General features: G+C 43.6%; 1 protein-coding gene across 4 annotated transcripts; it reads right to left on the reverse strand.

The window, feature by feature from the left end:
- Window positions 1-555: 555 nt before the first annotated feature.
- KRAS (KRAS proto-oncogene, GTPase) lies at window positions 556-34,360 on the reverse strand. Of its 4 annotated transcripts, XM_015824958.1 has the most exons (7): window positions 34,266-34,337; window positions 25,327-25,448; window positions 19,937-20,115; window positions 16,217-16,376; window positions 6,237-6,352; window position 5,478; window positions 556-1,112 (listed from the first exon to the last, which is right to left on the reverse strand). In XM_015824958.1, the coding sequence occupies exons 2-7, from the start codon at window positions 25,435-25,437 to the stop codon at window positions 996-998; spliced, it is 684 nt and encodes a 227-aa protein (XP_015680444.1). In that variant the 5' UTR covers window positions 25,438-25,448; window positions 34,266-34,337; the 3' UTR covers window positions 556-995. The 4 variants fall into 4 exon arrangements, with proteins under 4 accessions (XP_015680444.1, XP_015680443.1, XP_015680440.1 ...); XM_015824957.1 differs by lacking the exon at window position 5,478 and having other exon boundaries at window positions 6,229-6,352; window positions 34,266-34,360; XM_015824954.1 differs by lacking the exon at window position 5,478 and having other exon boundaries at window positions 6,229-6,352; window positions 34,281-34,298.
- Window positions 34,361-56,144: the final 21,784 nt, after the last annotated feature.

The raw sequence follows: 56,144 nt of genomic DNA on the forward strand, positions 1-56,144 counted from the left end.
GCTTCTCAGATAAACTAGGTAGAAAACTCACAGGTGCAGCCCAACTAGATTACAATCTTCATTGCAGGCCACAATAAATCCACCAACACCCCAGTTGCTGGCTGTAGAAAGTAAGGAAGATAATTTTGATAAATATATATATATACCAGAACTGTTATTTAGGTCAGAGGTCGCCAAACTTGGCAACTTTAAGACTTGTGGACTTCAGCTTCCAGAATTCTCCAGCCAGCCATGCTTGCTGGGGAATTCTGGGAGTTGAAGTCCACAAATCATAAAAGGGCCAAGTTTGAAGACCCCTGGTCTAGGGTTTCCTGCCTGAGCAGGGGGTTGGACTAGAAGACTTCCAAGGTCCCACCTCTGTTATTCTATTCTATTTCAGGGACACAATTTCAGAAGATATAGGGGAGGGGGCACCAAATGGACTGAGGTGATCCAAACTTCAATGGAACATTATATTCCATCTGGAATGGTAAATCTGGTGTCCTGGCTGAGAGAAAACCGCTCAGTTCTTCCTCCCTATGCCCGGAGGAAGGAACATCACGCATAAAACCGAGCTCCAGAGAAGAAAAAACAATGTTTATTTGCTACCATAACCGATGTTTCCAGCCTCCATTTAGCTCTAAGGCTGGTCCTCAAAAGTCCAGAGAAGGCTCAACGTTCTGGGCAAAAGGAAAACAAAATGGAAGCAAGCCAGAAGACCATGAGAAGATTCTGCGTGCACCGAGACACTCTGAAGAAGAACTTTCGGGAGGATCTGTTGCTTTGTTTCACAAGCGTGGAGAAGTTGGGAGAACTAGCTTCCCAGGATGATTCGGCACTTTTTTTTTTTTTTCCTACTGTGAGGAAAATAAGCCGTGGTTGGCAGGTTCAAGAAACAACGCGGCGGAAGAAGAAGTGATGTTAAAAACGTTCGTTCTAATAATTTAGTGTGACGGGTAGAAAAATGAGTCGGGACTCTTGACGGGTAAAGGATGGACAGTATTTTGTTGTTTGTTTTACAGGATTATACATTTCGTCTTGGACTTCTTTTTCTTCTTTTTGCCGTTTTTGCTCATCTTCTCTTTGTGCTTTCGGATCTCTCGGACTAATGTGTAAAAAGCGTCATCCACACCCTGCAGAGAGAAGCGAGAACTTTTAGTGCGAGACAAGAGTGACAGAATAACCGAGTTGGAAGGGACCTTGAAGGTCTTCTAGTCCACCCCCCTGCTTAGGCAGGAAACCCTATCCCATTTCAGACAAATGGTTGCCCAGTCTCTTCTTAAAGACCTCCAGTGTTGGAGTACCCACTACTTCTGGAGGCAAGTCGTTCCACTGGTTAATTGTTCTCACTGTCAGGAAGTTTCTCCTTAATTCCAGATTGCTTCTCTCCTTGATTAGTTTCTATCCATTGTTTCTTGTTTTGCCTTCTAGTACTTTGGGAAATAAGTTGCCCCCCTCCTCTTTGTGGCAGCCCCTCAAATATCGACACAAACGATACATGATCACCTGGGGTCCCTTATTGCTGCACCCCAAAGTTTTAGCAAGTTTGTCTCTCCTGTTTCCTCTAAGAAACTCGATGTCTTTTGCTAGGTTTTATAGCCTGCTTCCGGTTTTCCTGAAAATCTTTGAGAAACAATTCATTTTATAAGCAGTCCTCGGCTTATGAGCACAGTTGAGCCCAAAATTTCTATTGCTAGGCAAGAACATTTATTAAGTGAGTTTTGCCCCATTTTACGACCTTTCTTGCCACAGCTGCTAAGTGAATCACTGCAGTTATAAAGTCAGTAACACAGTTGTAAAGTGAATCAGGCTTCCCCCGTTGACTTTGCTCGTCAGAAGGTCGCAAAAGGGGGGTCACATGACCCAGGGACACACTGCAACCGTCATAAATACGAGCCAGTTGCTACGTGTCTGAATTATGATCACGTGACCAAAGAGATGCTACAACAGTCGTAAGTGCGAAAAACAGTCGTAAGTCACTTTTTAAAATGTGAGTGGGACTTTGAACAGTCACTAAACGAATCGTTGTAAGTCAAGGGCTACCTGTATAGAGTAGCTAATGCAACCTGATAGTAGCTCAGGGCCTTAGGCTATTACTTGCAAAATATAGTCCTCAATTTACAGCCATTCCTTCAGTGACCGTCTGAACTTACAACGGTGCTGAAACAAATGACTTACGATCTGGTCCTTGAGTTTACAACATTGCAGCATTCCAATGGCGTGATGGACAGTCGCATGATCAGAATTTGGGCACTGGCATGTATTTATATGTCAGTGTCTTGAAATCACGTGGACCGCCATTTACGAATTTACGAATTTCCCAATGGATTCGCTTACCGACCGCATCATTCATTGAAGAAATATAGTGATTCACTTAACAGCTATGGCAAAAAAGGTGGTTAAAATTGGGGCATGGCTCACTTAACCACGGCCTTGCTTAGCAACAGAAATTCTGATCCCAATTATGTTTATAAGTCAAGGACCATTTGCACACTGTAAGAACAGCTTGCAACAGAATGCAACTCCGCATCTGTGCTCAAGGCTAATTCTTATGAGATTCAACAGATCTACTCAGAAAATGGGATATGGGCATCAATCTTATGGACACTTATCCTGATGAATCAGGGTTTCCCCAGTGCCAATCCAACACCTTTACTATGATTGTTACATGCTGGTTTTCAGTAAGGCTTATTGCTAAGAAGGGAGAATGTAAATATTGGCAGTATTCCCCAACACACCAACACCTGATGGCTTCGTTCACATAATATACTAGGCCTTGCCAAGCTCTGGTAGCATAGCATGTTGTGTGAATTCAGCTCATAAGGTAATTTATATTCAACGTATTGTAAGAACCCAGAAAATGGGTCATGCCAATAAGCCAGTTGAAGTCTGTCATGTAAACCTAACAATTATGTACAACAGCAACAAGAAGCCAGGAGAAATGTAAAGTTTATTAGCATCCATTTCCTAGATATTTTACTTTCCAAAAGAGAGGAAAAACAGTACTATGTATTTCTGTAAGATACAGAGAAGCTAGGAGCAAAGGATCCCATCATTTAATAAACCCAATAAGCCACAGTGAAATATTTCCAATTTTTAGTCAATCAGATAATATTCAGCAGTGAGAATCTTACATTCACAAACATGGAATGACACATTGATTTCCATTATGGAAGAAGCAAAGGAATTAGCAGAAATAGTAAAATTGTCTCTTTTAATCAAAGAAAGGAATTTATCTAGCTTTGTTTCTATTTGAAAAGCACTTCTGGACTTTTTGCTTGAAACTGAGGAAAAAAACTGAAACTTTGATTTTAGGGTTTGATGATTATAAGGCTTTTGTAATTATAGAAACAGTTGAAATCTTATGAAATGTAAAGCAAAGGCCTGTGAAGATCATATATATATATATATATATATATATATATATAAATAACTTTTTCATCACTGTTGTGAATCCAAAAAAATGCTGTATGAGGCAGTCACTCAATGAGGACTACCCGCTTCACACTTGCTGGTAAAACAAATGGAATGTTGGGCAGTCTTTCAGAAAGCTGCCTGGACAAGGACCCAATCAGGACTCAGCCGCTCAAAGCAACCAACCAGAACCCAGCCCAAGCAACGAACCAATCAGGAATCAGCACTGCAAAAATGCTTTATTAGAGAAAAGACAATTGCCTATATTGATTGGTGACTGGAAACCCTGCATGGATTTTTTTGCATAAAAAAACAACAACTTTTGATTTATGGTTTTGATTATTAGACAGGATAGTTTATAAAAAGAAGAGAGTCATGATGTAACTTCAGAAAGAAAGGTTGATTTATAATTGTATTTTTAACTGCTGTAAAGAAGATTGGAAATCACCTTATATCTTTCCTTATACCTTTTTTTTTTTTACTTTCTTTCTGGACTTTCAGCTTTTTCTTTTTTTCTTTCTTTCTTGCTTCTTTTTCATTCTATTTTAGTTTTATTCTATCTTACTGTTTTTATATATGTGTGTGTGTATATATATATATATGTGTTTGTGTGTGTATATATATACACACAAACACACACACACATGTGTCTATATATATATACACACACATATACATATACACACATGTGTCTATATATATACACACACACATATATATATACACACACACACATATATACATATACACACACACATATATATACACATACACACACACCACATACACACACAGGGTGCAATTGTAAAAGAAAGCTCAGCGCACACACACGCACACACACACACATTTATATAGCAGGCCCAATTGGTAAAAGAAAGCTCAGGACACACATACACACACATATATATAAATCAGAGGTAGGCAACCTTGGCTCTTTTATGACTCATGGACTTCAACTCCCAGAATTCCTGAGCCAGCATGGCTCAGCATGGAAACCTCTCCCTTTCCCCTCAGCATGGCTGGCTCAGGAATTCTGGGAGTTGAAGTCCACAAGTCATAAAAGAACCAAGGTTGCCTACCCAATATAAATTATAAATTATATGAACAGCTATACAAAAATGATGAATCAGAAGACCAAGAACAAAGAATCAAACAGGAACCAAGAACACCAGAACAACCAATCAGGATCAGACCCCAATCAGGGACTAGCCCTCACCACCCTGCCCCAATTGGAAAGCAGCTTGGATGAAGATCAGTCAGAAGTCAAAACACTTGGCCATAAAACAGAATCGCGTCTGCAGAGCAGGCCACTTCGCCTCTGAAGATGCCAGACACCAGCTGCTGATGAAATGTCAGGAAATCTCTTCTCTAGATTGTGGCGACTTTAAAACCTGAAGCCCAACCTTGTCCAATAGATCTTGGCCATGAAAGCCTCAATCCACATATATTTTCCCAACAATTGTTCTTTCAGTCACAGTGCAGTGACCTCTGGTACAGGCAGTCCTCAACTTAGTGACTGTTCGAAGTTACGACACTGAAAAAAAGTGACTTAATTCTTAACCGTTGCAGCATCCCTGTGGTCACGTGATCAAAATTCGGATGCTTGGCAACTGGCTTATATTTACGACGGTTGCAGTGTCCTGGGGTCATGTGAACCCCTTTTGCAACCTTCTGACAAGCAAAGTCGACGGGGAAGCCTAATTCACTTAACAACCGTGTTATTAACAACTGCAGTTATTTACTTAACAAGTATGGGCAAGGGAAGTTGTAAAATGGGGTAAAAACTCACTTAACGTATCTTACATAGCAACAGAAATTTTGGGCTCAATTATGGTCATAAGTTGAGGACTGCCTGTGTGGAGACTATTTCTCACCCATGCCACTCTAACTCTAACCCTGTTGACCAATAATCTATGTACATGCTTGGAAAATCAGTGAGATCTCACAAAAAAGCATCAGCTTCTTATGAAGCCCTGTGACTTCAGCGAATTTTGGAAAACATAATTTTGGAATGACATAATGAGAGAGTAACAGAGTTGGAAGGGACCTTGGAGGTCTTCTACTCTAAGCTCTGGTATGGAGACCCTACACCATTTTGGACAAATGGCTGTCCAGTTTCTTCTTGAAAACCTCCAGTGATGGAACATCCACAACTTCTGGAGGCAAGTCGTTCCACTGATTAATTGTTCTAACTGTCAGGAAATTTCTCCTTAGTTCTAGATTGGTTCTCTCCTTGATTAATTTCCATCCCATTACCTTCTTGTCCTGCCTTCAGGTGCTTTGGAGAAGAGGTCAATCTCCTCTGTGACAGCTCCTCAAATATTGGAAGACAGCTATCGTGTCGCCCCTAGTCCTTCTCTTTGTTAGACTAGACATACCCAATTCCTGCAATCATTCTTTGTGTGTTCTAGCCTCCAGCCCTCTAATCATCTTTGTCGCTCTTCTCTGTGCTCTTTCTGAGTCTCCACATCTTTCTGTTTATTCGTCTGGACATTTTGGAGAGGCAATTGATCCAGCACTGTACACAATTAAGTTCCTTCAAATGTGTTGGGCTACAATCCCTAACATCCCCAAATCTTCTCCGAGTAGGCAATGAGAGACCCAGCCTGGCACAGTCAGAGAGGACCAAAAAGCTCCTACAGCAGAAAAAAAAACTTCGAAAAGAATTCAATCGGCAGCGACTTAACAATCATTCTGAAATTAGGAGAATTCATCAGAGAAAAAGTTGGAAGTTAGATTTGATTCATACTGGTCGAACCCGTTTTTTTTTTCTCCTGTCAAATGCTTAGGATATTTCTCCCCCCTCCCCCCGCTTTAAACAAAATTGAAACTTACCCGGTTACATTAAAAGGCATTTTTTAATTTTCACACACCCAGGAGTCTTTTCTTCCGTGCTGACTTTTGTCAATCGGTGCTGCTGTATCTCTCGCACCAAGGTGTAGAAAGCATCTTCCACTCTCTGTTGTTGCAAGACACAACTCCTTTAGAGTCGGTTTTCGTTTGCGCAGGCGATAAAGCAGGGCCTCGCCCAGGAGCCAGGAGGAAGTGGAAATTGACTACCAAACTTTGGAGAAAAGTAGGGGAGAGGGGTCTCCGGCCTTTCCTGGTGAAAATCTTGGGATGTCATCTGCATTCACCATGGCCGATGGCAAAATATATCAATGTTCAGAGAAACCACCTTCCATACACATTGCGATCCTTCAGATGGGCTGGCTCCACAATACGTCTACAGAACATCTGTTTCTACAGGTTTTAGTCCCAAAAGTTCTTTTTCAAAACGCAACTGGACTTTCCTTGTTTTTCCTTAAAGACAGTGGTGGCGAACCTTTTAGAGACCGAGTGCCCAAAGTGCAACCCAAAACCCACTTATGCATCGTCGGGTGCCAGGTGGGTGTGGCCCATTGGGTGGGTGTGGCCCATTGGGTGGGCCTGGCTGCGGTGGTAATGGCAGACTGGGTGGGACTAAAAAGTTCAATCAATCAATTCCAACTTTGCAAGATTTTTTTTTTCCCGCAAGAAGTTGAAATTGACTGATTGAACTTTTTTTTTTTTTTGCACACGGTGGCGGAGGCCTAAAGCGAAAAGGTTTTATAAAATCCAGCTGAAGGCCTAGGACTGGGGCGACGGTGCGCGTGCCCACAGAGAGGGCTCTGAGTGCCGCCTCTGGCACCCGTGCCATAGGTTCGCCACCACTGTTTAAAGACATTTTGCTTCTCATCCAACAAGCTTCTTCAGTTCTGACTGAACAGTGGAGAATGGAAGGATCTTATATTCCAGTGGTGGCGAACCTATGGCACGGGTGCCAGAGGCGGCACTCAGAGCNCTAAGTCCGTGGTGGCGACCCTATGGCACGCGTGCCACGGGTGGCACTCAGAGCCCTCTCTGTGGGCACGGGTGCCGTTGCCCCGGTCCTAGGCCTTCAGCTGGGTTTTATAAAACCTTTTCGCTTTAGGCCTCTGCCGCCATGTGCAAAAAAAAAAAAAGGTTCAGTCAATTTCAACTTCTCGTGGGAAAAGGAAAGATCTTACAAAGTTGGAATTGATTGATTGAACTTTTTAGTCCCACCCAGTCTGCCGTTACCACTGCAGCCACGCCCACCCAATTGCCCACACCCAGCCAATAGGCCACACCCAGCCAATAGGCCACATGCACCCGGCACTCGAGGATGCATAAGTGGGTTTTGGGTTGCAGTTTGGGCAGTCAGTCTCTAAAAGGTTCGCTATCACTGTTATATTCCTTGCAGTCATCTGGTCGTTAGTACTCTCCCTGAGAGTCGTTGAGGCCGCTTGGAGGTTTATCTGTGCCCTCAGAATCACCTGACTGGGGCAACTGGGTGTGGAACTGTCTTGCAACTGCTGATCGGACACAAGGTCTCCTCTATGTTCTATGTTTACACGAGACCACAAGCAAAGCACAACTTTGCATGATCCATATAATGACACCATGCATACGACGTCATGCTTTTAAAGCAGACTGCTCTGCTTGGAGGGACGTATGGCTGCTATCCACCTCTTATAAATCTGATCTAATATGTAAATGAAGGTTGAATCATCCAGGCCAAAGGTATCTGAAAAGGTTAAATCGTGGCAACTGGGCCAAAGTTTACTAATACTGAGACGTTTCATTTCTCACCCGAGTAACGTCTTCCGTCAACGTGAAAAATTGGGGTAGGCAAAGAGTCAGAGAGTTGTTGGAAAGAACCAACTCTTGCCATACAGACTGCAAGGGGTTTCTCCCCAAAACGAAAAGGAAACATGTAAATGAACTTTAGTAATAATTTAATAATTTTTAATGCTGTTTTAACAAACTTTGGTCCAGTTGCCACGGCTGAAAGGAGTGTGTTGTAAACAGGAGATGGGTGATATTCTCTCTCTCTCCCTCCCTCAATTTTAATGTAGATGGCCTCTTTGACCCCTCTTTCAAACCAGCGGTCCTCTCTATCCAGAACGTGGACTTTGCTGTCTTCCAAAGACTGGTCGTCATCTGGTTTTTCAAATGCAGATGGGCTGCTGAATCTTGTCCTGATGGGTTTGTTCTCCTATGTTGTGCCATGCATTTGTGAAGTGTGGTTGTTTTGCTTCTCCAACGCATTGTCCCGCATACATGCACACTTTAAAGCCAAGAATATACAAAGCAGAAGCTTGCCCACCCTGAAGATAAAAACACCCAGACACAAGCTGAGCAATGTGATATATGCAGGACAATGCAGTGGGACATTCAGTCAGAACCGAAGAAGCTTCTTGAATGAGAAGCAAAATGTCTTCAAGGAAAAGCAAAGAAAGTCCAGTTGCCTTTTGGAAAAGCACCTTTGGGACAATCATGACCTGGATGACTGAGAATCTCCATAAACTACAGGTTTTAACTTAGTCTCTCAGGTTAAGCCATTGTGTGATTAATTTTGTGGGTGTTGGGAGTAGACTTAGTCAGTGTGGTTTGTTAAACATGGTGTATGGCAGGGGTCTTCAAACTTGGCCCTTTTATGACTTGTGGACTTCGACTCCCAGAATTCCTCAGCCAGCGTGCCTGGCTGAGGAATTCTGGGAGTCGAAGTCCACAAGTCATAAAAGGGCCAAGTTTGAAGACCCCTGGTGTATGGCTTCAGCACAGTGTGGCTCTTTCAAGGATGAATGAAGTGGATCCAACCAGATTTAATTTATCTGACTATGTCGAGTGCCCCCACAAACAATGACAATTTAGGAGCTAAATCAAGTGGTCTTGAACCCTTTCCACTTCAGGACTTTCCATTTCAGCGTCAAGTCATTAAACAAGGATCTCTAGTCCATACTGAATATTCTGGGTGAACTTCTAGTCAATCTGGCTCAGTTTCACCTTAACATTTAGGGCTTCAGAATATACCTTTTTCCTCGTAGCTTTAGAGAAAATGGAAACTTTCATACAAACTTATCAGAAGAACCTCAGATTTTTGGAAAGGCTATGAGCTAAGCACCTGTAGATGTCCCATCACCAAGCGCCAAACGTTTCCCATCAATATTGTCCTGGCAAAGTCACCTTGATTGAACCCCTTTGATCACCATCACAATGCCACGTGCATGCTGGATCATAACCCTCTTTTTAAGCCTCCCATAAGAAAATGGGAGACGTGGTGAATTCTGTTGTCCATGTGCCCCTCAATTTAGAGCATCTGGATGCTCTTTGCCCCCCATCCTAACGCCTCAAAATAGGAGCTGCAATTCTTTCACCCATACAGACAAATCAACATGGCCACCACCGTGGAGATAAAGCAGAGCAATCATTGGAGAACGGCCCACTGGGGCAAAATGCTTCACCATCAGGAGGAAAAAGAAGAAGGTCTGGAGAAAGGCCTTTAAAGAAGCCCTGGAGAAGGTCTGGAGAAAGGTCTTTAAGGAAGACCTGGAGAAGGTCTGGAGAAAGGTCTTTAAAGAGCCACCCATCACTGGAAGACCCCGTTTTTGAAGCACATCAACCAGTACATCAATTTGTTGAGACCCCATATAAATATCTCAAATCTCATAGATAAACAACAAAGATTTCTGACTTCCAAGATCTCACTCACTGCAGAACACACGGTGACGAGGTGTGATTTTATCCTTCTTCCAGTGGCACTGCTAAAATAAAAATCTGAAAGGCCCGGAGCTACCCACGAAACACAACTCTCTACAGGGCAAGATCTGATGCTGAGAACATGTTTTGAGACGGAGAATTCTTCAAATCTTCGAATCGCCCCTGAAGGTAGAAATGGCAAATCACTTCTGCATTTTTGTGGATGACACTCTTGTGAGTGAGATCCAGGTGATCACCAAGAATCCAGTTTAACTTGAGATTGCTTTACAATTCAAAGATATTTACAAAATGTCTTGTTCTTGTATATGTTGAATTGGACGTTTGTAATGTTTTTTTTTACTGGTTTTACTGTTTTAAAATGTTTTTTAAATTTTTTGTTCGTATTTCCTGAATTGTAAGCCATCCATATTAGTGGACTGAGATGGGCGGCCATAGAAATTGAACAAATAAATGAAATAAGAGAAAAACTGAGCTTGCTTAACTTGGTTACAGAATTAATCCTTTTTTAGGTTGGCATGGCAGCCTTATCTGTAAATTAGCCTAATGGTCTAGATCAGGGTAGGCGACCTTGGCTCTTTTATGACTCGTGGACTTCAACTCCCAGAATTCCTGAGCCAGCCATGCTGAGGGGAAAGGAAGAGGTTTCCAAGCTGAGCCAAGCTGGCTCAGGAATTCTGGGAGTTGAAGTCCACAAGTCATAAAAGAGCCAAGGTTGCCTACTCCGGGTCTAGACTCACACAACTTGCTAACTCTACCTTCCCATTTCCAGGAGTGGTTCATTTGCAACCCTCCAATCTTGAGCTGGTTTTGCTCAGCCTATTTAGATGAAGACAGCCTGCCATCCCAGTTGACAGACCCTCTCCTTGGTCACCAGATCTATCAGCTCCACTTTTAAGGAGATCTCAATAACTTCAGAATGATCTCCAGGGAGGTCCCATTCCCTAAGAAAATCCACCATTTCTTCTTTCCTTAGCTCCATCATCTGCTCCAAACTGGTCAGAATCTTCTCCCAATGTGAACAAGGCCAGGACAGCAGTTCAGTCTATCTGAACTGAATTGAAAGATTACAGCTCATCTTTCTCAACCATGGCAACTTTTAAGATGTGTGAACTTCAACTACCAGACTTGAAAAAGTTGACAAGGTTGAGAAACACTGCTCTATTTTCATAACTAGCTATCATCTCCACACCTCAAAAACCTGCAGCAACAGCTCTCCAAAGGTCCATGAATCCGTAAGGATCCCACCTTTCCTCCATGATGCCTTAATCTTAACCCACCCACCCCCAAAAGCCAAATCCTGCCATAAATTGCATGGAAAAGCACAATGATTGTTTCTTGTTTTCACTTTTGGTACCTACCCCTTTGGAAACTATTTTCCAGAAAGGACCCCACTCCAATACACTCCACAACTGCAGGAGAAGGACTAGCAGAGGCAGGGGGCAGAGTGAAAAGAGGGATCAGCCTAGAATCGCTATGTAGTCACAAATGCCCTAGGTCCCAACTCTTTTTGACTGCTGTGGACTTTCATCTAACCTTAATCAAGTGCTGATCGTTAGTTGAGGAGATTCTTGTGCAATAAATACGTTAAACAAAACCTTCACGCAAGGAACTGGTCTTTCGCACCTGACAATAACAAGTTAAATCTTTCAAAATAAGAATGAGTTCAAAATAAGAACTAAGGAGAAATTTCCTGACAGTTAGAACAATTAATCAGTGGAACTACTTGCCTCTAGAAGTTGTGAATGCTTCAACACTGGAAAGTTTTAAGAAGAGAGGGTGTAGGTCTATACATAGGTTGTATATAATATGTTTTAAATGTGTGTTAACTATGTGTACACTTTGAGAGCAAGCAACTAAATTTCATTTTTAATGTGTGCTGTTGAGCCCACAGGAAAAAATGACAATAAAGGTTATCTAATCTAATCTAAATCATTTGCCTGAAATGGTATAGGGCAAGGGTAGACAACCGTGGCTCTTTTATGACTCGTGGACTTCAACTCCCAGAATTCCTGAGCCAGCATGGCTCAGCTTGGAAACCTCTCCCTTTCCCCTCAGCATGGCTGGCTCAGGAATTCTGGGAGTTGAATCCACAAGTCATAAAAGGGCCAAGTTTGAAGATCCCTGTTCTAGATAAACACAGGGTAAACTAATAGAAGAAAATATTTGCAGCTCAGGGTTGAACTGTGGAGTCCTTCCTGTTCTCTGAGTTTGGTTGTTTTCTTGCAGATGTTTATTTATCAAACTAGGTAACATGAGCATCTAGCACTGTTGATGTTACCAAGTTGGGTAATAAAACGTTTGCAAAAAATCAACTAACCTCAGAGAGCACCATGGACTCCATAGGGCAAACGTTCAACTGGGAATCCATAGATCCAACAGGCACTTGGGTCAACTGAGTCTCTCAAACCATGTTAATTTTCCAGTCTAAAATTTTCCAGTTGGGAAATGAAACGTCTGCAAGAAACCAAGCCAGCTCAGAGAGCACCAAGGCCCCCTCATGTCAACCCTGAGCTACAAATATTCTCCTTTATTAGTACTAAAATATGAGAATCCAGCTCAATTATGCTCTATGTTTTAAGCTCAACAGAGACATGTTTTAAGCCTAAAACACTTCAGAAACAGTTAAGTCAACCTGCTTTGAACCTGAAATGATGGTTTCAAACTTGAAATGAGGAACTTTATTCTCAGGATGTTTTGAATTAGAATTGTTCAACCCACATTATAAGGGATGACTGAAGTAGCCTTAAAGGTGGTTAATGCTGGTGCCTAAAATATCTGGACAGCCATTTGTCTGAAATGGTATAGGGTTCCCTGCCTGAGCAGGGGGTTGGACTAGATGACCTCCTAGGTCCCTTCCAACTTTATTGTTGTTGTTGTTATTATTATCTTTTATTCATTAGACATGAACCTCAGTCAACTAAACATTCAAATTGGCTGGCGCTGATGGTTGACACAGGTTGCTACCAGCCATCCTAGGTGTCAACCAGGTACCTCCTTAAAATATAAAATGTTCCGAGTAGCGCAGTTTTTTGTAACATTGCTGGAGTTATTGCAGGAAGCTGCAGTTTCTTGATGTATTTTGCAAAGTTTTTGGACATAGTTCCCAGTGCCCCGATGACAATGGGTATCACTGTTACACATTGTTGTTTTGTTTTGTTTTTTTGTTGTTGTTATTATTATTATTATTTATCTCAGTTGAAAACTGGACACATTTTTTGATGAAAACCAGAAGTCCATGCTGGCTTTCAGCAAAAACCATTGTAAAACATGTCACGTGACTGGGGGACATTGCAAACGACAGTAAATGGGGCCCGGATGCTGAATGTCCAAAGTGGGATCGTGGGATCATGTGGGATGCAACTGACAGAACTTCAGATCCAGGTGATAAATACCTCTTTGGTAGGTCCTTCAGAACTTTTAACGGTTGCTAAATGACCAGTCATAAATTGGGGACTAACTGTATTAGTGCGTAGATGTTTAACTGCAAAGGTACTAAGTTGTGCATTGTGGGATGATTCTATTCATGAATCATGAATAGCGTTAGCAATCTTGCTTTTAGATAGTATCCCAAAGATGTTTATCCCAAAGATGTTTTTTCAGGAGGCAACTGGACTTTCTTTTTTTTCTTTGAAGATGTTTTGCTTCTCATCCAAGAAGCTTCTTCAACTCTGACTAGATGGTGGGGAACAGAAGGATTTATACTCCTTGCAGACAGCTGGTCATTTGTCTTTTTTTAGAGAGTTGTTGAGGTCACCTGGAGGTTTATCTGTGTTTTCAAGATCACCTGAGTGGTGCAAATGGGTGTGGAGCCTTCTTGGAACTGTTGACAGGACTGTGTTGTAGACTGGAGATAGATGATGTTGTATCCCTCCCCCTCTGTTGAGGGAGGGCTGTTCAATTTTGACATAGATGGCCTCTTTGACCCCTCTTTCAAACCAGCAGTCCTCTCTGTCCAAAATGTGGACTTCATAAACGCATGGCACAACATAGGAGAACAAACCCATCAGGACAAGAGTCAGCAGTCCATCTGCATTTAAAAGACAAAGGCCACTTTTTCGAAGACAGCAAAGTTCACATTTTGGACAGAGAGGATCGCTGGTTTGAAAGAGGGCTAAAAGAGGCCATCTACGTCAAAATGGAACATCTCTCTCTCAACAGAAGGGAAAGGAGACAATCATCTACTGTATCTCCAGTGTACAACACTGTCCTTTCAGCAGTTCCATGAAGGCTCCACACTCATTTGCACCACTCAGGTGACCCTGATGACACAGATAAATCTCCAGGTGGTCTCAATGACTCTCTAAAAAAATGCAAATGACCAGCTGTCTGCAAGGAGTATATAAATTCTTCCATTCCCCACCATCCAGTCAGAGCTGAAGAAGCTTCTTGGATGAGAAGCGAAACGTCTTCAAAGAAAAACAAGAAAGTCCAGTTGCCTCATGAAAGAGCATCTTTGGGATAACCATGACCTGGAGGACTGAGAATCTCCATAGACATTTGGCATAGCTCTTTAAAAGGCCTGAAGAAATTTAAATATCTTACAGGATGACAGACAGTGGGAAATAAAAGAAATCAAACTTAGATCACACCAGGATAATTCTAATACCAAATCACGGTACCCATTTAGAGCAAGCAAAATTTTAATAAAGCAAGTCTCGCCACCATGATGAAAGAACTATCGGGATAATAATAAAAACTCAAAAACATCCTTACAAAAATCAAGATAATAAATACACATATTCAGGCCTGATTTTGGCACGGTTGTCCAGTTTGGACAACTTTATGAAGCTCTTAGGAAGAATTCTGATATATTAGGCTAAACCAGGGGTAGGCAACCTTGGCTCTTTTATGACTCGTGGACTTCAACTCCCAGAATTCCTGAGCCAGCATGGCTCAGCATGGAAATCTCTCCCTTTCCTCTCAGCATGGCTGGCTCAGGAATTCTGGGAGTTGAAGTCCACGAGTCATAAAAGAGCCAAGGTTGCCTACCCCTGTATTAGGCTAAACCCTTGTTCTTGAATTTTTAACAAAAGCTGTCATATTGACTCAGACACTGTCCAAATCAATAGTCAGACAGAATACACGGCAAATCTTGAATGCCGACCCAATACTCTATGGTTGAATGTGCTTAGATGATTTTTCTTCAACTCCCAATAATACAGGGGCGAACAATTATGGCCTTTTATGACCTGTGGACTTCAACTCCCAGAATTCCTGAGCTAGCCACACTGAGCCAGTATGGCTAGCTTAGGAATTCTGGGAGTTGAAGTCCACAGGATATAAAGGGGCCATAGTTGTTCATCCCTGCAGTAGAAGAAATTAAAGATTCCTGTGTGAAGGACAGGTAATCTCAGAGTTTACAAAGAAGATAATTCAATTATACCACCAGCTAGGAAACAGTCACCTCTTTCATGTTTCTGCCTCCATGGTTTCCAAATAACTAGCATAATTGGGGATGGTGAGATAATGGCCGTTCATTCTGGTAGTGCAATGTTTCCCAACCTTGGTAGATTGAAGGTAAGTGGACTTCAACTCCCAGAATTCTCAGCAATGGCTATGCTGGTGGCTCTGGAATTCTGGGAGTTGACATCCATATACTTGGAGATTGCCAAGGGAATTGGGAAATCCTGTCCTATTGCTTTGATGAACATAAGTCACAACACTGACATAAATTAAATGGGCTGTCGGTTCCTTCCCACACGCAAAGTCAATGGAGAAGGTTGGATTTACTTAAGAACTATGTGATTCACTTAATGTCCATGGGGAAAAAGGTGGTAAAATTGGGCACGATTCGCTTAACGACCACATTGTTTAACAAGAGGTTTTGGTTCCAATTGTGGTTATAAATTGAGGATTACTTGTCATGTAGGGCTCAGCAAATAAATGACCCCCATTCAGAGATTTGGGGAATATGCAAACAGATTCTCAATAAAGGAGACTCTTTGTAGCTCAGGGTTGACCTCAGTGCTCTCTGAGCTTGCTTGTTTTCTTGCAGACACTTGATTACTCAAACTAGGTAAGAGTGATTGATGATGCACACACTGATACCGTTATCTAGTTGGGTAGCGAAACATCTGCAAGAAAACAACCAAGCTCAGAGAGTACCAAGGATCTCATAAACAGGTTCTCAAAGTCAGCTAACACAAACATTGATTGACTTACCTTTGAGTATCCAAAGGTAAAAAGTGCTTTGAACTACCTGAGACAAAGTCTTCCCTGGCTATTAGGAATTCTGCCTTCCCACCTGGAAAAGACCGTCGCAGCCAATCTGGACATTTACCTGTCGTGTTTTAGCAGAGGTTTCGATGAACGGGATCCCGTAACTTCTTGCTAAATCCTGAGCCTGCTTCGTGTCTACAGTCCTGGAAGGCAAATCACATTTGTTCCCAACTAGCACCATGGGTACGTCTTCGGAGTCCTTGACTCGTTTGATCTGCTCCCTGGGGGAAAAAACAAAGGAAAGAAAAAGAAGGAAGAAATAAAAGTCTCTCTTATGTGGTTTTTTGTTGTTGTTGTTGTTGTTTTACAGTGATGGGAAAAACTATAGAAGGAAACGAAGGAGAAAAGTAGTGGGGTTTTTTTTTTAGAAAGATAAATAATAAATAAAATAATAAAATAAAATAAAATAAAATAAAATAAAATAAAATAAAATAAAATAAAATAAAATAAAATAATAAAATAAAATAAAATAAAATAAAATAAAATAAAATAAAATAATAAAATAAAATAATAAAATAAAATAATAAAATAAAATAAAATATAAAATAAAATAAAACGGAAGACACTAAGGCAGTTTTTTCCCCCCTCTGTGCCATCACGGAGTCCTCGACTTACGACAGTTCACTTAGTGACGGTTTACAATTAGGAACACAGAATTAGTGACCTAATTCTCACAGGTGACAAAATATAGTGATTACTAAGTTCTGTCTAATGCAGGGGTAGGCAACTTTGGCTCTTTTATGACTCGTGGACTTCAACTCCCAGAATTCCTGAGCCAGCCATACTGAGGGGAAAGGGAGAGGTTTCCATGCTGAGCCATGCTAGCTCAGGAATTCTGGGAGTTGAAGTCCACGAGTCATAAAAGAGCCGAGGTTGCCTACCCTTGGTCTAATGTGTATGCTCATTAATCTATAGACCAGGGGTAGGCAACCTCGGCTCTTTTATGACTCGTGGACTTCAACTGCCAGAATTCCTGAGCCAGCATGGCTCAGCTTGGAAACCTCTCCCTTTCCCCTCAGCATGGCTGACTCAGGAATTCTGGCAGTTGAAGTCCACGAGTCATAAAAGAGCCGAGGTTGCCTACCCCTGCTATAGACTGTAGCTATAGTACAGGTAGTCATCAACTTACAGCAGTTTATTTAGTGACTGTTCAAAGTTACAACGGCACTGAAAAAAAGGTGGCATATGACTGTTTTTCACACTTACGACCGTTGCAGCATCCCCATGGTCACTATAATGAACATTCAGATGCTTGCAACTGGCTCGGCTCGGGGATTGGGGACCCCTGCCCTATATAATATTTCTAGCCAAGCAACTGCTTTAAATACTTAGGAAAGTTGAGTCTAGAAACGAGATATATTTGTGGTTTGTGTACTGGGGAACATTACCAAGCCTTAGAGAATGGCTTATGCGATTGCTATTCACCCCTCTTTAAGTGTCCTGTCAAAAAACACCTTTTAGGTTATTTTTATCCGGACTCTAGAACTGAGAATTCTCAGGGATTCATGAGCTATGGAAATCCATTCAGAGAGATAATGAGAAGGCAACATAATTGTCGTTCTTTCATCAGCCTGTTCATGTCGCTCCCCAATTATATACTTTGAGTCCAAGGAAAATTAGAGGCCTGGGAACGTATCAGGGTTATTGTTGTGGGGTAAGTCAGAACGATTTGACTTGGTGGAAGCTGAGAAATTTATCTTGAAGTCCCAAAGCTTCACGTAGATCCCACAGAGAACTCAAAATGCTTCCTGGGTGGGTGGGTGGGTGGGTGGGTGGGGGAGTTGGGGCCTTTACAAGTAGTCCTCAATGTCATGTGTCTGATTAACGAAACACTTAAAAGGACATATTTTTATCCTAAAAGCATTTATTAAGGTTACAGAGATGTCAGTACGGCATGGTGGAAATGCTTAGATCTGAGATTCTTTTCCGTTGCACATACATTCCAGGCATTTTTCCCACCCCTATTTCGGGGTCATGGTTCACATCTTCCAATTAACTTGGAAGATGTGATTTACTTCCAGTTTCTTTTTCCAGGCTTTCCTTATTCTCCTCCCCTTTCACTGTTGCCTGATTTAACTATAAAAATACCAGACAGTTCTGCATATTGTCAAAGCAAGAATATACAGTATTTGCAGCGTTGACACTCAACTTGAAACAGTTCATTTAGCGACTGTTTGAAGTTACAAAGGCACTGAAAAAGCGGCTTATGACTATTTATCACCCTTACGACTTTTGCAGCATCCCCCCCATGGTCACGTGATCAAAATATGGACGGGCTCAGATTTATGACGGTTCCTGTGTCCCAGGGTCCCGTGATCCCCTTTCACGATTTTCTGACAAGCAAGGTCAACGGAGGAAGCCAGCTTCACTTAACAACAATCCTGGCAAGAAAAGGGGCATGAAATGGGGGAAAAACTCACTTAACAACTGCCTCGCTTAGCGACAGAGATCTAGGCCCCCAAATGTGCTCATAAGTCGAGGATTACGTGTATGTTCCAAATTAGCCATGTTTCGAGCCCACAAAATGGATTGTACCTCTTCAGAACAAAGATTGGGAATGCCGCTTTGGAAGACATCGTAAATTAAAAAGTGGGGGGGGGGGGGAACCCTTTTCCCTTCAAGTAGAAAAATGCCATCAGGAACTTCTATTCCTGATGCACTACATTTTGATCTTGGATGCAAAGTATGGAGGACAGTTAAAAAGGGGAAACATTAAAGAAAAAAAAAGGCATTTCCTGCTGACAGCCTAAAGGGGTCCAGTCATTCTCTCCCCTCCCCATCTCAAGATGGGGAGGGTCTATTTCATTGACTACCCCTGAGATAGCTCAGGGGTAGTCAACCTTGGCTCTTTTATGACTGGTGGACTTCAACTCCCAGAATTCCTGAGCCAGCCATGCTGAGGGGAAAGGGAGAGGTTTCCATGCTGAGCCATGCTGGCTCAGGAATTCTGGGAGTTGAAGTCCACCAGTCATAAAAGAGCCAAGGTTGCCTATCCCTGTGCTACCTGCAAAAACTAGTCTCTAGCGAAAGTCACTCCAACTCCCATCATCTCCTTCTGAAGGCAGGACAGAAAGTATGGATGGAAGCTTATCAGACAGAGTCTAGAATTAAGGAAAAATTTCCTGACAGTGAGAACAATAAATCAGTGGAAGGGCTTGCCTCTGGAAGTTGTGGGTGCTTCATCACTGGAGGTTTTCAAGAAGAGATTGGACAGCCATTTGTCTGAAATGGTATAGGGCAGTGGTGGCGAACCTATGGCACGGGTGCCAGAGGTGGCACTCAGAGCCCTCTCTGTGGGCACGCGTGCTGTTGCCCCAGTCCTAGGCCTTCAGCTGGGTTTTATAAAACCTTTTCGCTTTAGGCCTCCGTCGCCGTGTACAAAAAAAAAAAAAAGGTTCAATCAAACAGTCAATTTCAACTTCTTGCGGGGGAAAAAAAAAGATCTTGCAAAGTTGGAATTGATTGATTGAACTTTTTAGTCCCACCCAGTCTGCCGTTACCACTGCAGCCGCACCCACCCAATGGGCCACGCCCACCCAATGGGCCACACCCACCCAATGGGCCACACCCAGCCGGCACCCGACGATGCATAAATGGGTTTTGGGTTGCAGTTTGGGCACTCGGTCTCTAAAAGGTTCGCCATAACTGGTATAGGGTTTCCTGCCTGAGCAGGGGGTTGGACTAGATGACCTCCAAGGTCCCTTCCAACTCTGTTATTCTACATTTTTCCTGCAGAGCCAGAGAGGTACCAAATATAATCCATTCGTCGAATAAAGCTTACCTGTAATGATGAATATCTTCAAACGATTTGGTGTTGTTTATGGCAAATACACACAAAAAACCCTCGCCCGTTCTCATGTACTGGTCGCGCATTGCACTGTATTCTTCCTGACCAGCTGTGTCCAGAATATCCAAGAGGCAGGTTTCGCCATCAATGACCACTTGCTTCCTGTAGGAATCCTGAGAAAAAGGAAGAGGGGGGAAAATGTCATCCATAAAGGAGAATATTTGTAGCCCAGAATTGAAATGAAGGATCCTTGAGGTTCTCTGAACTTGGCTGTTTTCCTGCAGACACTGGGAGTTTTTAAGAAGAGACTGGACAGCCATTTGTCTGAAATGGTATAGGGTTTCCTGCCTGAGCAGGGGGTTGGACTAGATGACCTCCAAGGTCCCTTCCAACTTTATTATTATTATTATTAGACGTTTCATTACTCAAAACTAGGTAATATCATCAGGGCTCACTGATCACACATCAGCACTGATACATCTGCAAGAAAACCAGACTCAGAAAACATCAAAGACCTTCAATACAGATAGTCCTCAACATACGACCACAATGGAGCCTAAAATTTCTGTTGTTAAGTGAGACATCCTGGGGTCATGTAATCCACTTTTTTGCGACCTTCTGACCAGCAAAGTCAATGGGGAAGCCGGATTCACTTAACACAACCAGGTTACTAACTTATCAACTGCAGTGATTCACTTAACATCAGTGGCCAGAAAGGTCGTAAAAAGGAGACAAAACTCACTTAGCAAATGTCTCACTTAGCAACAGAAATGTTGAGCTCAATTGTAGTCGTACGTCGAGGACCACATTGAGGCCCAAATTTCTCCTGCCAAGCAAGACAGTTGTTAGGTAGGTTTTGCCCCATTTTACGACCTTTCTTGTCACAGTTGTTAAGTGAATCACTGCAGTGTTAAGGAGAAGCATGCGATCATTAAGCAAATCTGGATTCTCCCATTGATTTTGCTTGTTGGGAGCCCATTGGGAAGCTTTCAAATGGTATCATACAACCAGGGATAGTGCAACCGTCATAAGTACATGTCAGTTTCCAAGCATCTGAATTTGGATCACATGACCACGAGGCTACTGCAATGGTCTTAAGCAGGGGGTCTTCAAACTTGGCCCTTTTATGACTTGTGGACTTCAACTCCCAGAATTCCTCAGTCGGCCATTTTGAAGAAACTGCAGGCTTGGATCCAGACCAGGGGTTTTCAAACTTGGCCCTTTTATGACTTGTGGACTTCAACTCCCAGAATTCCTCAGTCGGCCATTTTGATGAAACTGCAGGCATGGATCCAGACCAGGGGTCTTCAAACTTGGCCCCTTTATGACTTGTGGACTTCAACTCCCAGAATTCCTGAGCCAGCGTGCCTGGCTGAGGAATTCTGGGAGTTGAAGTCCACAAGTCATAAAAGGGCCAGGTTTGAAGATCTCTGGTCTTAAGTGTGAGAACTGGACATAAGCCACTTTTTTTCAGCGCCCTTGTAAATTTGAATGATCGCTATACAAGCGGTTGTAAGTCCAGAACAGTTTTTGCACTCCACTCGAAAGCTGGGAAAGTTCACGCACAGGTTTTAACAACTTTGCCCAATTTGTGCACTACTACAAACCACACACTTTGCCCGCTGTTGGAAAGCACGTCATTGGACGCTACTTCTGCCAGTACACAGAGAGAGAGAGAGAAAAAAATGGGTCAGGTAGGAAGAAAAAGAATCGTTTTGCAGAGAAATCTGATTCTGCAGCTGCTGTTATGCGCCTCCTTAAGCACCCATATCGGATCTAATTTAATTTAATTTAATTTAAATTTTTTTTGCACGAAGTTCCGGCTAAGCGCCGTTAGCCCATTTCCTCCAGGCAGTTCATTTCCTTAACCTATGTTTGAATTTCAAATCCTTCCCGCCTTGATGATTCTCTGGTCATTGGTTTTCCCACTGCTGCCTCCAAGCTGCAAGAGGCAGTTTTTAAAATGGGTCTTTTCTTCGCCCAAAAAGCCTTTCGCTTACATAACTGGAACAGAGCAGCGATTATATAAAATGCAAACAGGCCGCAACGGCCCCCCCTCTCCCTCCCGCCAAGCTTTCCAAGCCTTCTTACTCGTGACACACCTACGAGAATTCTGTGTGTGTGTTTCCTGGTCCCGAGTGACCTCATTGCCTTCATTTAGAAAATCCCACTCTTTGCAGTTCTATTCCTAAAAATGTGTCACGTTCGCAGCCACACCAAAGGAGGAGGCAGCGGGGCAGACCAAGCAAGCATTCTTGGAAAGATAATTTAAGAAGGGAAAATAAAGAGGCAGAAAAATACATACAAGCAGAATCAGATTTCTCTGCAAAACGATTCTTTTTCTTCCTACCTGACCCTTTTTTTTTTCTCTCTCTCTGTGTGTACTGGCAGAAGTAGCGTCCAATGACGTGCTTTCCAACAGCGGGCAAAGTGTGTGGTTTGTGGTAGTGCACAAATTGGGCAAAGTTGTTAAAATGTGTGCGTGAACTTTCCCAGTGTTCGACTGGAGTGCAAAAACTGTTCTTGACTTACAACCGCTTGTATAGCGATCATTCAAATTTACAAGGGCGCTGAAAAAAAGTGGCTTATGTCCAGTTCTCACACTTAAGATCAGGGGTCTTCAAACTTGGCCCTTTTATGACTTGGGTAGTGATCAATCTCCTGTCAATCAAAAGATATTCCCTCCTTTTCCACCATGTACAGATAGTCCTGGACTTAACAACCCATCATTCAGTGAGCGTTCAAAGTGACAACGGCGCTAAAAAAAAGTTGACCGTTGCAGTGTCCACTTTATGCTGGTAGTCCTTGACGTGAGGACTGCTCAGTGGAACAGTTGTTAAGCGAGTTTTGCTCCATTTTACTATTTGTTTTGCGACAGCTGTTGAAGTGAATCACTGCAGTTCTTAAGCTAGTAACACTGTTGTTAAGTGAATCCAGCTTCCCCATTGTCAGAAGGTCGCAAAAGGGGATCACAGGACACCAGGATACTGCAACCATCATAAGTACATGCCAGTTGCCGAGCACGTGATCAGGGGGATGCCGCAACGGTTGTAAGGATGAAAAGCCGTCGTAAGTCACTTTTTTTCAGTGCCGTTGTATCTTCAAACCGTCACTAAACGAATGGCTGTAAATCGAGGACTACCTGTACTATTATTATTCGCTGCTGAACCCCTACGGATTGTTGGGGTCTTACAAGGTAAGACGTTGTAAGCATGCATCATTATTTTAGTTCTTTTTCTTGCTAACCTAAAACAGACTCGTTTATTCATTTATTAGACTGGTTTGCTACCTATCTCACCAGGTTACGCAAGTCAAAGATCTCGCTGAAGATCATGTGATAGTTAAATGATCAAGAAGATCGCATTGTGCCAACTTCCAGCTAAGCCCTAAGTTTTGGGGAGTTTTTTTGTCACAAGGCAAACATATAAAAAAGACCGTGGAACAAACTTGGAGCTGCAGTGGAATTCCTCACCGAATCAGCTGATGGACTCGAGAGGTTTTACAATACCACAATGACAACCTGTGTTTTCAAAATGTGGGATAGGTTTTGTGGTTTGTTGTAAACTGTGAGAGCCAACTGGGCAACCGCCACATTCTCAGAGGATCTATACCAAACTAGCAATTAAGGTTAACGAAAGAGGTAGTCTGAACTCTTGGACCTGGTTACTGTGACTAGGTGGGTCTGACTTTACAGCCCAGCAAAAGTTTTCTGCAACTTCTATTTATTATGCAAAGACACATCAGTTTGAAGTGAAAGGAAGAATGGAGAGAGTGTAGTCCTTGATTTATAGGCCGGTCATTTAGAGCAGGGGTAGGCAACCTTGGCTCTTTTATGACTCGTGGACTTCAACTCCCAGAATTCCTGAGCCAGCATGGCTCAGCATGGAAACCTCTCCCTTTCCCCTCAGCATGGCTGGCTCAAGAATTCTGGGAGTTGAAGTCCATGAGTCATAAAAGAGCCAAGGTTGCCTGCCCCTGGTTTAGAGTTACAATGGATTCAGAAAGGGTGCTTCTGTAAGCTGCTCGGAGTCACTCCAAGTGGGGCAGCCATATAATTTTTTTTAATAAATAAACCAATATAGTTAATGCAAGAAGGATTGAGCTAGAAAGTATGAGCCCTAGCGTATCCAACATCACTGACTAAAATCAGGGGTCTTCAAACTTGGCCCTTTTATGACTTGTGGACTTCAACTCCCAGAATTCCTCAGCCAGGCACGCTGGCTGAGGAATTCTGGGAGTTGAAGTCCACAAATTATAAAAGGGACAAGTTTGAAGACCCCTGGACTAAAACAATCTCACAACCACTTGGAATTTATTGCTGATTGACTTTAGTCCAGTGGACCCCAATCTTTGGGGCACCAGGGACCCCTTCCGTGGAGAGAGGATTTTCCATGGACCGGAAGGGGCGTGGTTTTGCGTGCTACCTGCATCCCGTGGATGCTTGTTTGCGTGGACCTGTTTCTGTGATGCCGTGGAGCGGTGCCGGTCTACGGACTGAGGGCTGGGGACCCCTGCTTTAGTCCATAATGTCTCTGCAACCTCTTAGCAGAGTTTTGATATCTGCATGTCTCCATACTTGAAACATAACGATTATCAGCTTCCATTTCTAGATCTACTACCACCATACAGCTCTTTATAATTCAGTTTTTTATTAGTTTATCAAAAGATAAAATGAAAACAAAAATGAAAACCGTTGCAAAGTAGGGGAGGAAAAAAGGAAGAGGAAAAAGTGTGAAGGAAAAAGGGGGGGGAAGCATTGACTTCTGACATTTTGTAGTGCAGAATACGGTAATAGCATAAAGCCTCAACTTTTTACTTTTGCACGATACAGTTCTGGACTTACAGCCACAGTTAAGCCCAAGATTCCTGTTGCTAAGTGAGACATTTGTTAAGTGAGTTTTGCTCCATTTTAGGACTTTACTTACCACAGTTGTTAAGTGAATCACTGCAGTTCTTAAGTTAGTAATATAGTTGTTAAGTGAATCTGGCTTCCTCACTGACTTTGCTTGTCAGAAAGTCGCAAAAGGTGAGATCCCGGGACACAGCAACCGTCGTAAACATGAGTCAGTTGCCAAGTATCTGAATTTTGATCATGTGACCATGGGGATGCTGCAAGTCGTAAGTGTCACAGTCATAAGCCACTTTTTCCAGTGCCGTTGTAATTATGAATGGTCACTAAATGAACTATTGAAGTCTAGGACTACCTGTACAATATACCAGCCATTTTTATAACAACAAACCTATCTAATCAGCAAAACCCAAAATCAAAGTGTCAATTTTTTTTCCACCTCAGGCAGAAAGTCCAGAAATGGTTTCCAAGCAGACAGCACAAAGTCCAGAAGTGGTTTCCAAATAGACACAATTGTTGACAGGATCTTATTTACCTCTATTGTAGGATCGTATTCATCTACAAAATGGTTCTGAATGAGCTGAATTGTCAACGCGCTCTTGCCCACACCACCAGCCCCAACGACGACAAGCTTGTATTCCGTCATCTTCTGTAGGCCTAGGAAAGATCAAACAAAAATATCCACAATAAATACAACAGGTGAAGAATTGCAAAATAACAAGTCTGGTAACAAACCACTCTGTCTCACCTTGCCAAGAAAACTGAAGGAATTAGTCTAGGCAGTTGCCAGGAGTCTAAAACCAACTTAGAATAGAATAGAATAGAGCTGGAAGGGACCTTGGAGGTCTTCTAGTCCAGCCCCCTGCTCAAGCAAGAAAACCTATAACGTCTCAGACAGGTGATTGTCCAGTCTCTTCTTAAAAATCTCCAGTGATGGAGCGCCCACGATTTCTGAAGGCAAAGCTGTTCCACTGGTTGATTGTCCTCACTGTCAGGAAGTTTCTCATTAATTCCAGGTTGCTTTTCTCTTTGATTAGTTTCCAACCATTTTTTCTCATCCTTCCATCTGGTGCTGTGGTGAACAATGTGACCCCCTCTGCCTTGGGGCAGCCCCTCAGATATGGAACACTGCTATCATGTCTCTCCTAGTTCTTCTTTTCTTTAGACTAGCCAAACCCAAGTCCTGCAGCCGTTCTTTGTAGGTTTTAGTCTCTAGGCCTTGGATCATCTTAGTAGCTCTTCTCTGATTTTTTTCCCCAAACTCTCAACATCTTTTTTGTGATATGGTGACCAAAAGTGGCTGCAGTATTCCAGGTGGGGCCTCACTAGGGCTTTATAAAGTGGTACTAGTACTTCGTGTGATCTTGATTCTATGCTTGAAGGCACATACACAAAACCAAAAGAGTTTGTTTGATTAGCAAATTATAGATTTCTTAGTAAGTTGTATACAATTCCTTCGTCTTCTTTACTACCCCCTTATTGATATCATTATTATAATTATTACTCTTCTGCACCAGAAACAAATTCCTTGTGTGACTAATCACGCTTGGTCAAATAAGGTATTCTATTTTATTTCTATTTCAAGAAATGATAAAAGTTGAGTTCAGCATCTATAAACCAGGAAGGTGTTATTTTTTGACCAAGGGACCTTTCTGCCTTTGCAAATGCCACGTGCAAAAAAAATAATAATAATAATCCATGAATCCCTGAGAAAAATATGGGCAAACCAGGAAAAAATCCTAATTTAGATGTTATTTAAAATTTAAAGATACAGATTTTTGTATGTTCAGCTTGATGCATGTACAGTAGTTTTCTTGGCAACAATGGAAAAATAATTTGCCATTACCTTCCAGATTTCTTTTTTAAACTTTCCTGCCTAGCAGTCAATTGATCTCCTATCCAAGTATTTATTTAATTAGAATTACAGCCCTGGTGGTGCAGTGGTTAGAATGCAGTACTGCAGACTAACTCAATGCTCACTCCAGGAGTTCGATCCTGACCAGCTCAAGGTTGACTCAGCCTTACATCCTTCCGAGGTCAGTAAAATGAGGACTCAGATTGTTGGGGGCGATAGGCTGACTCTGTAAACCACTTAGAGAGGGCTGTAAAGCACTATGAAGCGGTATATAAGTCTAAGTGCTATTGCTATAGCTCAGTGATGGTGAACCGTTTAGAGACCGAGTGCCCAAACTGCAACCCAAAACCCACTTATTTATCGCCGGGCGCCAGGTGGCCGTGGCCCACTGGGTGGGGGTGGTTGTGATGGTCATGGCAGAGTTGGTGGGTGTGGCCAAGGTGGGCGTGGTCACCCTGAGGTTGCTCCCGGGGAGGCACGCCTGTGAGGGCTGGGCAGGGTTGGGGGAGATTCAGGGGGTCTCTGGCAGGTGGGGCGGTGGGCAGGAGGCTCGTCCTGCAAGGTGAGGTGAGGCAAGGCAAGGCGAGGCAGGGCAGGGGTGCCATTGTGGCAGGGCAAGGAGAGGAAGGGGCCGGGGTGGCTGCTGCCTGACACCATCGGCCCCCACACATAAAGGCCAGCAAGCACATGGGGGGCGACAGTGTCCGTCAGCAGCCACAGCCTGCCGTCCCCTCGACCAGCATACTCTGGGGCTCCGCAGCCCACCAGCAGTTCAGAGAAGCCGCCTCTGAGCTGGACGGACGGCCGACAGCTGAGGAGGCAATGCAGTGGGTCGTGCCCGGGAAAAGGAGAGCATGTGAGGCCAGGAGGGGAGAGAAACCACCTGTGCTGGGATGCATCCGGCCATGTGGGACCTCAGCGAGTTAGCGGGCGGTTGGTTGAAAAGGGATGGTTGCCATCTCTGGGGCATGGCACGTGTGCCCACAGAGAGGGCTCTGAGTGCCACCTCTGGCACACGTGCCATAGGTTTGCCACCACTGCTATAGCTGATCCAATGTTGCATTAGGAGCCCTGGTGGTGCAGTGGTTAGAATGCAGTATTACAGGTTAACTCTGCCCACTGCCAGGAGTTCGATCCTGACTGACTCAAGGTTGACTCAGCCTTACATCCTTCCGAGGTCGGTAAAATGAGGACCCAGATTGTTGGGGGCAATAGGCTCACTCTGTAAACCGCTTAGAGAGGGCTGCAAAGCACTATGAAGCGGTATATAAGTCTAAGTACTATTGCTATTGCTAGAAAATGTACAGTCCTGTCCTGTGCATCTTGAATACGTAACTCTAGCAACTAACAAACCACATATACAAATGTTTCTCATTTTTGTCTGTGTGTGTGTCCATTCCCCATAAATAAAGCAAAATACGATTAAAATAATCAAATACACCCCCAAGGCACCACATAATCGAATCCCAATTAAAAACACTGGCTCTAATGCCTATGGAGGAAAGTTGGGCCTTCATTATAATTAAACAAATTGGTCAATGTTAGCTAGGCACTGCCCCTTGCCAAGACCTTCAAAATTAGAGTAAATGACAAAAGATTATCCCTTTTAAATAAAATGTGTTTGTTGGAAAAGGTGTTATCAGGCTCCTAACAGATCAAACACCACTGATCCGATTCTCCAACCTGTATTGTCTCTTGTATCACACGAAAAACTGCCAGTCACACTTTTCTGCTTAAGTACAGTATATACCCTATAATCCAGCTAGACATCAAGAGAGGTTAACTGAGGATTGTGTGGCTGAAAGATGAAGGGAGCCAGGCTTGAATCTAGAAAAGTCCTTGATTCTATCCCTGAAAGCAATTCAATGATCTATTTCCTGGAACGTATGCTTTTACACTTTTAGGCAGGCACTCCTCGACCTACGACCACAACTGAGCCCAAAGTTTCCGCTGCTAAGTGAGACATCTGTTAAAGTGAGTTTTGCCCCATTGTGCAAACCCTCTTGTCACAGTTGTTCAGTGAGTCACTGAAGTTGTTAAGTTAGTTAAGAGAACCCCTTTGACTTTGCTTGTCATAACCCTGAGACACCGCAACACACCGTCATAAATACGAGCCAGTTGCCAAGTGTCCGAATTTTGATCGCAGGACCATGGGGATAATCTTCTATCTTCTTATATATATAAATAAAAATGACTAGTTATAAGAGTAAAAATCTGACTCTTGGGTATATCCATACTATAGATCCTGACGATGTCAGGGAGCACCCGACGAAAGCTAGGCTTGATTTATTAAATATTTTCTATTTATTCTCTTGGTGATCATTATTTATTGGTTTCTATAGTATAAATAAAAATGTAAATGTTCGTTTGTTCAAAATCTTAAATCTCCGAAAGTTCTTCACCGATTGCTTTGAAATTTTGACACAACGTTGCATTCGAATACGCGCGTGTTTTTATATACCTATATTATATAGATGTCACACCTGTGACAGGTAAAACCATGCTTTTTTTGAAAAAAGCGCCATCTGTTGGACGTAAAAGCAACACACGCTTTTACCAGACTGAGCCACAGCATGGCTGGGTACAGCTAGTAACAATAACAACAACAAAATATAAAGACCTACAAATAGAAATAGAAAGACTGAAGTGCAAAGGTTTTCTTCTATCGGTAACTTGAACCATGAATGTTTTCAACAATGAGTTTTTCATGTCTCCTCGAAAAAGTAACTGTGACATGTATCAGGCTGACTCAGAGGGTGATGTGACCAAACCCAGCCTTGAATAAAGCAGGATTATAACTAGGTTAGTCATATCCAAGCCTAATCTAGTCTCAACAGATAGCAACATTTTGCTAAGGTTAAGGGGGCTCAGAAGCTAAATTCTGGCTTGTGTTTGAATGGGAAACCGCCAAGAAGAATCTCTAAGCTGGGAAATGGAAAAAGACAACAGCACATCCCTTCTGTCTTCTTTCCAAGAAAAACACATGGAAGTATTCAGGAAGTTAAACCAAAAACTTGCATTCGGCTCAAGCTAATGTACCAGAAAAATTATTTCCTCTTTTGAAGAACTCAGACAATATTCTCCTTGTTGACTCCAGATGGACAGGAAAAAAATGAAGGCTGGCAGCCACTCAAACAACCAGGCACTAAGAGTTTTACAGAGCAGGGGTCCCCAGCCCCTGGTCCACAGGCCGGCACCGGTCCACAATCTGCCAGGAATGTGTTTACTGCCCACGCTACTGAATTTTGAACCAGCTGTAGTTTCTGGATTGTCCTCAAGGGCAGCCCCATGTAAAACACATTCCAATAGTTCAATCGTGAATTGACCTGGGCATCAGTGATTACCTAGAGTGTTTCTGGGTCAAGAAAAAGGTGTAACTGGTGCCCAAGATCAGACCATGCAATGCTGGCCACAGCTTCACACCAGTTTTGAAGGAAGCCTGCAACCATATGCAAGACCAGCAGTGAAAATAGCACTTATATACCGTGTCACAGTGCTTTACAGCCCTCACTAAGCAGTCAGCCTATTGCCCCCAACAATCTGGGTCCTCATTTTACCAGCCTCGGAAGGATGGTTGACCGGTTCAACCTTGAACCGGTCAGGATCGAACTCCTGGCAGTGGGCAGAGTCAGCCTGAAATACTGCATTCTAACCACTGCGCCACCAGGCCCTTCCTTCCTTCCTTCCTTCCTTCCTTCCAACTTAGCAATAGCACTTAGACATATACCGTTTCACAGTGCTTTACCGCCCTCTCTAAGTTGTTTACAGAGTCAGCCTATTGCCCCCCAACAATCTGGGTCCTCATTTTACCCACCTCGGAAGGATGGAAGGCTGAGTCAACCCTGAGCTGGTCAGGATCGAACACCTGGAGTGAGCCGTGAGTTAGCCTACAGTACAGGTAGTCCTCGAGTTACAAATGTAATGGAGTCTGCCAATTACATTCGTAACCCGAGAATTTGTAGGAGTAAATGGTGTAGCGTGAACGCGATCACTCCCTGCTTTGGCCCACGCATTCGCTAATCAAATGTGCGGGTTGTTAAGTACACACGAGGTATCTCAGGGTGGGGAAGGCCATGGAGGAGTCTAGTGCAGGGACAAGACCACTGCGTCCAGCCATCAAAGGCCTCCACGCACTCATTGCTGGAGTGCCGAACCCACACAGGTTTCACAAATTGTGCTACCGTGGAGCTGGAGAGCTTGGCGCGCTACCACCCAGCTCCCCTTGCTTCCAAAAAGCATTCCTTCGCAAAAAATTGGCTCAGGACTTCTGGGAGTTGAAGTCCACAAGTCATAAAAGGGCCATAGTTCCCCAACCCTGAACTAAGGATAACAGGTATTTCCCCTTTCCAGTTGTGTGCTCATCTCCATTTCCTAGCCGAGGGAACCAGCATTGTTCGAAGACAGTTTCCATGGTTATGTGGCCAGCATGACTATACGCTGGGAACGCCGTTACCTTCCCAACGAACTGGTACCTATTTATCTACTCACATTCGCATGCTTTCCAACTGCTGGGGCAAGTAACGAGAGCTCACGCCATCGTGCGGCGTCTGAGTCTCGAACTTGCACTGTCAGCTTTGACAAGCTCAGCATCTTTAACCACTGAGCCATCACGCCCCTCAACTAAGGGGACACAACCACAGCCAGAGTCTGGTCCAGGGGTAGGCAACCTTGGCTCTTTTATGACTCGTGGACTTCAACTCCCAGAATTCCTGAGCCAGCCATGCTGAGGGGAAAGGGAGAGGTTTCCAAGCTGAGCTACGCTGGCTCAGGAATTCTGGGAGTTGAAGTCCATGAGTCATAAAAGAGCCGAGGTTGCCTACCCCTGGACTCTGGTCGAAACTCAGCTAAAATGTATTTTGCAAACCCAGATAGTTGGGTGCATTCAGAAAACCGCAGTTTAATTAGTTTAGCACACTGGGTAAACCCAGCAAAATAAAAACCTTCCGTCCAATTTTGAGAACTAAAACATATTTTGGTTTATGCGTGAAGAGAAGAACGAAGAAAGCACCTCACTCCGGAAACGACGCTTTTACACATCTGCCCGTTAAGCTGAGTTTTCCTTCCTGTGTGGAGCTGGCCAAGAACTGGACAGAGAGCCCTTACAACGTCCAGTCTGTGCCTCTGGTGACAGCAGATGGCAGCAGTGACAGCAGCCAGAACAGGAGAGAGAAAAAAGGCACACACCCACGTCCAGCACTCTTTCAGGTTGAACCCTTTCCATCTGCAGCTCCAGGAGAGATCTCCTTCTGGGCTCTGCTTTCTTCAGTTTTTATGGTTGGGGGCGGAGGACAGGGGGACCTTGATATTTTTAAAATTATGCAACCTAGCATATCAATATTTCAGCCGCCTTTGCTTTTCCCTCCCACTTTTCCACCATGGTAAAATGAGTTTTTATGGTGGCTTAAAACAGGGGTCCCCAACCCCCGGTCCGTGGACCAGTACTGGGCCGCGACATGCCACACAAACAAGCAAAGCCACAAGCAAAGGGACATGATAGCAGTCTTCCAGTATCTCAGGGGCTGCCACAAAGAAGAGGGAGCCAAGCTATTCTCCAAAGCGCCTGAGGGCAGGACAAGAAGCAACGGATGGAAACTAATCAAGGAGAGAAGCAACCTAGAACTAAGGAGAAACTTCCTGACAGTTAGAATAATTAACCAGTGGAACAACCTGCCTCCAGAAGCGGTGAATGCTCCAACACTGGAAGTTTTTAAGAAGAAACTGGACAGCCATTTGACCGAAATGGTATACCTGCCTGAGCAGGGGGTTGGACTTGATAACCTCCAAGGTCCCTTCCAACATTATTATTATTATTATTATTATTATTATTATTATTATTATTATTATTATTATTATTATTATTATTATTATTATTACACAAACCACGCACCCTCCAGTCCGTGGAAAAACCTCTCTCCACGGAACTGGTCCCTGGTGCCCAAAAAGGTTTGGGAGTTCTGGCTTAAAGGTCTCGCCTCTAAACCCAGGTTAGCTTGGGTACCCACCACCTCTGCAGGCTGGCGCATCAGAAGAAGATACCAGGTGAAACTTATGTGGCATGGAGTAAGGTCCACTCTAGGGACAGATGCTAAAGGATGACAACCCCACATTCAGGGCTCATGAAAGCTTTCACTAGCTCTTGGGGCAAAGGTCACCGGACCCAACGATGGGTCACCAAAGGACGTGGGGGCAGAGGTGGCTGGGCCATCGTTCGTTCATAGACAAAAAGCAGCAAAATGGTGTGGGCAACATTTAACAGACTACAGGTAGTCCTCCACTTCTGATCACAACTGAGTCCAACATTTCCGTTGCTAAGCGAGACAGTTGCTAAGTGAGTTTGGCCCCATTTTACGCCCTTTCTTGCCCCAATTGAGCAAATCGCTGCAGTCGTTCAGCTAGTAACAAGGTTGTTAAGTGAATCGGGCATCTCCATTGACTTTGCTTGTTAGAAGGTTGCAAAAGGGGATTACATGACCCCGTGGCCGTCATAAATAGAGGTCATTTGTCAAATATCCAAATTTTGATTTGGGGATCATGAGGATGCTGCAGGCAGCCATTAAGTGTCAAAAACGGTCATAAGTCACTTTTTTCAGTGTGGCTGGAACTTCAAACAATCCTTAAATGAATGGTTGTAAGTCGAGGGCTACCAGAATAAGAGAGTTGGAAGGGACCTCGGAGGTCATCTAGTCCAACCCTCTTCTCAGGCAGGAAACCCTATACATTTCAGACAAATAGTTAATAATAATAATAATAATAATAATAATAATAATAATAATAATAATAATAATAATAATAATAATAATAATAATAAAGTTGGAAGGGACCTTGGAGGTCATCTAGTCCAACCCCCTGCTCAGGCAGGAAACCCTACACCATTTCGGACAAATAGCTGTCCAGTCTCTTCTTGAAAACTTCCACTGTTGGAGCATTCACCGCTTCTGGAGGCAGGTTGTTCCACTGGTTAATTGTTCTAAAGTGTCAGGAAATTTCTCCTTAGTTCTAGGTTGCTTCTCTCCTTGATCAGTTTCCACCCATTGCTTCTTGTCCTGCCTTCAGGCGCCTTGGAAAACAGCTTGTCCAATCTCTTCTTGAAAACCTCCAGTGATAATAATAATGATAATAATGATAATAAAGTTGGAAGGGACCTTGGAGGTCATCTAGTCCAACCCCCTGCTCAAGTCCGGAGTCGTGCTTTTTGTGCTCAGCCGCCGTCCAGACATTTGGGAGCGAAAGCGGGACCAGCTGGCCGGATCCCTCCACGCCTTGATATCCGGGCTTTAAAAAGCCGCCACTAGATCGGGAGGCGGAGACGCCGACGCGCCCTAAATCCTGGGCAGAGCTGGCTGGGCGCCTGGCGGGGGGGGTGGGGGGTGGTGGCGGCAAAGGCGCCCCAGTTTTTGCACGAGTTTGCACTAAGTTCCCGCAGGAAGCCGGCTGGGTTTTCCACGGGGGCGTCCTACAAAAGCAGCCAAGCGGAGCCAAGACGGCTCGGCCGGTCGGCGCGCTCCCCTTTCCCGGTCCAAAGCAGCGAAGGGAATCCAATCCACTGAAGCCCCCCCATCCCACCCTTCCCCTCCCCGTCCCCGCGCCCCAATTCCCGGGCATCGCGCGCGCGCACTCGCCTCTCTGCAGCTCACCGGCGCTCCTCCGCTCCGCTCCTTCGGGACTGAAAGGGACCGAGCCGGGATCGCGGTGGCTGCCGCTGCCGATCGCCGAGCGGGCGAGGGCGCGGCTCTCTCTCTCTCTTTTTTTTTTTTTGCAAGTGCTATCGAGGCCCTCGGCTTTCCATTGGACGGCCTTGATGGGGAGGGGGGGGTGCAGGCAGCCGTGGGCGGGGCAGCCCCAGGGAGGGAGGAGGAGGAGGAGGAGGAAGGGGAGGAGGCGCCCAGAGGGTGTCCAGCGCGGCGGGAAGGTTTTTAATAATAATAATAATAATAATTTAATTTATAGGTTTGCAAAAATTTAATTTATAGGTTTGCAAAAATTTAATTTATAGGTTTGCAAAAAAAAAAGAAAAAACGCGCAGCGCCCGGACGGGAAGGTTTTGCAAAAAAAATAAAAAAAAAAATAAAAGGCGCAACGCCCAGCACGGCCGGAGAAGGAAAGAAAGAATCTTCCTCCTTCGCGAGATTCTGCCGGAGTTGGAAGATCCCAGCGCTTGGATCGCCGCAGAGCTTGCGCCCCGGACGGCGCAGCGCGCCTTGGGAAGCGCGCAGGAGCCCCAGCCCGGGAAGCCCTCGCCAAACGCTGGCAAAAGAGGCCCTTAACGGAAGGAAAGGGGACTTTGCTGCAAGGAGACCCGCGGATCCCGCGCGTCAGGAGCGACCGCGCAATTCGGGATCTTTGCCACCAGCGTGCTCCCTTTGCGCGTCGGAAGCAATCTGGAGCGTGGGTGAATTAGGGTGGCAGATTAAATAGGATCGTCCGCGGAAGGGCCGGGTATTCCAAATCTCCCTTGCCCGGATAAGAAGCTGGAGAGATACTTTGCATCTGGGAAGAGGGAGGGAGCGCCCGGAGTAGCTTGCGTAAGGTCGGAAGGCGACACGATCGTGGGAAAGGCACCAAGCGTGCCGTGGAAAAAAGGGTGGACTTGGGGTAGTAAAGCTCGGCTGGTTTCGAAATGGGAAATCCCCGCAAAAGATGCTGGGTCGACAGCGTTTTTCTACCCGGAACAAACAAACACGCGGGCAGTCCTGCACTGACTGGACAGCCATTTGTCCGAAATGGTATAGGGTTTCCTGCCTGAGCAGGGGGTTGGACTAGATGACCTCCAAGGTCCCTTCCAACTTTATTATTATTATTATTATTATTATTATTATTATTTATTATTATTATTATTATTATTATTATTATTATTATTATTATTATTATTATTATTATTATTATTATTATTATTATTATTCAGCTCAGTGAAGTCATGCCTGGGTTCCCAGGTGAATGTTCCATCTTGGCGCAGATGATCGAAGAATAATCTCCCACCCTTCTGCCCTCTTTTTCACCCCCCAAAAAAGATGTCTGGAATAAACGACCTCAGCCAGCACTTCACGTGTCATTCAGACAAAAAAGTTGAGACCCTTAGCGCTGACCAAAGGGGAGCCCTCCAGATCTGTTGGGACAACAACTCCCAACATCCCGGGCCAACAAACCCGATGGCTGGGAAAAAATGGGAATGGCAATCTGTGGAGTTAGGAGGGTGCCTGATGGAGAAGACAATACAAAACCCATCTTCCCCTCCCATCTCAGTTTCCAGCCCAACCACTGTCATCTTACCTGGGTCTCCAATCCACCCTTTTGGTTGCCTCCAGATCAGGGGTTTTCAAACTTGGCCCTTTTATGGCTTGTGGACTTCAACTCCCAGAATTCCTCAGCCAGGCACGTGTGCCTGGCTGAGGAATTCTGGGAGTTGAAGTCCACAAGCCATAAAAGGGCCAAGTTTGAAGACCCCTGCTCCAGATGTTCCTGTTCCTGCAGCACTTTCTCTGGTCTTGACAGATTCCAAACTGGGAGCCAGACTGCCTCTGATTGGCTGGTGAGAGGAGGAAGGGCGGGATGCAAAAGTTTTGATCCCTGCACCTATAAAATAAAGGTGTTGGCTGGTTCATGGGAGCGGGTGTGCCTAATTGTTTGTTGTGTGCTTGTGTGGGTGCTTTCACATGCTGAGTTAGCATCTGATCCTGGAGTTGTTCCATTCTTTCCTTTTTTTAACTTAACCAGTTTTGCTCACCAGCTCATAGAATAACTGGAGTAGCTTCATGGTATGTTTTGATTTCTAAAGGGCAGGAGTAGGCAACCTTGGCTCTTTTATGACTTGTGGACTTCAACTCCCAGAATTCCTGAGCCAGCCATGCTGAGGGGAAAGGGAGAGGTTTCTATGCTGAGCCATGCTCAGGAATTCTGGGAGTTGAAGTCCACGAGTCATAAAAGAGCCAAGGTTGCCTACCCCTGCAAAGGGGAAATGGATTGTGGTTAGAGCTAAGAACAGGGAGGGAGCATAAAGCTTGGTCAATTCTTTATTTTTATACCGACTTTTCTTTATTTAAAAAAAAACACCTCAAGGCAGCGAACATACCTAATACTCCTTCCTCCTCCTATTTTTCTCCCAACAACAATCCTGTGAGGTGAATCGGGCTAAGAAAGAGTAGCTGCCCAAAGTCACCCAGGGAACATTCATGCCTAAGGCAGGACTAGAACTCCCAGTCTCCTCGTGACTGGCCCAAAGTCACCCAGCTGGCTTTCAGGCCTAAGGTGGGACTAGAACTCCCAGTCTCCTGGTGATTGGCCCTAATCACCCAGCTGGCTTTCAGGCCTAAGGTGGGACTAGAACTCCCAGTCTCCTGGTGACTGGCCCAAAGTCACCCAGCTGGCTTTCATGTCTAAGGTAGAACTAGAACTCCTAGTCTCCTGGTGACTGGCCCAAAGTCACCCAGCTGGCTTTCATGCCTAAAGTGGGACTAGAACTCCCAGTCTCCTGGTGATTGGCCCTAAGTCACCCAGCTGGCTTTCATGCCTAAGGCCCGAAAATAAGCCCCAGTTAAGATCCTACCATATTTCCCCAAATATAAGCCCTAACCAGAAAATAAGCTCTACTACTACTTTTGGAGCAAAAATTAATATAAGTCCAACCTTATTTTCAGAGAAATACAGTATATAACTGAATTCATACACCTTGCTTCCACTTGTCCTTTTCTTCTTTTTTCCTTCCTCCTTTCCCAGCCCTAGAGCCTTCTCCAGATACCTAGATCTTTTTTTCAGTTGTCCAAAGTAGAATAATTTGAACCTGTTCATTTGTGTCTCTGATGTAACTTCTGGGTTGACCTCTTCAATGATTCATCGTTTTGCTTTCTTGGCTGTCCACGGCATTCCCGGGCGTCTTTTCCAACACCAAAGTTCAAAGGCGTCAACGCTTTTCATATCCTACTTCTTCAAAGTCCAACTTTCACTTTTGTAGCGTGCCACAGGGAATGCTGTGTCTTGAACAATTCTGATCTTTGTAGGCGCAAGCATATTCCTGGCTTCTGAACACCTTTTCCAAAGCCTTCACTGTGCCAAGGGCTAAGGTATGACAGATTTCTTGATTTCCTGGAGGCCCAAGTGTGTCACTTAGATGTGCTGGCCTCTTCTTGTTTGTAGACCCTGCTAGACTGGGGGGTGATGGGAGTTGTAGTCTAGCTCCTCCAGAGACTAGTGGAGGCGCTAGATGAGAGAATGCTTAGATGCAAAGTTGGGAATTCCAAACAGCAGAATTTTTGTGAAAAGATGAGAAGACACCGCAAAGATTTGTTGAGATCATCTCCATGGTATTTCTCCTCATGCTATTAATCTTAGTTCTCCATGAGGACTGCTGCGTTGCCCTTTTGAACTGATGTGCTGTACACTTCCAGAGCTTAATCCTTCTTATAATTCACCCACAATGTGCCAATCCTCATCTTGATCATTTTTAAGGTATCAAAAATGGGTTAGGTTGGTTTGTTTAGCTAGCAACAAACAGCCCCACCCATATGTCTGTGAGACATAGATCAGTTTTTATATTGACGGGAATGAAGTCCACACATCTTAAAAGTTTGAAAAACACTGTACTAGGCCAGGGGTAGGCAACCTTGGCTCTTTTATGACTCATGGACTTCAACTCGCAGAATTCCTGAGCCAGGATGGCTCAGCTTGGAAACCTCTCCCTTTTCCCTCAGCATGGCTAGCTCAGAAAAATTCTGGGAGTTGAAGTCCACAAATCATAAAAGAGCCAAGATTCCCCACCCCTGAACTATCCAATTAAGGCAGTGATTCTCAACCATGGCCCTTTTACGACATGTGGACTTCAACTCTCAGAATTCCTGAGCCAGCCATGGCTCAGCTTGGAAACCTCTCCTTTTCCCCTCAGCATGGCTGGCTCAGGAATTCTGGGAGTTGAAGTCCACGAGTCTTAAAAAAGCCAAGGTTGCCTACCCCTGACATAGACATTTGGCCTACTTTTGGGGGTATTTTCAGCAAAGGTTGGGAAAGAACAGGAGAACAGGACCACCTCAGTTGGGCTGTTCTAGGTTCTTGGCCCCACACGTTTTCAGGAGCCCTGGTGGCTCAGCATTGCAGGTAAACTCTGCCCACAGCCTGGAGTTTGATCCTGACCAGCTCAAAGTTGACTCGTCCTTCCTAGCCAGATTGTTGGAGCGGGCAATAGGCTGACATTGTAAATTGCCCAAAGAGCAATTATGGCATTATGGGGCAGTATATGAGTCTATAAGTATTATTGCTAAATGGGCCAGACAGAAAGCCGTAAACTGGGGGTTCAAAAGTGCTTTGATGAACATCCTCTGGGGACACAGAGAGGGAAGGGTGGAATGAAATGAAAGAGAAATCCGTTCAGAAATTCTGTGGGGCAGCATATCCTTTCCTCTCCCACACATCTTCTTTTTTTTATAATATTTTATTAATTTTCCAATTTTACATTTGAGTCTTTAAAAAGCAACGTGGTGACTGGGTTAATCAATAGCTCAATAATAAGATCTTTAGTGCAAATCTCAGGTTACAACATCAGATATTTCTTCTCTTTTTCCCTTAACGTTTACTATCTCGTATTCAAGTTAGTATATTTCTAATTATATCAACTCAATAAAAACATCATTATTACATTTATCAATAACTTTTTAGCTTATACATGTCTTAATTACATTCAATCTTCATAAACAATCCATATCTTGTTATTAAGTTTTACATAATTTTTAATTTCTCGTCAATATTCCAATTTAAACTTTGATATCCGTAATTTTCAGACTTTGGGTAACCGAGATTTCACTTATCTCATGTCACATGTCTTCTCTACTTGGCTGTGCCAACTCTGATCAGTTGTGTGTCCTCTTCTCGTTTTACGCTGGGTTTCTAGGTCACTGTGTTAGGAGCTCGACTTAAAAGAGTACTGGGTGTGGGTCATGTTTTGACAGGCGAGAGGCTCCAGGCAACAGGCCCACTCAACAATCTGGCAGTTCAGTTGCTCAAGTTGAGAAACCATGGCCCATAACTCACAAGGTGGATTAAGGCCAGGCCTTTGGGAGGTCAAATCAAGAGACCAAAGCATATAAGGAACGGTTGCTGGAATTGGGTATGTCTAGTTTAATGAAGAGAAGGACGAGGGGGGACATGATAGCAGTCTTCCAATATCTCAGGGGCTGCCCCAAAGAAGAGGGAGTCAAGCTATTCTCCAAGGCGCCTGAAGGCAGGACAAGAAGCAACGGATGGAAACTAATCAAGGAGAGAAGCAACCTGGAACTAAGGAGAAACTTCCTGATAATTAGAACAATTAACCAGTGGAACCACCTGCCTCCAGAAGCGATGAATGCTCCAACACTGGACGTTTTTAAGAAGAGACTGGACAGCCATTTGTCTGAAATGGTATAGGGTTTCCTGCCTGAGCAGGGGGTTGGACTAGATGACCTCCAAGGTCCCTTCCAACTTTATTATTATTATTAAAGGTCTCCGAGCTGGGCAAAGTTTTCAGATTGCTAGAACATTAGGCAAGATCCGATGAAAGATGCTTCATATGGATTGATTGGAAGATACATGTAGGGGAGGAGAAAAAAAAAACCTTAGTTGAATTTGGATACACGATAGGATTTTGTGAATTGGATTTTTCTGGATGGCAATTGAGCCTCCCTCTTCTGGTTGCATCTTACCTGATTCTTGGTGCTTTGGAAAGCAGGAGAAAAAAAGCAGTTAGATCAGCAAGTGTACCATACTAACAGAGCAGCACTGGCTGTGTAAGAGTTTCAGAGGTTCTGTGCATAAATGTAAGATGAGATGATATTGGACTGAGAGCCAGTTTGGGATAGGAACCAAAAAACTAGTCAGAACTGAAGAAGGTTCTTGAATTAGAAGGGTTAGGGTTCCCTCCCTCTCTCCCTCTCTGTCTCCCTCTCCCTCCCTTTCCCTCTCTCTCCCTCCCTCTCCCTCTCTCCCTCTTTCCCTCTCTCCATCTCTCCCCCTCTCCCCCTCCCTTTCCCTGCTCTCCCCTCTCTCCCTCTTTCCCTCTCCCTCCCTCTTTCCCTCTCTCCCTCCCTCTCTCNTCTCTCTCCCTCCCTCTCTCTCCCTCTCTCCATCTCTCCCTCCCTCTATCTCTCTCCCTCTCTCTCTCTCATTCTGACTTGAAGCATAAAATCTCTTAGGCATGATCATGAATTTCACGCACACGCACATGGAGCTAAATCTAACCACTTTCTGTTTTCACTTTTTTCCCATCAACCTGTTGACTTGCAAAAACCTGGAGGCCCTATCCCCCCCCCCAAAAAAATAGAACTGTGCAAGTTTTTTTCCCCCAGTTATTTCAACTTTACCCAAGCCGCATGGCTGCAATATAATTAGTTGAAAAAACTAAATTTGTGCCAGGCGGGGAAAAGACTAGCTCAGTCTTTGAGCCATGATCCAGGCTTATTTGCACAAATGCTTCTATTATTCTGCAGGATACGTTATAAATCAAACTTTCACTAACACATAAAATATATTTTATAGCAGAGCTGTTGTTGCAAGGGAATCTGAAGTTTTGAGGCTAGGCTGGCTATCACTTTTTTTCTATCGTTTATAGAAATCTATAAATCTATATTTTCTATTATTATCTCCTGCATTCTACGGGACTTCTTTAGAGGAGTGTGAACAGGCGTGTATATAGATGTGCACAGATGCACACCTACATACAATAATTTCATATTTCAATGAAATATAAAATAACAGCAGGATTGTTATCTGGAAGGCATCCTTTAAAGCAGGGATGTTCAACCTTGGTTACTTTTAAGACTGGTGGACTTCAACTTCCAGAATTCTCCAATCAGCCAATGCTGGTTGGGGAATTCTGGGAGTTGAAGCCTATACCTCCTAACACAGGGGTCTTCAAACTTGGCCCTTTTGTGACTTGTGGACTTAAACTCCCAGAATTCCTCAGCCGGGCACGCTGGCTGAGGAATTCTGGGAGTTGAAGTCCACAAGTCATAAAAGGGCCAAGTTTGAAGACCCCTGTCCTAAGGTTTCCAAGTTGGAAAAATTGCTGTCTTAGAGGGATGACTCTTGAACAGGAGTCTTCAAACTTGGCAACTTTAAGACTTGTGGACTTCAAGTCCCAGAATTCCTCAGCCAGCCCTGTTGCCAAGTTTGAAGACCCTTGCTCTTGAAGGACTTGCAACTCTCAATTTCATAAGAACCTTTCACAGAGTTACGTTAGGCCCAAGCAAGAAGAGCATTCAAGTTTTCATATCTGGAGTGTGTGGGCTCCATTTCCATCCAACACAGGCTTTAAAGATACCTTGCAACCCATTTCTCCCCACCTATTGGTTGTCTTTATTCCTCCCCTGCCATGTCTTTCAATAAATAAATATGATTGGGTGAAACCAGACTTAATAGCAGTAACTGTGAGAGGAATCTTGGAGTCTTAGTGGACAATCAATTAAATATGAGCCAACAGGGTGCGGCGGCAGCCAAAAAAGCCAATGTCATTCTAAATGGCATTAACAGAGGGATTCAATCAAGATCGCGTGAGGTACTAATACCACTCTACAAAGCCTTAGTAAGGCCACACCTAGAATACTGCAACCAGTTTTGGTTTCCACACTGTAAAAAAGATGTTGAGACTCTAGAAAAAGTGCAGAGAAGAGCAACAAATATGATTAGAGGACTGGAGGCTAAAACACATGAAGAACGGTTACAGGAACTGGGCATGGCTAGTCTTGTGAAGACATGTGAGACATGTGTTCCAATATTTGAGGGGCTGTCACAGAGAGGAGGGGATCAACCAATTTTCCAAAGCACCTGAAGGCCAGACAAGGAATAATGGATGGAAACTGATCAAGAAGAGATTCAATCTGGAAATAAGGAGAAATTTTTGGACAGTGAGAACAATCAACCAATGGAACAGCTTGCCTTCAGAAGTTGTGGGAGCTTCATCAGTGGAGGCTTTCATGAAGAGACTGGACTGCCATCTGTCAGAAATGGTGTAGGTAGGGTTTCCTGCTTTGGGGGGGTGGACTGGATGACCAAGGTCCCTTCTAACTCTGTTGCTCTATTCTGTTCTAAATACCAAGTGGAATATTTTCCTTTCTGCAAAGTGATTCATTTCCCCTTCCTTCCTTTGAATTGCACTTTAGCCTACAATCGACAATAAATCTGTCCCCACTTTGTGTCACTCATCTCCACGGCTGTGACTAAATTGCTTGCTTACGTCTTTCTGCCCTTCAATCTGAATTCCTATCTTCATCCGACAGCATTTTAGCCGTATTTCCTTTATACCTAACAGTCTCCTCCTGTCCTCTGATTCCAAGGGGCTGTTTTCACAAAATACCCTTATCAAGAAAGTTTTTTTAAAAAAATAGGGGCTATGTTTGCTTAACCTCTGAATGTCTTTGCAGCTTCTCAATCATCCCTAGATAGAAGTTTTGAAGAAGCTTCTTGGACGAGAAGCAAAATATCTCGAAGAGAAAAAAAACAACAAAAAAAGTCCAGTTGCCTTCTGAAAAAGTGACTTTGGGACATAACTGCTTAAAATTGGCTAGTTATAATCCGAATTAGGTTTCTTCTATAATCATAATAGTAGTAGTAGTAGTAATAATAATAATAATAATAATAATAATAATAATAATAATAATAATAATAATAATAATAATAATAATAATAATAGTAAAGTTAGAAGGGACCTTGGAGGTCATCTAGTCCAACCCCCTGCTCAGGCAGGAAACCCTATACCATTTCGGACAAATGGCTGTCCAGTCTCTTCTTGAAAACTTCCAGTATTGGAGCATTCACCGCTTCTGGAGGCAGGTTGTTCCACTGGTTAATTGTTCTCATTGTCAGGAAGTTTCTCCTCAGTTCTAGGTTGCTTCTCTCCTTGATGAGTTTCCACCCGTTGCTTCTTGTCCTGCCTTCAGATGCTTTGGAGAATAGCTTGACTCTCTCTTCTTTATGAATTTTGAAGATGTTTCTTGGATGAGAAGCGAAACGTCTTCAAGAGAAATTAAAAAACCCAAAGAACATCCGATTGCCGTTTGAAAAAACACCTTTCGGACATAACATCCGGGTTAGGTTTCCCTCAATTAATTTCTTGACTTTCGGATTTGTTGTATATAGTCAGCCTAGAACAGGGGTAGGCAACCTTGGCTCTTTTATGACTCGTGGACTTCAACTCCCAGAATTCCTGAGCCAGCATGGCTCAGCATGGAAACCTCTCCCTTTCCCCTCAGCATGGCTGGCTCAGGAATTCTGGGAGTTGAAGTCCACGAGTCATAAGAGAGCCAAGGTTGTCTACCCCTGGCCTAGAAAAAAGGCCAACTCAGAAAGCCAAGGAAGGACATTGTGTGAAGACAGCCCATGTGTCTTTGGCTGTACAACAGGGTTGGCAGGGGAATTCTGGGAGATGATGTTCACATCCCTTAAAGTTGCCAAGCCTGAGAAACACTGGTCTATGCTGTTATATGCTCTGCTGATGTGTGGCTTACTGTGTGATTCCACACAAAAGGTGATCACATGACCCTGGGACACTGCAGTCATCATAAATATGAGTCAGTTGCCAAGCATCTGAATTTTGATCACGTGACCCTGGGGACGCTGCAACGGTCGTTAAGTGTGAAAATGGTCAGAAGTCACTTTTTTCAGTGATGTACTTTGAACGGTCACTAAATGAACTATTGGAAGTCGAGGACTACCTGTATATACAGCTGTTTGCTATGTTCCTGAACCAGGTGAAATGTTTTTATTAATTTCTTTATTAATGGACTTCGCTGCCTCTCTTTGAAATTTAAAGATATTTTCTTCCAAACTCTTTCAAATCAGCCCAATTTCGCTTCGGTTTTATTTTCCCAAGGCAGGACTCTGCTAACTGCCTACTTCTGCCACCTTTATTCAAGAACACTGAATATTATTGAGGAATCTTGAACAGTCAGCGGTCTAGCCACGAACCGCAAGGAACTTAGTTTGAGGAAAAAGGAACTTGGCTGTGCCTGAAACCACAAGGTTAATTCACGATGGGGCAATTTCTCCCAGACTTAACCCAACAAATTTTCTTTAGCTGCACATCCGGGTATTAAATAAATATTCTGTTTACAGAACTTGGTGGGAGAAATAAACTAAGATAAGGAATGTAACAGGATCGATGATAAGACACAAATGATTGAAAAGAAAAGAAATGTATTAATATAATGATTATTGTTTAGGAATATTGGAATTGGAATACTCTAAGAAGGATGAAACGTTTTAGATATTTAAAGGTGACTGAACTCAAGAAAAGTATATATAAAACATAAAATGTTTTGAATTAGAGTTAAGAGATTAGATGACTAGATTCATTGAATAGAACGCCTAAAGATTAAATATATTCTTAACTATGATCAAAAAGAATAAGAAATTAGAGAAAATAAACACTATTAATCTAGGAGGGATACATATTTTAAGTACTATGTTATTTTCTATGTTTTGTTATTGCTGCTCTCTTCTGTTCTATTTTTTATTAATTTTTATTTTTCTTCTTTTCCTCTCTTTTTTCTTATTTACTTTTATATTTAATACTCAAGAAACATAAAAATGTGAGATGGCTTATATGGAAAAAATAGAATCAAGTCTGTCAATATAAATGTAACTTATCGCTGAGAAAACCTTTACCAGTAAATATTTTTAGAATTTGGTGGGAGAAATAAACCAAAGTAAGGATTGTAACAGGATCGATGATAAGACAATCTAAATGAATGGAAAGAAAAGAAATGTATTAATATGATGATTATTTTTAGAAATATTGGAAAAAATATATACTAAACTGTCATTTATAAAAACAACAAGAATTGTATTAACGCAATGTCTGCAAAAAAAGATGTTTTGGGGGAAAGAGGAAAGTGAACAAAATCAATATATGGAATACAGATTAGAAATTAATTGTTAAGAACTGTTTTTACAAATGTAACCCAGACAGCACACTGCTTACCAACTATTGAATGACTTATGTTTGTGTAAAAAATTAATAAAAAATATAATATGAAAAAATAAGTAAATAAATATTCTGTTTGAAGAACAATGGATCTCCAGCAAAATAACAGAATAGCAGTTGGGAGGGACCTTGGAGGTCTTCTAGTCCAACTCTCTATTCAGGCAGGAGACCCTATACCAGCTTCCCATTCTGTGTCAAGGTTGAATTGTTAAGATGCTTGATAACCTCTGTCGCTACTCAACTTGCCATAGAAACGGGGGAGAGAAGAGCCTGGGAAAGAAATGGGAGTTTCCATAAGATGCCCACTGACCGTGAGACTCAAGGTCATCCAAAGCAAGTGTCTGACTGGAGAAGTGGACCCTTCCCATAACAAACTATGAAAAGCCATTGTTAACTAGCCAGATTTTTCCACGGGGAAACCTAGAGTGGATTTTGCTTCTTCAGTGCCGGGATGTGTATCCAATAAAGATCTCTTATGGCATCTCAAGACTGTAGAGTTTCTTCAGTACTGAATTTGCCAGCGGGACAGTGGACAGTCTGGCAAAACCAGGTCTTCAGGGCCTTGTGAAAGAGTGTCAAAGTGGGGGGCAATCTTATCTCTGCAGGGATGACGTTCCACAGGGAAGGAGGCATCGTGGAGAAGGCCCTTCTTAGTCCCATTGGATGGACTTCCTTAAAAGAGGGGAGCAGTCCTAGACTACATTAACAGAGGGATAGAATCAAGATCACGTGAAGTGTTAATACCGCTTTACAATGCCTTGGTAAGGCCACACTTGGAATACTGTATCCAGTTTTGGTCACCACAATGCAAAAAAGATGTTGAGACTCTAGAAAGAGTGCAGAGAGGAGCAACAAAGATGATCAGGGGACTGGAAGCTAAAGCATATAAGGAACGGTTGCTGGAATTGGGTATGTCTACTCTAGTTTAATGAAGAGAAGGACGAGGGGAGACATGATAGCAGTGTTCCAATATCTCAGGGGCTGCCACAAAGAAGAGGGAGTCAAGCTATTCTCCAAAGCACCTGAAGACAGGACAAGAAGCAATGGATGGAAACTAACCAAAGAGAGACATGATAGCAGTGTTCCAATATCTCAGGGGCGGCCACAAATAAGAGGGAGTCAAGCTATTCTCCAAAGCACCTGAAGGCAGGACAAGAAGCAATGGATGGAAACTAACCAAAGAGAAGCAACCTAGAACTAAGGAGAAATTTCCTGACGGTTAGAACAATTAACCAGTGGAAGAACCTGCCTCCAGAAGCTGTGAATGCTCCAACACTGGAGGTTTTTAAGAAGAGGCTGGAAAACCATTTGTCTGAAATGGTATAGGGTTTTCTGCTTGAGCAGGGGGTTGGACTAGAAGACCTCCAAGGTCCCTTCCAACTTTTTATTATTATTATTATTATTATTATTATTATTATTATTATTATTATTATTATTATTATTATTATTACTATTATTATTATTATTATCATCATCATCATCATCATCATCATTATCATTATTATCATTACACTTCCTGCCTCCCTGCTTTGGTGGGCCAGGTAGAAGTTACTGGGAAAAGACATTCCTTCAAATAACCTGATCCCAAGCCATGTAGGGACAACTAGCACCTTGAATTGGACCTGGAAGTAAATCAGCAGCTAATGCAATTCTTACTGGAGAGATGACACATGTGCATGTCACAAACCATGCGGGCCGCTGCATTTTGAGCTAATTGAAGCTTTTGGATACTCTTCAGGGGCAGCTCCTTGTAGAATGCTTTGCAGTAGTCGAGACGGGAGGTAACTAGGTCATGAATGATTGTGAGCAAGGATTGTTGGTGTCACGTCACGTCTCACTGTGGTATTTCTGAACCCTACAGAGATGAACAACAGATGAAAACTCCAAAATTTGGAAAGACGGTTTTGCACATTTTCAGACTTCAGAACTGACCTTGTTAAAATTTGGCAAGCTCTGACATACGATTGCCAACTGATTAAAAATAAAATCCTTGCTCTTGTGCTTTCTCAGCAGTTTGATGTACAAAAATCAGATGAGGTTTTTCCACTAGATGGGTATAACCCGTGTCAGATGTTCTTGTCCCTAGAATCAACCACTATGGAAGACACACGGAAAACAGGCTCCTTATAGAAGTCGGCAGCCATCCCTTAAATATTTTTTTAAAGCATATAAAAGATGTCAATTAGTAAACCTCACTTGGGAACCGGTGGAAGAAGAGAGAGGCAAGTTGCTATTAAAATGTCTCCATTCCTATTGAATATAATTTCAATTCTATCATGGATAACAGATGTCACAACAAAGGAATTATCCATCTGTCCTGGAGATGATTAAGTTTGAGTCTTCAAGCTTTGTTTTCCCCTTCCCAAATATTTAACACAGGACACAAGAGAACATCAAAAAGGAATAATCAACTTACACATCTGGTCAAACTTAGCAACAGAAGATATGTGGGCTTCAAGCTCTCTCTTGCTGCTCTTTCTTTATCCATATTAGTGTTACCAAAATGTTCTGCCAACTGAACGATGTGACAGCTTTATGTTTGGCTGTTGGTGCTGAAAACAGAGAGGGCAATAGCAGAACCAGAGGAAGAATGAACGGAACAAAATCAGTTGGGAGATGTTATTTATATCCTGCCTTTATTATTTTTTTATACATTACTCAAAGCGGCAAACACGCCTAATATTTCTTTTATTTTTTTTTCAACAACAACTCTGTGTGGTGGGCTGGACTGAGAGTGTGTGACTGGACCAAAGTCACCCAGCTGGCTTTCATGCCTCAGGTGGGATTAGAACTCAGTTCTAGCAGTTTGCCTTTACAGTAGACCTCGTAATGTATGAATAGGTAACCAAAGGCCTGCACTTTTCGTCTTTAAGTATTTCTCAACCTTGGTTACTTTAAAAGGTGTGGACTTCAACTCCCAGAATTCCCCAGCCAGCCTTATGGGAGTTGAAATCCACCTCTTGTAAAGTTGCAAGGTGAATCCGGCTCCCCCATTGCTTGTCAGAAGGTTGCAAAAGGGGATCACATGACCCCAGGACACTGTAACTGTCATAAATATGAATCAGTTCTCAAATGTCCGAATTTTGATCACGTGACCACGTGATGCTGCAACAGTCGTAAATGTGAAAAACGGTCATGTCACTTTTTTTTAGTGATGTAACTTTGATCACTAAACGAACTGCTGTTGAGGACTATCCATTGCAGGGGTAGGCAACCTTGGCTCTTTTACGACTCGTGGACTTCAACTCCCAGAATTCCTGAGCCAGCATGAGGGAAACTTTGGCCCCTTCATGACTCGTGGACTTCAACTCCCAGAATTCCTGAGCCAGCATGGTTCAGTTTGGAAACCTCTCCCTTTCCCCTCAGCATGGCTGGCTCAGGAATTCTGGGAGTTGAAGTCCACGAGTCATAAAAGAGTCAAGGTTGTTTAGCCCTGATCTATTGTGAAGAATGCCAGAACAGAAATCCTGTTTACAGGATATAGCCAAAAAAGGCAGGATGGTAACTGTCCAAATCTCCATCATGAGTTTTATTCTGCCATATCCTCCTGCAAATACTTCAACTTACTTTCTTCAACTTGGTGATCACCAGAAGCCAACAAAGCTAGGAGATTCCTACAGTCACCCACAACCTAGAAACCCACCGAAATGGGAAAGGTTGCATTTTGGAATCAATACAGGATGTGGTCCAAAGTCCATTGACTTAATTCCCATAATCAAGTTAGTCGATCCTAAGGAAGACAGAAGAAGGTTGCCTTCGTCATTCCCTTAAGCCAGGGGGTGGGGAACCATGGCCCTTTTATGACTGGTGGACTTCAACTCCCAGAATTCCTGAGCCAGCCATGTTGAGGGGAAAGGGAGAGGTTTCCAAGCTGAGCCATGCTGGCTCAGGAATTCTGGGAGTTGAAGTCCACAAGTCATAAAAGGGCCATGCGCCTAGATCAGGGGTCTTCAAACTGGCAACTTTAAGATGTGTGGACATTTTATTAAGAAAATGTATATGGCTGTCCCACTCAGAATGACTCCGAGCAGCTTACAGAAGCACCCTTTCTGAATCCATTGTAACTCTAAACCAGGGGTAGGCAACCTTGGCTCTTTTATGACTCATGGACTTCAACTCCCAGAATTCCTGAGCCAGCCATGCTGAGGGGAAAGGGAGAGGTTTCCAAGCTGAGCTATGCTGGCTCAGGAATTCTGGGAGTTGAAGTCCACGAGTCATAAAAGGGCCATGGTTCCCCACCCCTGCCCTAAGCCATCAGTGGTCAATTTTGGCTTATCGTGTTGAGGAAGCACAGCTCCGTGGTTTGCGAAGTCAGCTGAGGACATATTGGGGGGAAGAACAGCCACTCAGCTGCACTCTGCCCAATAAATCACTGTTAATTAAATGGCTGATATTATTTCTGAGTTGTTAGTATTTCCCTGTTGATATGCTGAGATCCTTTGGAAAAAGCAGCTCTAAAAAGTATGGACTGACACTATAAAACAGGTATCGAAGTTGCATCCCCATAAAACTCTTTAGGCTGCCATCGTTTCATTACACTGTTGGTGTGTTTGCTAAACAGCCTAAAAACTCTGGCCTACAAATTTATTTATTCGTGACGGAAGCATCACAATTAAAATAAGGCATCCTATCTGACATAAAATTTAAAATATAAGATTAAAACATGTAGAAATTAAACAGATCTTGCCCAGAAATTAGCAACGTTCATTGCATTCTGTTGCGCTGGCATGCAGTCAAGTGTACACTGACTGGGACACAAAAGGCAGGTATACGTATGTGTTTGTTGTCTGTATGTCACCACAATCGCAAAGAACAGAAGCCATTGGATAGCCCTATTTGTTCAGGGTGTCGCTGGATCTTGTTGTGCTCATGCTTACAAAAAATGAAATTGTGCTATAGAACCAGGGACTTGTGTTAACACAACACACCAAACTACCATAAACAATCCACACTTTAGGGAGATTGTGCGTTGTGCACTGCTTCCTTCTCCTAAACTTCAACCTCAGTTTTCTTTTGCTGGGTGGCCCAAAGCTTAAATCCGGGCACACATCAAACTAGGATCGGATTAACAGAGTTGGAAGGGGCCATAGAGGTCCTCTAGTCCAATCCCCTGCTGAAGCAGGGGATCTTATACCATTTCAAACAAATGGATGTTCAATCTCTTCTTAAAAGCCTCCAGTGTTGGAGCACCACACCAGCGTTGGATTCACACCGCTCTTTACAAACCAGGTCGGGCACTTTGTGGATGATACGGACAATGATCCCATCATTGTCTTGACACATGTACAATGACCCCATTGTCCTGACACGTGTATGAACAATGACTTTGCCATTGTCTTATGTATGAACAATGACCCCGCCATTGTCTTCACACGTGTATGAACAATGACCCCATTACCTTGACACGTGTACTATGACTTTCCCATTGTCTTGACGCGTGCACGAATGACTCCGCCATTGTCTTGACACGTGTTACAAGCCCAATAACTCATCCTACCCATCCTGTGCTCGGTGACCTGGGGTTCCACGTGGCGTGTGAACTCATCCTCCCCCCCCCATCCACCTTCCGCGTCGCAGAGCGAGAAAACCCGAGCGAGCAAGCTCCGCAGCCTTCCCAAAGCGCCCCATCCCCCGTCCTTTGCAAACGTCGTCGGAATGGGGGGGGGTGTTTTGCAATCCGGCGCCTCTGCACACTTTTCCGCATTCCGACCCAGCCCGCGAACCCCACCACGCCCGAGAGCCGGAACGAGCCTCCGGAGGGCTCTTTAAATAGGATCTATAAATACGAAGGGGCAGGTTTGGCCGTCCATTGGCTGCTGCTCCCGAGGGCTTGGCGCAAAGGCGTCTCTTCATTGGGCCAGGAAAACTAATGGCTCCTCCCTTTTCTTCTCTCTTTCCCCTCCCCCCCAAATCCGGTCTTTTGCAGCCGCGGCGTGAATTTAGAGCAACCGAGTTGGAAGGGACCTTGTAGGTCATCTAGTCCAACCCCCCCCAGGCAGGAGACGCTAACACGTGGATCGCATTTGCAGCCGTGCGGAGAGCTTTTTCCGCCCAGGATTTGGAGGGTTGCGCTTTAGGAGAAGGCAGCGGGGCGCCTCGGATGCAGAAAGCTGCCGGGCGCTCTGCATCTGCGCAGGGGAACGGCGGTGGCCGCTTCTTTCTTTCTTGGTGGTGGGGGTGCGTTCAGCTGGGGTCCAAATATCCCCTTCGTTTTGTTGCACCGGCCCTGGGTCAAAACCCTAAGTGGAAAACTTCAGCTCTTCGTGCAGTGGGTGTGCACATTGGGTTAAAGTAGCGTTTCTGGGGGCTGGACTAGAAAACCTCCAAGATCCTTTCCAGCCCTACTCCTATCCTATCCTATCCTATCTTTATCTTTATCATCTTTATCTTTATCTTATCTTTATCTTATCTTTATCATATCTTTATCATATCTTATCTTATATCTTATCTTATATCTTATCTTATATCTTATCTTATCCTATCCTATCCTATCCTATAATTCTATTCTATTCTATTCTATTCTATTCTATTCTATTCTATTCCATTCCATTCCATTCCATTCCATATTTCTATTCTATTCTATTCTATTCTATTCTATTCTATTCTACAATCTATTCTACATTCTATTCTATTCTATTCTATTCTATTCTATTCTATTCTATTCTATTCTATTCTATTCCATTCCTTATTTCTATTCTATTCTATTCTATTCTATTCTATTCCATTCTATTCTCAATCTCAGCAGCTTTATGATGCGTGGAATGCAAAAGTGACTGCTTTTTTTTTAAGTGGCTGGCTGAGGAATTCTGAGAGTTGAAGTCCACAAGTCATAAAAGGGTCAAGTTTGAAGGACTAAGTGAAGGACTACTTGTAAAGTTCTGCAATGGGTAACATCCATAGGATTGAAGAGTCCCGATCAAACTCCTTTGATATCTAATCTGGCCCTAGCAGACAAATTCCACTCTCACGTCTCTTTCTTCCTCTTTTGACCTCTTTCTCAGACACACAGATAAGTTTGTGAAATTCCTCAAGCTTAGCGTGGGGAAGATAAATAAAAATGCTTGATGTTAGCGACTAGTCAGTATTCACACGTTTTGGCCTGCGCATTTCTACACAAGCCACAAAGCTACTTAGTGGGAGATGACTTTAAAGTTCTGTTTGGATTTAATTCATTAAGTGAATTCTGCCCCCATTTTACCTCAGAAGCTGACCCAGCTTAAAATGAAGCAATGATTGCATCTTGTATGAATGCAGCCCTCGGTTCCTAACTGCCCTGATTAAAGTGTGTTGTTCATGGACAGCCAGAGGGTGAAACCTCTCAGTTTCAGATAATATGCCCAAACTCAATTGTACAACAGGTCACGCTAAGCCATGATTTTGCCATCTAGCCAACATTGTTTGACAGTCAACAGGCTGAGACAGAAACAGCCTTTCCCACAGCATCCTCTGTGTTTCTTTTAGCGGGAGATGCCAGAGGTTTAATCTACTGAATACAAAATATTTTGAATTCTTTCTTGGCTATGGGATGTAGTTTTCCCAGTCCCTAATTCTCTGGCTCCCGGATCTGTTGACATGATGGTTTTCATCATTCGCAGCCATGAATTATGGGACTTGTAATCCAACATTACTGGAGAGCATCAGGTTGGGAAAGCTCTTTCATTGCAAACAAAAGTTTAGGATTATTGATGTGTTTATCACGAATCCCAAATTTCTGCTCCCTCATCTTCCTCCTATCTCTCCTTCTTCGCCTCCTTTTTCTCCTCCTCCTTTTTGTTTTCCTTCTCATCTTCCTCTTTATCAACTTCATCTTAGTCTCTTTCTACTCTTCCCCCTCTCCTCCTCATTGTAGTCTCCTCCTCCTCCTCTTCCTTCTCCTCTTCCTCTTTTTATCTTCATCTTAGACCTCTTCCTGTTTCTCTTCTCCTTTCCCTCCTTCTTCTCCTGTTTTCTTTGGCTATTCTTCCTTGTAATCCCCTCCCCCTCCCCTCCTCCCTCTCTTTATCTCCTCCTGCTCCTTCTCCTTCTTTCCTTCTTCTCCTTCCCCTCCTCCCTCTCTTTATCTTCTCCTCCTACTTTCCTTCTTCTCCTTCTCCTCCTCCCTCCTCCCTCTCTTTATCTCCTCCTACACCTTCTCCTTCTTTCCTTCTTCTCCTTCCCCTCCTCCCTCTCTTTATCTCCTCCTTCTTTCCTTCTTCTCCTTCCCCTTCTCCCTCCTCCTCCTCCCTCTCTTTATCGCCTCCTGCTCCTCCTTCTTCTTTCCTTCTTCTCCTTCCCCTCCTCCCTCCTCCTCCTCCCTCTCTTTATCTCCTCCTTCTTTCCTTCTTCTCCTTCCCCTTCTCCCTCCTTCTCCCTCTATCTCCTCTTCCTCCTTTCCTTCTTCTCCTTCTCCTCCTCCCTCTTGTCCTCCTGCCTCTATTTTGTACAACCCAAGGCAGCATAGACAATTTTGTGGTAAAAGATCTTTCAGAAAACCAAACCTTGTTAATCCCTAGAATCAGTTCTAGGAACTGATATTATTTCATGATTCCATAACCCCTCAAAGCAGAGGCCACAGCTAAAAACCATGCTGAACACCTCCTGCACAGAACTTTAACCTTGCTGGACAAAGTTTTAGTTTTAGAAAGTTTTAGATTTCGGTAAGAGATTGCCCTCTTTTGGCGGGAACAGTCATTAGCTCTTCCACACTTTAAAACAGTGGCTTAAAAAACAAGAGGAAAACGGAAGAAAAGTGGAGGTCAGCAGAATGTTATTGGCACAAGAGACGATTGTAAAAATACAGCTCCTGGGGGATAAAAGGTAGCAAAATATTCTATTTTATTCAGGTAAGTAATAATAATTTACCGAAAGCCCAATACACCAAACTGTGGAATTCCCTGCTCAAAATATTACCTCAGCCTTGAAAATATTTTCCATGGATTTCTACTTTGCCCTTGCTTTGGAAAGACAAACTCAATCAAAAGCTGTGGCAAAAAAAGTGTCACAAAATAGGGCCCAGTCACAACAACTGTTTTGCTTAGCAACGGAAATTCTGATCCCCATTGGAGTCATAAGCCAAGGACTATCTGTGCTTTTTGTTAGAGGATTTTTACCCCTTATCTTTGTCCACTGTTCTAGACTTCATTAAACAGAAGCGTTATAAGAGCAGTATAGGCAGTCCTCGTACTTACAACCACAATGGAGCCCAAAATTTCCATTGCTAAGTGAGACAGTTGTTAGGTTTTGCCCCATTTTTACGACCTTCCTTGCCACTGTTGTTAAGGGAATCATTCCGGTTGTTAATTTAGTAACACGGTTGTTAAGTGAATCTGGATTCCCCATTGACTCCGCTTATCACAAGGTCACAAAAGATTGGGTATGTCTAGTTTAATGAAGAGAAGGACGAGGGGGGACATGATAGCAGTCTTCCAATATCTCAGGGGCTGCCCCAAAGAAGAGGGAGTCAAGCTGTTCTCCAAGGCACCTGAAGGCAGGACAAGAAGCAACGGATGGAAACTAATCAAGGAGAGAAGCAACCTAGAACTAAGGAGAAACTTCCTGATAGTTAGAACAATTAACCAGTGGAACAACCTGCCTCCAGAAGCAGTGAATGCTCCAACACTGGAAGTTTTTAAGAAGAGACTGGACAGCCATTTGTCTGAAATGGTGTAGGGTTCCTGCCTGAGCAGGGGGTTGGACTCGATGACCTCCAAGGTCCCTTCCAACTTTATTATTATTATTATTATCACACGATCCCGGGACACGGCGATCGTCATAAATATGAGTCATTTGCCAAGCAGCTGAACTTTCATCGCATGACTACGGGGATGCTGCAACGGCTGTAAGTGTTGGTCATACAGGTCACTTTTTTCAGTGCCGTTGTAACTTTAAATGGTCACTAAATGAATCGTTCTAGATTGAGGATGACCTCTAGTCATAATTCTCATTGCTGGGTTACAACTGGAGCCGGTGAGTCTCACCCAGTTGACCAAGCTGGTCCTGCTTGTTGACCAACCATGTGTCCATCTTCAGAATCTGCCTTTAAAATAATGCTGCTATTGAAACTGTATTGCTGTGTCATGCTTAATCAGCAGGGTCCAATCAGGTTTGCCCTCCTTGAGCAAATAATAGTAACTTTCAGGATCCTCCCTCTTCCCAGCATTGTAATCGTGGTCTGTTTTTCCTCCTGCTTTTACCTCTTTGGCCTCGTTTTCTTCTTCCTGTTGTTCTTCTGGTGACTCTAATCAGGGAAGTGCTTCACGTTTTCCGTTTTGCAGTCAGTTTGGTTTAAGCATTACAGTGTATGCCAAACTAAAGGGTTTATATATATATATATATAAAAAGTTGGAAGGGACCTTGGAGGTCATCTAGTCCAACCCCCTGCTCAGGGGGGTAGGCAACCTTGGCTCTTTTATGATTCGTGGACTTCAACTCCCAGAATTCCTGAGCCAGCCATGCTGAGGGGAAAGGGAGAGGTTTCCAAGCTGAGCCATGCTGGCTCAGGAATTCTGGGAGTTGAAGTCCACGAGTCATAAAAGAGCCAAGGTTGCCTACCCCTGGCCTAGACTTAGTGTTTCTCATCCCTGGC

Source organism: Protobothrops mucrosquamatus, unplaced genomic scaffold (assembly GCF_001527695.2).
Source record: "Protobothrops mucrosquamatus isolate PMUCROS unplaced genomic scaffold, P.Mucros_1.0 scaffold2428, whole genome shotgun sequence".
NCBI lineage: Eukaryota > Metazoa > Chordata > Lepidosauria > Squamata > Viperidae > Protobothrops > Protobothrops mucrosquamatus.

Coding starts and splice junctions, on each gene's coding strand:
- KRAS (XM_015824958.1), bottom strand. CDS start 25,437: ATGACGGAATACAAGCTTGTCGTCGTTGGGGCTGGTGGTGTGGGCAAG. Junction 20,116..25,326: donor AATACGATCCTACAATAGAG/GTAAATAAGATC, acceptor CCTTTTTCTCAG/GATTCCTACAGGAAGCAAGT. Junction 16,377..19,936: donor GAAGATATTCATCATTACAG/GTAAGCTTTATT, acceptor TTTTTCCCCCAG/GGAGCAGATCAAACGAGTCA.